The 72,089-nt window shown below is 39.6% G+C and overlaps 1 protein-coding gene and 1 long non-coding RNA gene across 2 annotated transcripts; one reads left to right on the top strand and one right to left on the bottom strand.

Moving 5' to 3' along the window:
- Positions 1-44,918: 44,918 nt before the first annotated feature.
- On the bottom strand, positions 44,919-46,888 carry LOC122044440. Its single transcript, XR_006129555.1, has 2 exons — positions 46,325-46,888; positions 44,919-45,113 (listed from the first exon to the last, which is right to left on the bottom strand). It is a non-coding gene; the product is annotated as an uncharacterized LOC122044440 (long non-coding RNA).
- A 1,652-nt stretch (positions 46,889-48,540) lies between these two features.
- LOC122043570 (F-box/LRR-repeat protein At3g48880-like) lies at positions 48,541-67,626 on the top strand. Its single transcript, XM_042604188.1, has 4 exons — positions 48,541-48,605; positions 49,273-49,346; positions 66,786-67,059; positions 67,143-67,626. Exons 1-4 carry the CDS (start codon positions 48,541-48,543, stop codon positions 67,624-67,626), a joined length of 897 nt encoding a protein of 298 aa, XP_042460122.1.
- The last annotated feature ends 4,463 nt before the right edge of the window (positions 67,627-72,089 follow it).

The following is a 72,089-nucleotide window of genomic DNA, read 5'->3' as shown; positions in this document are numbered from 1 at the left end:
TATTTTTTCTTGTTAAATAACATTATAAGAAAATTGTGTTCAAAATATCAATTTTCTAGAATTTTTTATGCATTTCTGAAGTTGGCTTCAAAACATTGAAATTCTGATTAGTTTGTGCCAGTCGATTGCAACAGTTATCAGTCGACCGGTAGCTGTTTTCCAACACTTTCAGAAGTTGCTTTTGGGTATTTTTAAGTCCACTTTGATACCTTGGTATATGTACTTGTTTGGTACAATTTTTGATGATCTCAAAGGGGGGGGAATGGGAAGGTTTAAGTTAGAAACCTAATTGTGTATAAAACTTGAAAATCAAGATTGAGAGCATATGTTAAGGGGGAGCTTGGGTTTTATGCTTCATGTTTACATATTGCTTGTAATTTTCATCTTGCTATTTATGCCTAGCTTAAATGTATTGTCACACATCAAAAAGGAGGAGATTGTTGGTGCAATCGACCTAGGTCTGATCGGTAAGATCATGGTTTTGATGTGTGTCAAAGAGTTTATGTTAGGCTTTCATATTGTTTTGATATGTGTTTGAGTGATACAGGACTTGGTGAAATACACATAATGAGCTTGGTGCGGCTAAGCTTGATTAGCTCATCCTATGGCTCGGGTCCATGAGATCAATGAAGGATGGTTCATCTGAGGGACCGCAGACGAGGAGCAATGGAGTGAAGCCAAAGGAAGCAGACTTCAACGCAACATGAAGGATGGCACAGAGTGGAGCCGCAGGCTCGGTTGCATCTGAGGGATGAATGCCAAGGAAGAGGGCTTCAAGGGCGACTCTGGAGAGGATGAGTGTGAGTGTGTAACCGGGACCAGTCGACTGTTGGAAATTACAGTCGACTGGTCCAGTCGACTATGCAGTCGACTAGTCCAGTCGACTTTGCAATCGACTGGTCCAATTGACTTTGCAGTTGACTGGGAGCGAACAGAAGCATTCTGTTTGCTCAGCCAGCAGTGACCAGTCGACTGGTACTTTTACAAGTTGGCTGGTAAGTAGCCATTGACAAACCGTTGGCACTACATAGTAGTCGTTGGCTACCTCCAATGGTAGCACCAGTTGACTGATGGAAGTGTCAGTCGACTGATGCCAAGATGAGTTGATTTGTTGATCAACTCTTTCCTCTTATTTATAGGAAGCTTTGGAGCATGACGGAGGTTACTTATTCTTGTTGAGTAACTCCTAAGCTTTTGTCCAAAGCTTCCATGTCCACTCTTCCTCTCCAAACCTAAGTTCCATCTTGTAAGAGAAAGAGAATTTTGTGAGAGGTTGTACTCCACCAAGAAGGAGTAAGATCTAGCCAGAGATTGTCGGGGATCGATTCACCTAAGGATCAAGGGTTTATCCACCTCAAGGACACGTCATGGAGTAGGAGCAAGCAATCTCCGAACCACGTAAAGGATTTGTGTTAGCTCACGTTTGTGTTCCTTCTTGTTTGTTTTCATTGTTTTAGTATATTCCGCTTGCGCACTAACGTCTTATGTAGAAGTGATTGAAATTGGGGGTGATCTAGTTACCCAACCCCCATTCTAGCCGGCCACCGATCCCCTACAGGGAAAGCCCGAAGGAATATGTATATAATATATATTCAATTTCGCTCGGACGCACAAATTCGATCAGTCTTCTATGTAGTCGGGAAAGCCCGAAGGAACATTTATATAGTATATATTCAATTTCGCTCGGGCGTACAAATCTGACCGGTCCATTGGATGAGTCAGGAATGCCTCATATATGAGCAGGGCACTTAACTTATCATAAAAACTCGGAGAGCATCGGAAAGGAAGCTTATTCATTATTACATATCACTCAGAGGATAACTATGAGATCTACTTTATTTTATTATAATGTTTCTATGGGATTTCTTTATATATAGTGAACATATTGAACAAGGTCATTCATATAAATGCTTGGGTGGTTTTGAAGAAAAGGAAATCACACAAGAGAAAGCAGGTAAGTATGAACTTTCATTAATATTTTATAAACAGCAAATGGTATACATCAATTATAAAATTGTGATAAAATGCAAAGTACAAAATTCCAAGTCTACTCAAATTTGCTCAAAAGGTCTTTTGGGAGTTCTCGGTTGAGTCATCGATGATCTATAAACAAGGAAGGAGGGACTTCATATAGACAACCCCCCTCTCTCAGTTGTTGGATTACTCCTTCAACCGTGTAAGTGAGAGTTCCTACAATTCGTCTAGTATACTCCTCACCAAATTCAAGAGAATTTAAATAGGCTTTGCGCCTTCTTTGCCAACGCTCTTCCTCGCCTGCTTTGTATGCTTGAAATTTAGATTGTAGGCTATCTTTTTCCCCTTGTAAAGTAGTCTTCTCTGCCTTGGCCTCCACTAGTTCTTGTAGAAGCGAGCTTATTTGCAAATCTTGGGCTCGCAATCTTTCTTGTTGTTGGAACAAGGCAAAGTCTTTGGAGATCAATTCTGGAGCTAACTCGGAAGACTCCGAATCATGTGATTATTGTAACTGGTTCAGCAGAGTGGTTTTGTAAGCAACATCCGAGAGGGCTTTATCTTTTAAAGCCCTTTCAACACTAAGTGTAGAATTAAGCCCCTCTAACTGTAATTCTATGTTTCTTTTTTCCTTCTCCCAGGATTGTAGCATTTGACAGGTGTCTTGTAAAGCATTTTCTAAATTAGCAGTGAACTCAGCTTGTGACTTCACTCTATCCCATAGCTGAATGAGTTCGTTGTTGGGGAGAATGGAGGCAGCTTGTAATTCCTCCACTTTGTCTTTTAGAATTTGGTTAGTCCTCTCCAAATCTACAACTAGCTTGCCCAAATGTAGGCTCGAAGCATATAGCTAGATAAAATGATAGTAAGGTTATATTTTGTAGGTACAAAATAAGGAAGTTAGGTTCAAAAACTTACTGCAGTGGCTAACGAATGTGGTCGTCTGCACGCTCAGAGAAGGTGCTTCTTCTCAAATGCGCCTGAGGTTGTAGCCAAGACTTAGCAGTGCCCCCCTTTAGTTGTAATAATCCATACAAAGCAAGGGTAGAAGTTTGACCGAGTAGAGATGGTAATCCATGTCCTTGTTGAAATAAAATGGAAGGGCAAGGGGAACTTGTGAATGGTGAAGAAGAGGAAGGAGGAGGTTCAGAGGCTAGTGAAGAGGGGTTAGGAGATGGGAGGCTCACTAATGGAGGATCCTGCTCAATGGGTGTTGTAGTAGACCCAGAAGTAACTGATCTCCTACAAGGAGTTCTTTTAGCATAAGACCTGGTGGAAGAGGAAGGTAAAGATGAAAGAAGGGGCAATGTATCCTCAGGAGCAATGGGTACCTCCTTTGATAAAGAAACAGCCGGGGGAATAATAGGAGACGTAGGAATGAGGAGTCCTGGTCTCATCATAAGTAATACAAAATTGGAACGAACATGTGCAGGGGAAGCAAGTTCTTTACCTTTAGAGTGGGAAATTTTGGCAGGAATAATGGAAACTTGCTCAAAAACAACTATGGTATGGGAGAGGGGATAAGGAGCTGAAGTACGAGGTTTTCAGCATTTCGCGATAAAGGGACCCTCTGGCTCTGAGGAGATGGAAGATTCCTGAGGTTGTTCGGAGAGAGGTAGTAGGCCAAGGGAAGAAGGGGGTTCATTAAGAGGGCGATCTCTCAATAGTTCTTCCCCCATTCTAGTTAAGGTCGCCCTTGTTAAGCGAGTATTCTTGTACATGAAGGCGGGAAGAATGGCATCAGCTGGAGAAAAAAGAGAAATTTATGTTAGACACAACACAAAAATGGTTCAAAACATGAGCAAGAAAAATAATCTTACCAAAGGAAACATCCACGGTTGTGTCTGCTGTGTTAAGACCAAAAGCAAATAATAAGCCTTCGGTAATTAGGGCAGGTAAGTTAAACTTTGCACCCTCTAATTTCCCCATTGAAGAATGGAGAATAGGATCTTCCAAAATATTACCCAATTGAGGAATAGGGGAAAGCTCTCGATGTCAAATTATGGGGTATGAAGGTGGAGAAGGAAGAGGCATAAAGAAAAACCTATCCCGCCATTCTCCTTGTGGAAGAATTCTCTAGAACAGGGTAGTTTACAGCACGATTGAAACTTAAAAATATCGTCTTCCACTTGATGAGGAACGAAAAAATGGTGGAAAAGTCGAGCGGATAGGGGAAAGTCCAGTAAACGAGAAATGATGACAAAACCAACCATGATAGAAAATGATTGAGAGATAAGTTGATTTAGGGGAAGGTCAAAATATCTACTAATGTCAACAAAGAAAGGATGAATGGGAAACCTAAAACCACATAGAACCTGTCCCAGAAAATGACTACATTTTCTGGAGGAGGAAGATGAGGACGATCCCTAGGGGTAGGAAAGACCACGTATGAGGGGAAGTTGTAATTCCATCGAAGCTCACAGACTTCTGTTGTGGAAAACAGAAGTGCACTGGGTATACCATTCATTGGGGGTCGACATTGTTAACAAAATGAGATAAGAAGAACAAGAACAATTAGCAAAGAGCGAAGAAAAAAAATACACGAACTAGAAGAAGAAGACGAAGTGTTAGGGATTTTTTTTCTTTCTTTTCCCTTTAAAAGCCTTGGTAGGGCATCAAAAAAGGTGTTTTAAGTAAGGACCTTGGATTGAGATGATAAGAAAAGCGGGATTGAAGATGAGCCATTGGATGGAATAGTGAGGCGGCGGACACAGTAAAACAAGTACACACCAAACGTCATAGGTAGGCGTGTCACCAACAAAAAAATGGCATGGGTAGCCAATATGAAAAGTTGTATTCCCAAGATATTAGAATCATTACCGAGGTTAAGTGTTAAAAAATTCAGGGTGCCTGAAAGAAATTTCTTGTATTACAAATTCGGTCGGCTAGCATTAGTCGATCAAAATTCCATGTTATATATATATATAAACTCGACCGGTCATCAAGGGTCGGCCGAGTATCGAGTATAGAGAAAACCAAGACATAAACATAAACTCGACCAATCGCTAAAGACCAGTCAGATATTAAATTTTGATTCAAACATAGAAGTAAAATAGACCGACCGAGTGTTAAGGTTAATTATATATATATATATATATATATATATATATATATATATATATATATATATATATATATATATATAAACTCGATCGGTCACTAAAGGTTGGTTGAGTATTAAGGATTAAATTGAGCATAAACTCGACCGACCGCTAAAGATCAGTCAAATATTAAATTTTAATTCAAACATAGAAGCAAATTCGATCGGCCACTAAAGGTTGATCGAGCATTAAGAATGAAGTTGATCATAAATGCAAGTTCTACCAGTATGAAATCAAACATAAAACTAAGCCTGCCTGATTGAAAGAAGTCTAATAAAAGTGATTATCAAAGAAACAGAAACAAAGGGTGACAATAATTAAAATATCCTAAGAGATAAGAAATTATTCTTCAGTACAGAAACATCCTGATTTACAATTAAAATAATTTAGGAAATAAGTCGGGAGATATCTCAGCAAGTAATTCCTGACGATCTAAGAAGTTGGGTGGAAGGTCAAAAACCAAGTGGCCTTGCTTCTTCAATTATTTCGCACCCCCTCCGCTCCCTTGGTGAAGGCTTTAGCAATGGAGGCAGCGATAGGAGCATTAAATTCAGGAGATTCTAGCATTACCTATTTCCTCCTTTCAAATCTATCATCTTCACCCACCATATACTCTGCCAAATTATCTTGAGAAGTTTTTAGTTAAGCTTATTTGGAGGAAAGCTCTGCTTTGATTGTGGTTAAGGATGATCTTAGGGAAATTAACTCAAAGTTCTTAGATTCCAGAGCAGCATCCTTAGTAGCTAATTCAAGAGTGTGAGCATCCTTCAATTTTTGCAGTTGAGATAACAACTGAGCATTCTCAGTAGCATATGTATCCACTTTGGAGGTCAATTCATGTGAAGAAGGGTCTTCATTGCATTATTTTGATTCATATATGCATGGTTTGATGTTGATTTCATAGTTTAAATCATAGTTACACCACATTTTGTACATTGTGTGTATTTTTGGGCATAATTACAAATTATCTTATTTTTGGTGTTATTTGGTGCTAATATTTAATTCTTATTTTGTAGGCATCAAAGGATCTTGGATTTGGATCTATTTGGACTGAAATTGGGCTCGAATCGGAGTTCAAACAAGAAGATCAAGCTTTGGGTCATTTTGGGTCGTTCATCAAGAATAGGACAGATCTGGACCATCCGTTGAAGATATGGCCGATCCAACTTAATGGGGAGTAGATCTGAGCCATTTATGAAGATCCAGAAGTTTTGATCCAGATCTGAGTTCATCCAGCCATTGACCCAGCCGGATTAATCTGGACCGTTCATTGAAGACTGGGCGGATCTGGACCATCCAGTGATGATCTGATCGATCCGACCTACAGGAGAGTAGATCCAGACCCTAGATCAACATTAGTACCTTCGGATCGGATTTTGGATGACTCTTCACCGTTGATTTAGCTCCAAATTAATCTCAGCCGTCGGTTCAAATCTGAGATCTGTTTAAATGAGAAGCTATAGTGTTCCAGCTTCTTCGTCGATTCCTCCGTGCTCAACTCCGCGTCCCGGCGTCTTTCTTCAGGATTTCGGCCCCATCCTCCTTCAGATCTACTTCTCAACGAGTCTAATTGGCGTTGGAGCTTCCATTCTTTTGCTTCTAGGCTCGGATCTTTTGCACGCACCGGCGAACATCTCTCCGGAGCTCAGATCTGTTCTTATGTCCTCTGTTTCAGCCATCATCGGGGGAATTCTTCGGTGATAGTGGCTTGCTCTCTATCAGAGAGTATCGATCCAGAGAAATCGGATTCAAGATCTGCGAAATTTCGAGCTATGCAGTTCCAATCTTCACCGGCTTTTCCAAGAAAGTTTTCCTTGGTGCTGGAAGAGATTGAATTGAGTTGAAGTTTTCATTCAATTAGCTTGTGTTGTAGCAAGGGAAGACTTGTTAGAGGAGTAGTTTTGATTGGAGATGGCTTAGAGTTTAGTTTTGTAGTTTATAGTTTCTGCGTTTTTGTTTCCTTTAGATTTTGTCATTGAATTTGTTGTTTCTTTAATTCTGAATTATATAGTTCTAGTTTTGTTACCTTAGTTATCTTTTGTGCAAGTCAATTCTGTTTCCTTTCTTGTTTATTTACAGCTTGAGTTCTGCATTTCTATGCTACAGTTGTTCTTCCTGCAAATCCAGTTTCGTATTAAAATTTCTGCGCAAGTTATTTCTGCAATTTAAATTCTGTTGAATTCTTTTAGTTTCTAATTCACAGAGTACATTAGTTTTCTTTATCTAGAATTTAATCATTGCTTAAGATCAGATTAATTAGCTGCAATTTTAATTCTTAACTTAGGATTTGAATTGAAAGTCATCACTCCAATTAATCTGCAGAAAACTTTAAAAGAAGAATAATTCTAATCTAAAATCAATCATCCTACAATTAGTTTCCTTGTGAGATTCGACTTGGGACTTCATGCTACATGTTTTATCTTTAGTTTTGGAATGTTCCGATCTTTATTAATTTGATGTACAATGTGACACTTAGATTTTGTGCTTGTCAAATTTTGGCGCCGTTGCCGGGGAAACTAACTAGTAGTGTGTGTTGATTTTAGATTGATCATTGATTGATTTTATTTGTTAGCATGTTGATTGATTTGATTGCTTATTTCTCTTTTGTATTTTCATGTTGGGTTGTTCTTGAATTATTAATTGCTTTTACTGTTCATGTTTTCATGAGATTGAAACTTTATGCTCTAGAGTCTTCTAACATTGAGTTCTAGTGTTGTAGTGAAATACAGGAGATTTCTTTAGCATGGATCCATATTTTCAGAATTTTGGAGGTGGAATGGAGAGTTATCAGTGTTTTCAGCCTGAGTATCAGTTTTACCCAAACATGGATCAACAAAAAGGTATGAATCATTTTCTAATGGTTTTAATGCTAATTGGGTGGATAATTCATGTTTCAGGTATGAAAGTGCACAAGGATAATTTGTTGAGCCATATCCAATTTACCAGAGTTCATATGGGTTCCAAGAAGTTTCAACAAATTTTTTGCCACAACCTTTTCAACAAAACTAACTTCAAATGGATGAATCAACATGGAAACTCAAGGAGATCATGCAACAAATGAGTGAGCATCAAGAGCAACAATTTTCAAGGATACAGAACATACAGATTCAGATAGATCAGATTGCATCATCCATCAATCAGCTGAAAGCACAAAACTCCAGTGATGAGATGGAAAGTAGCAATTCTGTCAGGCCTGACCCTCCTTCCATTAATTCACATGATTTTTCTAATATTTTTTGTGATGATTATGTAATTATGCAAATTTTTGATCCTAATGATTTTGTTGTTGAAGATGTTGTTAGTGATTCAGGTTCTGAACATGTTTTTGAAGATGATTTAAGTGTAGGGGAATGCTTACTGGAAGTATTACCTCAAGAATCACCAAGAGTTGAAGATGTAAGTGTAGGGAATTGTGTTATGGAGCCAAGCACCCAAGAATCACTACATGCGGATGAACATTCACAAGAACAAGAGCTTGAGCCATGTCATGATGAAAAGGAGGTAACAATCACCACTCCAGGTACCTTTCAACATGAAAAGGTGAGTTTTTCTTGTGATTTTTCAGGAAATTTAATTAAGGTACCAATTGTTGATTTTATTAGTTGTGATTCATTTCGTGATATATTTTATACCCACACTAATACTCTCCTATTTTCTTGTTATCCCACACGCATGTGGGAGGTGTTTTCTTTGATTAATGCTGTAGGAGAACATAAGCTTCCGGAGTGGATGCTTACACTGAACCGCCTTAGACCTCCAGAAAAAGTTTGCAATGGAAAAATGATGAATAAAAAGGATATCATTGGAATCACAATTCCGCCACTACCGGCATAGCTTCTACTTCTAAATCTTCTTCAACCACCGGGGAAAAGGGGAGTTTGTTCCAACTTAATTTTCTTTTGCATTTTAATTCATGCTTTATGTTTAGTCTTTTCTTTAATAAATTCTTTGAGTATAAATGTTGATTTTCTTATAGCATTTAGCTATGTTTACAATTGGTAATTTTCTTATTGCATTTTATTTTGAGTGTGAATAAGAAAATGGCACCCCCTAGCAAGTTTTCTATAACATGTTAGAAGTAGGGAATGTGAGCTAGATTTGAGAATCTATTTTTGGAGCTTAATGTCAATAATGGACTTTAAATTTTCTCAAGGTTTCTACTTAATGATGGACACTTGATTGACAAATTGGAATGATACTTTTTCATGCCTAGTAAGGATGAGCCTTAATTGAGTGATGCACTTGTGTTATTGCACTCTAAAACTTGCTTTGATTCTTTCAAAACCACAATCTAAGGGATTAAATCATGTTGATGAAGGTAAATCTAGTTGTTTCTTTCTTCCACACAAATTCTTGCTATTTTTCTTGATAATCATCGTCTCAATTTATGTCTTCTCATTTGTAAATCTTTTGGATATTGATACATGGTTTGTTATATGATGATATTTTGGCCAAGGTGGATTAAGTTGAAGTGTGGGGGAAAGAGTTACATGAAGAAGATTGGAGTGGTTCAAGATTGGGAAGATCAATTTCTCAATGGTTGTTGGAGGGATTGCTTGTGAGCTGTGCCATATCAAAAACAGAAAAGCAGAAATTCTGTTGGAGCTGGAGTTTTGCTGAATCAAACAATTTAGAGGGAGTTGTGGAGCTGTTCTTGATTGCATTCTCTATTTGGGTGTTGCTGTGAACAAATTCAGGAATGCAGAAATGCTACTGTCGAACAATGGCAATGCTGAATTTGAAACTGGTTGCAGTTGTTTGAAATAAAATCTGCAGGAATTAAATTTTGAATCTTCAGAATCAAAGCAGGGTTGAATTTGGAAGTGTTTGTTGGGGCAATTATTTTGAAATGCTACTGATCTAAAAAAGGAAAATGCTTGAGTTCTGTTGGTATTTATGAGATTGATTTCATTGTGAGTGTAAGTGATTGAGGAGCTATGCAATTCAGAAATGGAATGAAGTATGTGATGGATTTAAGTGCTAAGTGGAACGACACTTCTGAGTTCTTTGGAATTGGAATATTAACTGTGCTGTAGCAAGAAATGGAAGAAGTTGCTGATAGTTAATGAGGAATAGATTGAATTAGTATAGAACCTGGAAATTTAGTAATAAAGGATTTTAGTATCAATGGTGTGCCAAGATTCAGTTCTGGAACTGAATTCAGTGAGAAAGTAGAATTAAGCCCTTGCATTTACATACACAAATTGTATACAATGTATATCTGAATTTCAGAGCTGGGAATTACTGAACAATGCAAGAAATCTGTCAATGTAGTATTGATTCTGGGCAGCTGGAGTAAGCTTTAATCGTAAGTGGAAAAACAAAATGTAATAGAGGCTGGGAAACAGAAATGCAGCGCGCAAAACAGAGGGGCAAAAATGCTAAAACATTGAGCTTTTGTAGTTATTGGAATCTGGTCATTAAAGTCAGAATTCGAAATTCAAGTAAGAATCAGAGCTAATTGATACTCAAATGGTGTTTCATTGTTTTCCATTTCTTCACAAAATGCTGTGAACAGAATTTTGAAAGCTTCACAAGGGCATGTTCTATGCTGAATCTGAACATTACTGCTGTGCGGTAATTTTAGAAGTTTCAAATTCAGGAATCACTTCAGAAAGGTGGAATGCTAGGTGGTTATAAATGCTGTGGACAGTGCAATTATTTCAGGATCTGTATATTACTCAATTCTGCAGAAGTATGGTTAAAACAGTGAGGTAACAAATAGATTTCAGTTTTTGAACTGTATCAAATGTGTACCAACTTTGCATAGCTGGTTTTTAAATTAAGTAAGAGAGCATTGGAAAATCAAGTACTGTTAGATATAATTGTGATAACACTTTTCCTTACCTGCTGAAGTACTGAAAGGTACAAGACATCGGTTGCTGAAGTTGAGTTTACAAGCTGAAATCCTGAAACTGAAAACAGGAAATTAAATCTGCCATTCTGCAGTTAGTTTAGATTTCTGAATTTGAAATTATTGATGGTTTAATTGAAGATGAATATGGTTACAGAAATGGAGAATATTATAATGCTGGAAGTGGAGCTGAAACTCATCAATTCAGGAATTGGATTCTGACTTCAACATGACAGATTAGGGGCAGACTTTTCTTGCTCTTTCTTATTTGAAATTAATGGAATTCAAAGTCTTTTCAATTAACAAATGAACTATCTTCTAGAGTTTAACTTGCTGGAAAATTTTACAGAAATCACTTTGTATCAGAATCTGGATACTAAGTTCAGATTTAGTTTGAAGTTGCAGACTTATATTAACTTCTGTTGGGAAGAGTTTTGATAGAATTTGTTGTTAATTCATTCTATTGGCTGCTACAGATGCATGATCTTGATCCATTGATAATTAAACGAGTAATGAATTGCATAAATTTTGAATTCTAGCACTGTGCTAAATTCTGTGAAGTGCTGAATTACTGAAATTGTTGAGTTGATTGAGCATTTGTTGAGCTTTCATTGCTCGAGACGAGCTATGGTTTAAGTGTGGGGGAGGTAAGATCAGGTAAGATATGAGCTGAGTATCTCATTGTTGGATTGAATGAAAAATCAGAAATCAAGTGGCAAACTTATGTGACAAAATCTTGAAGAATGAAAGTGCCGAAATTGAATTGCAGAGCTGAATTCAGAATTATTTTGTAAAAGGATCAGTGATGTAAGGTGAACAAATGGTAAAAATTCTTCAAGGATTAGTAAGTTCATTGGTAAAACTTGAAAAAACCAATTTAAAGGGGAGTGTACAGTGAGTTTTTGCAATTAAACAGGAAGGAGATTAATATAACAAAGGTCAAGTTTTTATTGTGCAGTTTTTGTGCCGGAATTTTGAAAGGCTAAGAATTGAAGCTGCAGTGTAAGAAAATTCTGAATTGAAGCTGTTTTGTGTGCCAAGAATTCAAAAGGGCTGAGAACGGAAAGGAAGTTAAGAAGATATACTTCAACTGAGAGTGAATGGATGTCTTTCTATGATTAAATCTAGGGGAGTAAGCTCAGATAGTTAGATTAAAAACAGCACATCTAACATTGAGTTTTCTGAATTTAAGTTGCTGAATTGTTTGGGAATGAGATTGTCTAACAGTTGAGATGAAATTGGAAGTGGTGGCCGGAATTCATTTATATAGCATTCTTTGTATCCATGTCTTCCACTTAAGCTAAATCTTTCTTGCTTATCTTTTCTTTGAGCAATTTTTTTCCTTTTCTTATCTTTTCTTGCAACTAATGTTTTGATGTGCACTTAATTCATATTCTTACATTTTCTTGTCCATGATTAACCTTTATATTGTGATTTGTATCCATGATCATGGTAGAGAGTAGAAGATAAGCAAGCATATGGTAGTTCAAGAAGCACAAGTAGCATGAGTGCCCTCCATTTTTTGTGATTACATGTGAGATAGGATGAGGGCCACAAAAACTCTTATCTTGTGAGGTTTTTAGTGTGAATCAATTTCAATTTACTCATGATAGATGGAAATTATTATGTTGTTAACCAAGAGTAAAATTTGAAGTCCATGAATGCTTGAGATTTTTGAAATGTGATAATCTTAGATGGGTTACCTTCTTTATTTTCTAATCATGTTTAGGAATTTGTTTAGGGGGTGCCATTTAAGTAGGATTTTAGTTCTCTTTACTTGCACGGGACGTTCAAGACTAAGTGTGGGGGATTTGATAACCATGATTTTCATTGCATTATTTTGATTCATATATGCATGGTTTGATGTTGATTTCATAGTTTAAATCATAGTTACACCACATTTTGTACATTGTGTGTATTTTTGGGCATAATTACAAATTATCTTATTTTTGGTGTTATTTGGTGCTAATATTTAATTCTTATTTTGTAGGCATCAAAGGATCTTGGATTTGGATCTATTTGGACTGAAATTGGGCTCGAATCGGAGTTCAAACAAGAAGATCAAGCTTTGGGTCATTTTGGGCCGTTCATCAAGAATATGACAGATCTGGACCATCCGTTGAAGATCTGGCCGATCCAACTTAATGGGGAGTAGATCTGAGCCATTTATGAAGATCCAGAAGTTTTGATCCAGATCTGAGTTCATCCAGCCATTGACCCAACCGGATTAATCTGGACCGTTCATTGAAGACTGGGCGGATCTGGACCATCCAGTGATGATCTGATCGATCCGACCTACAGGAGAGTAGATCCAGACCCTAGATCAACATCAGTACCTTCGGATCGGATTTTGGATGACTCTTCACCGTTGATTTAGCTCCAAATTAATCTCAGCCGTCGGTTCAAATCTGAGATCTGTTTAAATGAGAAGCTATAGTGTTCCAGCTTCTTCGTCGATTCCTCCGTGCTCAACTCCGCGTCCCGGCGTCTTTCTTCAGGATTTCGGCCCCATCCTCCTTCAGATCTACTTCTCAACGAGTCTAATTGGCGTTGGAGCTTCCATTCTTTTGCTTCTAGGCTCGGATCTTTTGCACGCGCCGGCGAACATCTCTCTGGAGCTCAGATCTGTTCTTATGTCCTCTGTTTCAGCCATCATCGGGGGAATTCTTCGGTGATAGTGGCTTGCTCTCTATCAGAGAGTATCGATCCAGAGAAATCGGATTCAAGATCTGCGAAATTTCGAGCTATGCAGTTCCAATCTTCACCGGCTTTTCCAGGAAAGTTTTCCTTGGTGCTGGAAGAGATTGAATTGAGTTGAAGTTTTCATTCAATTAGCTTGTGTTGTAGCAAGGGAAGACTTGTTAGAGGAGTAGTTTTGATTGGAGATGGCTTAGAGTTTAGTTTTGCAGTTTATAGTTTCTGCGTTTTTGTTTCCTTTAGATTTTGTCATTGAATTCGTTGTTTCTTTAATTCTGAATTATATAGTTCTAGTTTTGTTACCTTAGTTATCTTTTGTGCAAGTCAACCTGTTTCCTTTCTTGTTTATTTACAGCTAGAGTTCTGCATTTCTATGCTACAGTTGTTCTTCCTGCAAATCTAGTTTCGTATTAAAATTTCTGCACAAGTTATTTCTGCAATTTAAATTCTGTAGAATTCTTTTAGTTTCTAATTCACAGAGTACATTAGTTTTCTTTATCTAGAATTTAATCATTGCTTAAGATCAGATTAATTAGCTACAATTTTAATTCTTAACTTAGGATTTGAATTGAAAGTCATCACTCCAATTAATCTGTAGAAAACTTTAAAAGAAGAATAATTCTAATCTAAAATCAATCATCCTACAATTAGTTTCCTTGTGAGATTCGACTTGGGACTTCATACTACATGTTTTATCTTTAGTTTTGGAATGTTCCGATCTTTATTAATTTGCTGTACAATGTGACACTTAGATTTTGTGCTTGTCAATCCACTTTAGAGGTCAATTCATGTGAAGAAGGGTCTCTGACTTAGTTTAGATTCAAAATCTTCTACAGAGACTTTCCATTTTCTTGAATTTTCAAGCTCTGCCTCAAGAAGCTTGCAGGTTTCTTGTAATTGGCAAGATAATTCTTCAGAGGTATGAGAGGAGGATGCTCCATAAGCTTTTTGTTTTAGTTTGGCAACTTCTTGAGTTAGAACATATAGGTGTTGGGTCATATTCATACTAATAATCTATCGCTATCAAAAAGTTATAGTTAGAATACATTAACAAGTAAACAGAAGTACGAAGAGCATATTACCTTAGTCTCTTCAAAATAAAACTTGTTAGACCAATCGACAGAAGTAAGATTCTCAAGCTCTTTACAAGCTTTTTCCCAAGCTGACGTTAGAGGCCCCCCTAATAATATTGGGAGAGTAAGAGCAGAGGTGGAGGAGGATGATAAAGAGCTATGGAGAGAAGGAGGGGAAAAAAGAAGAATAGAAGAACCTTGAGTTACTGAAGTTGTTAGGGAAATTGGCTCTAAAAAATTCATCATAAACTCAGGATTAGAACTAGTACTAGGAAGAGGGGGAGCTTCCGGTAATTGAGAAGGCGAAGAAGGAAGTATAGGATACAAAGAGGAGAGAGTAGGCTCCAGAGAAGAGGAAGGAATATCCCTTGCTGGTATCTCCTCAAAGGTAGAGACATCTCATTTTTTAGGTCAGGGTGCTAATGTTAGTCGACGCCTATGGCATTTTCTTGTAGGAATAGCCCCGAGTACCTGATCTTGTATTTCCACAAGGGTATCTTCTAGAGGTATGATAGTATATGTTTCCCCAGTAGTAGTTGGAGGACTAGGAATGAGCGCCGGTTGGGTTGAAGGCTCGGGTAGAGGAGCACTAGATGCTTAAGTTGCAGCATTAAGTTCTGCTCTAAGCTCTCGTTCCTTAGCTAACACTTCTTCCTCCTCTAAGCGGATTGCATCGTCGACCAAAGCTCTGAATAGAGTATCCACTGCAACAAATAAAAAAGTATTTTAGTCAGTAAAGGAGAGATAGCTAAGAATTTTGAAACTTACCAAAAGAGTATTGTAGGTTCTTTTGAACATGTCTTAATCCAAAAAGATATAAGATATCATCGCGTATCCATTGATGAATATGAAAGTGATGACCTAGTAATTTACTACAGTATTCAGAAAAGATTGGTTGTTAATGAAGCACTCTTACATCAGGGAGAGGAGGAAAGGAAGATTGCCATTTAGTGGACCATACGATGGGGCCGTGAAATTTAACAAAGAAAAAATGATATTTCCAACCCTTGATGGATGAAGACATTTCTTCAAAGAACACCATCTTTGGGCGAGATTGAAAAATAAATACTCCTGGTTCTGATTTTTTAGGGTTGGAAAACTTGAAAACTTTTGAGGGGTAGGAGGTATATTGAAAAGATGAAATACCATATACAACCCACACAGATATCTAAAGGCGTTTGGGGAAAATTGTTGCAAAGGAATACTAAAATATCAATTTATATCTATCAAGAACATAGTGATGGGATAGCATAAGCCTGTGGCTAGTTGATCTTTAAAAAAGGTAACACAATCGTTAGGAGGAAGACAAGGATGAGCGTCGGGTTGCGGAACCCAAATATGGTATTCTGTAGGGATTTCATACAGAGAACAGATAGAAGCTTGGTCAGTAGCAGAAAAGAAAGAATGAATTTGAGAATACCAAGGGAGCAAAGATTCTTCAGCCATGAGAGAAAACGTTCAAGGAGTAAATGACTTACTAAATTCTAAAGGAGAAAAGGTCACAGAAGGAAAACAGGGAAGACAAAGAAGCGCGAGTTGTTGAAAGAGGTCGGAAAAGAAAATCGCTAAGGAGTAACTGGAAGAAGACGAAGGGTAAAAGGTTAAAAAAGGTTTAGGGTTTTTTGACAATATAAGGATCACCGTCAAAATAAAACAATTCGATAAAGGAGAGTCATTGATGTACCAAGAAGAATGTGTGATAAGACATGAACGAAAAAAGTATCGAGGGTTACTTAGAAAAAGGAGAAAAAAGGATATGTGGCATTCTCCCAGGAAGAGGCATTTATGATGGATAGAATAAATCGAATCATACACTGAACCGCCTTATCTTCAAACATTCTCTTTCTATTAAGGACCAATTACCAATAAAATCACTTTGAAAAATCGCGTGAATCTTAAAATGTAGACGAATAAACAAAATTTGTAAACAGTAAAAAGGCCCTGACCAAGTGTAGTCTCGATCAACCGTGTGTATAGAAGGAAACCTTGCAGATCGGTCGAACTCATATTTGCTCGAGTGTACACATGGGACCCCTCATTCAATTAGTCTTCACGCGACCAACCATAAGAGACGCTTAGCAAGGTAAATAGCATAATCAAACATGGATATAGAATTTTATATTATCATTAGAAATACAGTCATATCTCTTAGACTTTTGAAAATCACTTGTAGACGGATATAGTAGATAAATAACTCACTACTTGTCTCACTCCCTGGAACTACCAGATTGTTCTTCCCACCCCAAGTATAGGCGTGTAGTAGAATGACAACCTGGACAAAGAGGAGAGGTTCGTCCTATCCTCTTGCGCTTGTGTGATTCACCCTCTGAGGCATATGTTTGAGAAGCTATTTCTGATCTAATCTGATCTAACTCAGATGGCAGAAAATTCACCTTAGCTTTCTGCTGGTCCAAGTCTTGTTGTTATTGTGATATTAGCAAACTGTCTACATGAACCTTTCTGGTTAAAATGATTATCTCTGAAGCATTCTAGGATTTTAGATCATCCAACTCCTCAGTCTTTTTCTTTAAATCCAAATAAGCTTTATCCCTCAAAGCCACTTCCGACTGAACTTGAGATTGAGCGGCTAACAAACGTACCTCTAGCTCTCTTTGATGCGAATGATGTAGATCTAAGGCTTGCATAGCCTCAGTCAAAGACTTTTCCTTCTCGGATAATAGTCGATCCCAGATGGGGAGATTCGAAGCCATGACTCTTAATAAAATCTTTAGAGGAGTAAAGCAAGAAAGAGTAAAGGTTGATGTGGTAGAAGTTAAGATCATACCTCTAACTTAGTTACAAGATATGTGTTGGGGATGTCACGGGATCATTATAGAGGGTGTCACAAGGTCACTAAAGTAAATGTTAAAAGGACAAAAATAGACTTAGGTCTAGTCAGTCGGCTATACCTCCTTCGACTAGACTTGAAGGAGAGGCTAGTGATACGGGTTATGATAGATCGACCGAGCAAGTAAAGGAGGGGTTTAGGTCCAGAAAGATAAGAAAGGTATAAAGCCGGTCGAAAAAAGACCGAACGAGCGCCCCCTCGCTCATATATGCTCGGTCGAGCAAAGCCCGCCCAAGCATAAAGGCATTTAGTCTTATATAATATTCTCAGCATATTGTCGGCCGATTGCAGGCCGAGCGAGCGCCCCCGCGCTCATATATGCTCGGCCAGGCAAAGCCCGCCCGAGCATAAAGGCATTTAGCTTTATATATAACTCTCAGCATATTACCGGTCGACCGCAGGCCGAGCGAGCGCCCCCGCGCTCATATTTGCTAGGTCAGACAAAGTCTGCCCGAGCATAAAGGCATTTAGCCTTATATATAACTCTCAGCATATTACCGGCCGATCGCAGGCCAAGCGAGCATGCACATGCTCATATATTCTCGGCCGAGCGAAGCCCCCTCGAGTATAAAGGCATTTAGCCTTATATATATAACTCTCAGCATATTACCGGCCGACCGCAGGCCGAGCGAGCACCCACGTGCTCGTATATGCTCATCTAGGCGAAGCCTGCTTGAGCATAAAGGCATTCAGCCTTATATATAACTCTCAGCATATTACCAGCCGACCGCAGGTCGAGCGAACACCCACGTGCTAATATATGCTCGGCCAGGCAAAGCCCGCCTGAGCATAAAGGTATTTAGCCTTATATATAACTCTCAGCATATTATTGGTCGATCGTAGGCTGAGCGAGCACCCACGTGCTCATATATGCTCGGTCGGGCAAAGCCCGCCCGAGCATAAAGACATTTAACCTTATATATATAACTCTCAGATATTACCGGCCGACCACAAGCCGAGCGAGTACCCACATGCTCATATATGCTCGGTCGAGCAAAGCCCACCCGAGCATAAAGAAAGGATCAACAGAAGATAATCCTAACATACGGCCATCTTGAATAACCTGCCGAGACATATTTAACAAGAGGTATTCCGAACAGTATATACGGTCGACTTGAACGACCGGCCAAGGTATATTTAACGGGAGGTATTCTGAACAGTATATATGTCCGGCTTGAATGACCGGCCGAGACATATTCAACAAAAGGTATTCTTAACAGTATATACAGCCGGCTTGAACGACCAACCGAGATATATTCAACAGAAGGTATTCTTAATAGTATATATGGTCGGCTTGAATGACTGGCCAAGACATATCCACAGGGGGTATTTCTAATATACAGCTGGCTTGAACGATCAATCGAGACATGCTCAATAGAATATTTGATGGGAAATATCTTCTAGAAGATTCTTAAGTGATAATGACGTGTCCCCATGATGAATACGAGTCATAAATGATAAAATGGGTACATCTGGGATATAGAAAAGATTTCTTAAAGAATTATTGCACGAAGTATAGAAGATGACTTTATCTCCTAACAAGCCCTAACGAACCAGGGATCACCTTACGACTACGGAGGTCACGTGAGGAAGTATAAAAATAGGGATCTTCTTTGTTGGCAAGGTACGGAAGTTCTAGCATCTAAACTCTATTTTCACTTAAATTCTTCTTCTTCTTCCATCTGTGAGAGGAACTGACTTGAGCGTCAGAGGGACTGGCTAGGGATCCCCACCCCGGTCTTAGGTCGCTAACGCTTTGTTGGCTCGTCTCACTGTGCGTAGGAGCATTGAGGAATTTCTTCAGATGTTCAAAGTTCATCTTTATCGGAAGTCATCATCATTCATTAGAACTAGTGCTAATCTTTGCAGATCTCAGACAGGATCAGGTCCATTTTGGATCCCTAAACTGAAACCTTGACTAGTTCCTGATCCCGGAAGGACAGGAATTAATTACTACTGGTTATTATTATTATGCTAACACTTGTCTTGTAGGTCATTATTTGGTTTATTGGACTAACATTGTTTTGCAGGAAAAAGGAGCGAATTTATCTTCGGATGAACAGTGTCCGAAGGCACCTTCAAGTAGATGAAGGTGTCATCGTACTATTCATGGAAGGAGCCTTCCAAGGCTATGGAATGTGCCTTCCAAAGAATGAAGTTTGGCGATTGAAGCATATAAGGCACAACATTTACGGAATAAACTTTATCCGATTGAAGGCGCCTTCAATGCCTATGGAAGGCGCCTTCCATGCTCTTTATAAGTCTGCTCACCCAAAGCTTCAACAACAACTCACATACAAGCTTCTACGCATCCAATTGAGGTTTCGATCGCTATGACCTATTGTTGTGACTCTACTATGACATTGTTGCACCCAACTACTGCCAAGGATTTGACCAACACTGAGCCTAAGTTGACAATCTTCGAAGGTGTTGGGAAACGAGCTGTAATTTGTGTATTTAACTATTAGCAATAGGACAGGTGTAGGGTGTTGCACTTGTTCCATCTTTTTGTGTACTCGATTCCCTTTTTCGAAGATATCGGAAAAGATATTTTAGTGGATTACCCATCGATAAGTCCGCAAGACCTAGGTCTTAGAGTAGGAGTCGCCAAAGGCTCCGAACTAAGTAAAACCACCTGTGTTTTCTTATGTTGTTCATTTTAGTTTTTTCGCTGTGTATACTTTGATTTCAAAATAAGAAAACCAGTTTTCAAAACCACGTGATTCACCCCCTCTCTCACATGTGTATCGATCCAACAAGTCCTTCATTTAATTCAGAGGTAGACACCTCTTCTTGTTCTAGTGTCAATGATCTCTCCCCCTCAATCCTTGAGGTGGATGCTCCTTCAATTTTATCCTCGGATGTTGAGCATCTCTCAACCTCCGAAACCTCTTGCTCTTGACCCAATAAGTTTCCTTCTTTAGATTTTACTTTACTTTGCACCAAGGTTGGATCTTTATGAAGCTTTGCCAACTTACTCCATATCTTCTTAGCATCTTGATATTTTCTAATTTTGGACAAGATGGTGATTGGCAATAAATTAATTAACAATTTGGTTATTTTGTCACTAGCCTCATATCTCTTGATTTGTTCCTTGCTCCATTTGCTCTTTGAACCTTTTGGAGCTTCAAACCCCTCTATTAGTGCAAACTATTACTTTATCTCCATCATCAAAAAACTTTCAGCTCTTGATTTCCAAAGGTCGAAACTTTCAATTCCAAATGATGGAGGTGCTCGGATATCATATCCGAATCCATCTCTAAACTACATTTTGAACTTCAGCTCATTGAATGATAAGTCCCTCTTGTTGAAGTTAGGGCTTCAAGCTTCAACTTCTTCTTCTTCTTCTAACTCGTTACTCTTTCAGCGATTAGTACATAGAAAAGTGGTCTCACTCTGATATCATTTGTTTGGACACATAGGGAGCTAGAGGGGGAGGGGATGATTAGCTCCAATCACTTCATTAATGATTTATTGTAGTGGAAACTCGAAGCAATGTTAACTCATTGATTTTACTTGTTATCCACCTCCTTGATGTGACTAATCCAAGAGTCTACTCCTCACACACACAGCTCCACTATGAATACCTCCTTCTCAAAGGCGGAGAAGTCTTGTACAAATTCAAACACGAGAATACACAAGAAAATACAACAATGATATAACAAGAATAAGGAAATAAATATAACAATGAAGAACCTTGCTCTTGATTTCATGTTACTATAGATTGCTTCTTGTTGACTTGGAAATGTAGCAGCACTTCACTCTGAATCGTCCAAGGACTGGTGGCCAAAAACATTGTGAGAGAGTTGCTTCAAAATGTCCATGAAAATCCTTTTCTAGGATTCTTCAATGTCTCCCAATTGATTAGGCTCACTCCTAATCGATTGCCACATCATCATTTGACCGTTCACCTATAAGACAACTCTTTTTCGAAACCCAAATCGATTGATGAGTCATACTAATCCATTAGACAAGATCTTAACCGATTACCCAATCAATTCCCAACCTTTTTGTTCTCTCGTGAAATGCCTTAATCGATTAGCCCAATCAATTCAGAAAGGCCAAATCGATAGCCTTTATCGATTCCCAACCTTTTGTGTTTCGCAAACTAGCCCTTTATCAATTGCCTCAATCGATTAGGGATGCTAGGATCGATTGACCTAATCGATTTCGGCTCTTCGAGACAAATTGCTGCTAATCGATTGACTCAATTGATTAGCATTAGCTGAATCGATTGGGCCATCAATTCAGCACTGTTCTCTTGATTTTCCTTAACGAAGCTCCAAATCGATTAGGAATCCATCCTAATCAATTTGAGTCAACCCTAATCGATTAGCTTAGGGTCAATTGGTTTCCCTAATTGATTGTCCAACTCTAACTTAGTTGATCTAAGTCTAGCGTTCCTTTGCCCAATATCCGATCAACCGTGACCTGATGAGACTTCACATTGCCTAGCATCTGATCAACCTTGACCTGCCAAGGCTTCTTCATCAAGTGTTCAGTCCTCCGTGACCCACTTGGACTTTCTTTTGCATAACCCTCGAGTTAAGACTAGTCACTCGGTAGACTTCCACCTTGCTTAACCTCAATTAAGCTTTTCCTTCCCTAACCGTAGTTAGGACTTATCTTTACCTAACTTTCCGTTAGGACTTTCCAGTCAAGTATCTAGTCCTTCATGACCTACTTGATGCTCTTTCACATATTGTTAAGTATCCGACCAATATTGACCTACTTGATTTCTTCTCACATATTGTCCAAACACTAAAACTCAAGCGCAAATCCACTCGAGTTTAGTCAAATTGTTCAACCTTGACCCGAGAATGATTACACCAATAATCTTCTAACACAACTTAGTTATGATCCATAAATAAACGTGGGTGATAGAAGTTTCATAATAGACCAATGATGACAAGGGTCGCATATGTCTAGGGGTCCTTATTTTAGAGTGCAGATCCTCTGGTTCACAATCCTTGGTCCTTTCCTAGTCCCTTCCGTAATTTGTACTTCGGATCACGACCAGAATCCAGCCAAAATTGACTGTGATATTCCCTAGATTCACCTTCCAAAATTCGACTAAATTTCAGTAACTTTCATTTATTTTCAAATGAAATTTAATTTTTATAAACTATTTTCTATGATTTTTTTATAAAAAACTTTATCGGTCTTTCACATGATGATTGATTTTTCAAAGAACATCCGACTGACTTTTATTGATACTCATTAAATGGCCACAATTCATATCGATATCATCTAATTTTAACAACTAAACTTAGTAAATATTCATTATATTGTTTGAAACTTATTTACTACATGTAATATAAAATTTAATCATCTAGGTAATGAACTTTTATGATTTTATTTTTAAGCATAATATTCTGTTCAAGAAAGCAACATAGTTGGCTTGCGCATGTCAATTACACAATAGATATAATATAACTCTATAAATGAACATCTTTCTATAGTCTCTTTTATTTTTCTAATCTTCAAGAGATTAAAATGATTTGAGATTTATTATTCCATCAAATCCAATGTCATTTAATTGACCGAACATTAAAAGTTCAGTTCATTAATACGAACATTTAGTTTTTTTACAATATTAATTATTTCGGTTAAATCAGTTCAGTTTTAATTTTAAAAATTTAAATTCGATTAAATTGATGATTAAACCGATTAAACTGAATTCAATTATGTTTGAATCGAAATCTAGGGTTTAAAATCCCTAATTTCATAATTCATGATTAGCCTCCCAAGTCCTAATGTTACTGAAAGTTCAATTATTTCAATTTTTGACCCATTTAATTGATGTTTTAAGTATGATTTATTTAATTTTTATATGAAAGTTTATGTTCAAAGAAAATTTATTTATTCATTTTCAATTTAAATGAATATCAGTTTTGTTATTAATTGATTACTCATTGGTGATTTCTATTTTATGTCTTATTGTACCCTGTAATCACTTATTGCATCATGTAGTTTAGATATTACTGGAAGAATGCATATTATGCAGAGGTATGTCATTAATATTTTTTGTTTTGTTTTGTCTCAGCATATTTGTTCCTTTTGCAGAATAATATTTGTTTCCTTAATAATATCCTTCAGAATTAGGAGAAAGTAATTGTTTCTATTTAATATTTGTTTCCTTAATAATATCTTCAGAATTAAGAGTGAGTAATTGTTTCAAAATAGAAACAACCAATTAATTTTAACAAACTAAACCGAATAAATTTTGCTATGAAAATTAAATAAATCAAATCAATATAAAATTAATTTATTTGATTGATTATCGAATTAATCAATCAGTTGAGTAAGTCAATCGACTGATATTAAATAGTTGAATTATTAGTCAAGCTGTATATTATTATCCCATTCAAGTATATCAATTTAATTAGTTTAATCAATTTATAAATTTTAAAATTAATATTTAAAAATAATAATTTTTCCAAATTAACTAGATTGAATTTCTGAATTCAATCCATTTGATCGATTAATATTTAATCGTACATCCATTTAGTTGTATTATGTAATCATTTGTTTAATTGTGTTGGAGATCCTTCTTTATTGTTGTTATGAAGCTTACACTTTTGCATTCTGTATAAGGCTTAAGAATAATTTTACTCAACCCTGAACTTCGGTGTAAAGATAAAGCACTTCGATAGTTAATTAGTCGATTTCTCAAAAGACAACTCTGCAGAGTTGGTTTTGCAATTTTAAAATCCACTTTATATTTTGTATTTCCTTCACTAGTAAATGTTGAGAATAATTTTTAACCAAAGATTATAGGAAACGAAATGACTTGCGTAAAATGAAATATACCTTAAACATTGCTAATGGAATTTTGTTACTAGGAAAATATGAAAAATATATATATTTCATATTTTGTTATTGGAATTTTGTGATTGTGAAGAGTAGCATTAGGTGAATGCCGGCCATCAAAGACGCTACAAAACCTGTGACGATATTAAATCATTGCAAAATATAAAATTTAAAAAGTCAAGTATGAGGGGTGATAAAAAAAAAAAAGATTAGTTGAGCCGATTTTTTTTAAAAAAAATAATTTATTTTATTTGATTCTGATTTTAAAATATTTAAATTTATTAAACTAATTAAATCGAAACATATGGCTTATAATAACATTCGACTGATAAATTTGAATTGGATAATAACTACATAATTTGACTGATAATTCAGTTATTTAATATTGATAGATTGATGATTTATCAATTAATTAATGGATAATTTGGCATCTCACTTAATTAATTGTTTTAATATTGATTTAATCGGCTTAATTTTATCAATTTTAGTGACAAAATTTAATCGGTTTGATTTATTAAAAAAATTAATTTAATCGATTTTGATTTCTTTGATTAAATCGATACTAAAAGATGTAACGGATGTACATTCTTTTTGTCGGCTCACATTCTTAACATATTTCCTCCTTTTATAACTATATTCATTTCCTTCATGAAGTCATCTTTTCATAATCAAATCCCCTAATTAAATAAATCAAAACTGATTAAATTGATTTTTTTTAACAAACTGAACTAATCAAACTTTGTTATTAAAATTGAATAAACCGAATCGATCGATTTATTTGGTCGGTTATCAAATTGATGTAGTTGAGTTATGTATTATTATCTGATTCAAGTATAAATTTAGTTTAGTCTGACATCTGTGTACATTCCTCCATATCCATTAGGGCGATATTAGAGGGGTGTTAATATAGCGGATGTACGTTCTTTTTGTTGGCTCATGTTCTTAACATATTTGTTCCTTTTGTATAATAATATTCATTTAGCCATCTTTTCATAATCAAATCCACTAATCGAATAAATCTAGATTGATTAAATTGCTTTTTTTTTAACAAACTGAACTTATCAAACTTTGTTATTAAAATTCAATAAACTAAACCGATATATTTGGTCGGTTATCAAATTGATGAAGTTGAGTTATGTATTATTGTTTATATTAGTTGATTCCTATTATAGCTAGTACGGGCTTTGATATTTCAATTTAATTAGTTTAATTGATTAAATATTTTAAAATTAATATTTTTTTTAAAAAATGATTTTTTAAATTAACTGAATTGAATATTTAAATTTGACCGATTCAATCAATTATTAACCAGTCTCTTGCTCACTTCTATTCGGAATCATAAATTAGTTTGGTTGGATTATGTAATCATTTATTTGACTGTATTGGAGATCCTTCTTGTTTGCATTTAGTAAACTTATAATTTTACATCCTGGATAAGGTTAAAAGAACAATTTGAAAGATAAAGTGCTTTCGTAATTAACCATAATTAATCAGACGTCTAATTCTTAAACATATTACGAATTAATTTTCTCAACCTGAAAGTATAACTGCAGAGTAAATTTTGAAATTTTAAAATCCACTTTATATTTTATGTATGTTTGGTGAGTCGAGCATAACTGTAAATCGAATAAATTGAAACATAATCAGTGGAGCTTATTTGATTGATATATTTAAATTGGATAATAACTACATAGCTCAATTGATAATTTAGCTATTCAATATCAGACGATTAATAATCTTATCAGTTGACTGATCGATTGATTTTATATTGGTTGGATTTATCTGATTTTAATGACAAAATTTGATAGGTTTGATTTATTGAAAAAAAAAACAATTTTGATTTCTTCGATTAGTTCATTTGAACATCTTTGTTTAAAATTTTAGAATAGAATGGATAATTCATAATGACCCTAATATTTACAGTTACAATATGTTAAGAAATTTTATCATCTCTATCAATGTGCTTATAATTTAAATTCCTGTTGAACTATTGGAACAGTCAGACAATTAACATGGCCGTACCCACATTTAAAATTTTAGAATTAAAATGCAATTGATCCTGAATATTATTTAGAATATTGATATACAAATAATTTGGTGGGAAAAGAATATTTCCTGCATCCATCTATATAAAAACCTACAATACTATTTAATCCTCTCCGAAGACGTGAAACTAGAAAGCTAGGAAGGTGGCGGTTTTATTGACGGGATAAGACCTTGCTTCTTTCTGCAAAACAAAACTAAAATTAGGGAAGGGGTCCCTAACGTTGATCCTCCGACGCTCAAGTTAGGAATACGAGAAGAATAGAAAGTGAAGACTACAACAAAAATTGCAAACGACAATAGATATTATCCGTTGTTGTATGGTCAAAAAATCGTTGTAACTGGTAGCGTTGTAAAATGTATTGTCCTATGACAATGGTTTTACATCCATTGTCTTTGTAGATATTCAACAACGGTTTCTATCCGTTGTTATTTATATGATCAAAAAAATTTTTACCTGATATGACAACGCTTTAAAGCCGTTGTAGTAGATAATTTCGACAATAGATATAAACCATTGTGGTAAACTCTTTTTACAACAGATATAAACCGTTGTGGTAGATAATTTAAAACGTTGTGGTTTTAAATTTTACAACAGTTATAAACCGTTGTTGTATATAATTTTAATATATTTTACAATAGATAAAAATGTTGTCTTTTATCACTTTTCACAAAAAAAAAAATCGTTGTGCTTACGTACCTTTTACAATGTTTCTAACCGTTGTCTTTAATGTTCATATTGTAACATGATAATAACAAATAACCAATCTTATTTTAATATAAGCAAACTACCAATACAAAACTAAATATTTATTGCATTCAATCCAAAATATGTCAGCTAAAATATACAAAATGAGTTGTACTCATCAAACTTAGTAGTATCAAACCAGAAATCACATGTTTTCTATTACTATTCTCCATATGGTTTTTACACATTAGCAAGGCAATTTAGAACCTAACAAAGCTCACTCCTTGCATTAAAAATCTCAAGTCTCACAAATTGCCCGAGTTACGTACCTGCAAGAGAAAAATTAAACAAAACTTATCAAAGAAAAATATAAAATATAAGAAAAAAGAGAGTTGTAGTAAGTACTGCATGAACTGTAACCATAGAATAAATATTTCACATAGCTCTAATATCTGGACATGAGAGAAGGATTTTCAAAATTCCAGGACAACACTCACTGTCTACAAAATGGAAGAGAAAAAACTTATTCAATATAAACTTATAGTCTAAGAAATAAAACTTATGCAATACAAGCAATTTAACCAACTTAGAGTTGTCTTGGTAACTTCCATTGGAGAACCTATGCACGTAGCTTTAAATTCGCAGAATAAGTTTATATTCAATCAATAAATTTCATTGACCTTGCCATTGAGTTTATAAATAATCAATCAAGAACATTCTTAAAAGATACTCATGATGGCAATAAGAAATCATCGAAACCTGCGAAAAATGCATCTAAACCTAGAGCCTACAGGAGGTCATAACAAATCAGTATTTAAATATCGATTTAGGATGCGGACTTGCTGAGTTATAGGCAGGATTGACAAAATGATAAGAACTTGTCTAGACAAATGTTGAAAACAAACAAGGAATTTGATATATACTTTGTTCATGGAAAAATGTCTTTATATACAAAACATGCTCATAATTCCAGTCAACATGATACAAACTCCATCTACTAACTCAGCCGAATCACTATACAACGAGCTTATTTCCCAGAGGAAGTTTAATAAACAAAACAAAAACAAAATTATAAGGACACCACAACTTTACCTATAACTAAATTTATAAAATGTTCAATCAGCAAGATAACACATGGATGTATATTAGGTATTGGCATATCAAAGCAAAAGATGAGAACAAAGTGAGGCAATAAATAAGGGAAATGTCAGCCAATTCTGTTCATGATAGAAATGCAAGAATGAGGTATTGGGCAAAGGAGTTAGCTAGCAGTGAACAAAAAAATTATTAGCACTAAGGAATCAAAATCAACAAGTCATGGAGTCACAAACAAACTATTTCAAATTGATACACACTTTGCCACACAATGATACTTGGACTATTTCTTCGTGCCTTTTTTTTTTAAAAAAAACACTTGTATCCCAACTAAAACCTGACATCCCTATCAGTCACCTTTAAACCTTTTATAGAAAGTGACATAAGAAATTACCATATGCACCTGCATTTATACTTCAACAGTGAGGGAGTTAGGCTTAATAGTCTAAAAATAGGAACTAATGTAATAAAAACTAGAAGTAGATACAGGAACTAAAGAAAAGCAGAATTCAGAACTGATTTTAAAATGAGAGAGGGATAAATAGAAAACCATCAACCATAGAATTTACAAAATGATTCAGAATGATCCCAAATGAAGTTCAGCCATCTTTTGAAGTGATATTTAAAGGTAGAGGAAATTTATTTACATTTTACTAGAATGGGAACACTCAACATAAACTTATGCAATAAAACTTATAGTTTAATAAGTTCACAAGAAGGTAAATAATATATGCAGGAACATAGATATCAAACCTTTAGTTAATTCAATTTGTCAAATTGTATAATACTTTTCCTTACCAATGGTATAATTTCCGACACCAAACTTAATTGCTTGAACTGTCAAACATTATCTATAATATTGTTTGCATTTGACTAAGGAACACACATCAGTTAAAATGTTAATATTAAATACTATATTCAAGGATATTTAGTATTGCTAACATTAACTTTCATATGTATGTTTTTAGTGAAAATAAATTGAAATCCTTAAATTCATATCCTTGTATCAGAAATTAAAATTAAAACTAGTTGATTATTCAAACTAACCCTCACTAAAAAAAGTACACAAAATCAAATTACACAACTATTATAAACTCATCAGGAGATCAACAATATATTGATATCAAAAGAAATACACTATTATATGTATGAAAAAACTTGTTCTGAAAGAATAATAAACATATATGTTTTTACAACAGTTACCATATGTATACCTTTGCTATTCTTTCAGAGTCATAAATGGTTTCACAATTTAAAATGTATACATAAATATGAGATTTTATTTTTGAATATGCAAAAATCTGATAATTTAGGTTTTACCTTTATGTTCTGCATCAATTGTTGACCTTGTGTATGGAAACACCGAAACAACTTCCAAGTAAATTGCAAGTGCTAACAATGCACAAGGCACAATCTACAATTATAGAAATAAAAAAAAGTTGTTAGCTCTTGTAAAAATAATCATATAAATAAAAGAAATATTTATATTGACAAAATACTGCATCATTATTCTATTGATTGACAACAATTCAAGGAGAAATCTAACATATAAGTATAGTTATATAAAGAAGCTATTGTAAAACTTACTTAAGCTAGTCAAATTGCTAACTTGGATATTGAACCTTTGAATGACTGCAATAATGTCCCTCTTTGGCACTGTAGTTTCTTCTATAAGGCTACTTGTTATATATGTATTTAAATACACACTTTAAAATTTAAACAATGTTAAATAAGGTCCAATGCATTATAAACCAAAAATTATAACAAGTATGAGGTCAAAAAAAAAATTGAACAACAAACCATAAATCTTAAATGAGTTTCATATGATAAATAAACTCCATCAAGAAGCTACTACTTGATTAAAGGATAAAATTTCTAGTCTTATTGAAAGTGCAGGCTCAACTTGCAACCTTAATCAATTGATTCAAGTAATAATGGATACAACTTGATCAAGGGCTTCATGTAATTCCTACTAGTGGGTGATTCTTAATCAACAATTATTATCTTAAAGGAGGGATCAAAGGTTTCTCGGATAAATCTGTTGTAGCATTGTGGAAATCAAGCTCTGATAGGTCTTGTTTCGCCATCAAGTTTCTGGAAACAAAATAAAGTCATTAGTGTGTTTAAGAAAACAAAGATTTCTAATCTACTTATCTGTCAAGCACCCAAGAGGTATGAGCTTCATCAAGACTAATAATCTGTGAATAAAGTCAATAGGCGATGAAGGACTAAGATTAAGGGTACTTTCAAAGAGGAACAATTATAACATCAAGCAGAGGGAAAAAATATAGAATTAACTATTCAAATTATACAATAGCCCAACACAAGTGACACAATAGACTTCTTCCAAGATAACTAAGATATTAACAGACTTATTTTGCACTCATTTCTATCTCAAGAATGTTCCATTAAGAGGTAAAAAGCAAAACTAGATGCAAACTAATCTTTCCATTCGACATTGCAAGTATTTTTTTCAATAGGTGCCTGCATTTTTCTGATTGGTAACCAAAAGATTTGAGACAGGCGATGTACTCTTTTTTCGCTTATGAAAAAAAATATTGGATTCTTGTATAATAAATATACTTGAGAATCTACATGAGTAATTAAATAAATATGAACATATTTGCATAATGAACATACTTGCAATCTTCACATGGAAAAGAAGTTAGAGTAGTAATTGTTTGGTGCAGCGGGCCGACAAGAGGGGAGGGTGAATTGCCTGAAAAAAATACCCTCCTCGTTCTTTCAACTCTTAAGGTGCAACAACAATAAATAAAAATAAAAGAACAGAATTAAAGAAGAGACTCAGGGATTGACTTGGTTACAACCTAGGTGGTTGTTAATCGATCCAAGTCGATTGAAAAGCTCAGTCAAAATCTCCTTCTCTGAAGGCGGAGAAGTCTTTTACACAATAAAAGCTTAAGTAGTTTCTAAGAAGTTAGTACAAGAGTTGATGATTAATTTCCTAGCTCCATGGCCCTTTTTATAGGGCCTGGAAACTCTATCTTCAGCTTGAGAGCGCCTCCCATAAGCATGGAGGGCGCCTCCAGCATGGTATTTGGATAAAGTTTTATCCAAATGCGAAACAGTTACTTTGACTGGTTTGAGGGTGCCCTCAATTCTATGGAGGGTGTCCTCAATGTGGAGGGCACTCTCAATGCTGCAACGTATAAATAGCTCCAGTTTCTTTTCACTCCTTTTTTTCTTCCAAAGCTCTGATCGCTTGGATGATTGCGACCAACTGAAATAGGGCTCACCTAAGCCTAATTTTTAGCCTTCTCCTCGAGAAGGCTTCCGCTCTGGCTTCTCATCCTGTAACGCCCAAAAATTCTCAAAATTATTTTAGAAGTATTCTATGATTTTTCAGGAATTTTAGAATATTTTTATGGAATTTTTAGAGTAGCGGAAGTAGCAAAAACAAATAGAAATGTAAAATGGTCTAGGCGGGAATTGAACCCAAGACCTATGGGACTGATGCCTTATAGAGGACCCTAGTAACCAGTTGAACCCAGCAGGGCCGTGCTGAAAGGAAAGGGAACCAATAATATTTATATGTAAGTTGGGCCGAAATTACCACTTAATATAAATAGGGAATTATTAAGTGGGGTTGGGTTTTTAACGCAACTTCTCCTCTCCCTCACCCTAGTCACGCCGCCCCTTCTCCTTTCTCTTCTCCTTCACGGCGCACCAAGCCTAAAAGGGGCTAGGGTTCCGTTCCAAGGGCAATAGGAACACCTTCCGGCGATATCTCGGCTACGAGAACGTTCCTCCCCGCAAGAAGAGCACGTGGACGTGAGGAAATCGACGGAGGGATCTTCTCCACCGGAAATCTAGCGATCAGATCGTAAGAAAATCTAGCGCAGGATGTAAGAAACCCCTCACCTGTAGTATAAGTAGCTAGTCGTATGTTTTGATGCATTGTTTTAACCGTATGTAGATTTTCAGTGATAGGGTGCGAATTAGCGCACACCAAACGTTTGATTAAACGCTTAGCTCAGTTAAATGCCACCATAGGCATTCTAGTAGCTTAGATAAATGCAATAGAAGCATTTTTACAGCTTAATTAGTCTTGCTATAGTTTTTATGGACAAACCGTCCAATGGGTGGGCTCCCACAGTTGCCCCTAGGTTCAGATAACCTAGTTCTGGGTTTAGACAACCTAGTAAAAGCAAGACAAGAATTATTAGCTTATGTTCAGTATTTTATTTTTCAGTGGCACTGTACTGGATTAGATATCCATTGGGTTGGGCTCCCATAGTCGTCCCTAGGTTTAGATAACCTAGTAACCCTGCTAAATTCGGGACTTGCAAACCTGGGTCTAGTTAGGGATGCGCGCATAGCAAGTACAGTTGCCGGGCCCAAACAGCAACATGATTATTATTTTAATCTACTTATGAATATAGTTTCCAAAACTTCACAACATAGTTAGGTGAATTCAGTACTGCTTTCGCACCAGTTTAGTATTAGCTTAGCTCTGTTTTTATATCAGTTTAGTTTTCTATTGATACAACATGATAGTTTATGACTAGCATTTATTGCCATGATCAGCTTCTTAGTTCTATGTTTTGTTTGTCATGCCACGCTTTAGCATATTCAGTGCATATTTCAAATAGCATGTTTTCAAAGCATAAGTCGTATCGTTTGCATGTTTTGTGAGGTAGATGGTTTCTTACTAAGCGAAAGCTTACAGATATTTTTTCCTTATACTGCAGATAAAGGTAAAGGAAAGATGGACTAGTGGAGGCTGGAGGTCAATGCAATGATGAAGATGTGTGTGGATGGAACCTGGAATAAAGACCTTGGAAGAATTAGAATGCTTAAGAACTTAGTGCTTCTTATTATGTTACTCTTTGCCTATTTAGTTATCTAAATGCATGAAATTATAGAAAATCTGCTTAGCTTGTTAGTAACCATGTTTAGAATATTAGTCGTTTGCTAATAGAATGTTTTCTAGTTATTTTAGAACTTGTGTATGTGAGTTGGCACGAAACAGTGCTGAAATCAGAGTTTATTGCGAAATCAGAAACCCCAATCGATCAGTGGATCGATTGGGGGCCCTCAATCGATCAGTGGATCGATTGGGAGCCTGGTTCCGCGAACAGTAAGCCTCTGGATTGATCAGCCGATCAATCCAGTCGCATTCTGTCGCGAACAGTAAGCTTCTGGATCGATCAGCCGATCGATCCAGTCGCGTTCTGTCGTGAACAGAGAGTTTGGGGATCGGTCGCTTAATCGATCGGGAAATCGCTCCTGCGAACAGAGAGATCTGGAATCGATCAGTGGATCGATTGGCCAGTCTAGATCGATCAGCCGATCAATCCAGAATATTAACCCAAGCACAGTAGCTATCGGAATCGATCCGTGAATCGATCCGAACGTCCCAATCGATCAGCCAATCAATTGGAACGCCTGTTTCGGTTGGAAGTACCTAAGTTCAGTCCTTAATCATATGTGAAGGTTAGATCCTCTCTTTTGAGTGCAGGTACAACCTTTAAAAAGGTACTTTTCAGCATAAGATCAAATTTAGTAGCAATTGGCATGAGTTTAGCAAAATTTTAAATCAGATCACGTTTCCGCACCTTAAAAACATAGCCTAGCACAGCATATTGTGACGGTCCGTCCTTACAGCCTAGTTAGTAGAAGGCGGGTCGTTACAGAGTGGTATCAGAGCAGAAAGTTCCATACTTCCTACACACACATCAGCATTGAACCTGCAGCTTCCAAGTAAGAATACCTCTCATTTTTTTTTTTTTTTGTGTTCCTGCTTTCTTGTTATAACTTATGTTAACTGAAGCATGTTAGTATATGATAATGTTTAACAAGATAGCAGTATTTATGTAACCATGATTAGATTAGTTATGTATGTCCTCTATGTCTTTAGAAATGGCACGAGAACGCCCAGCTAGAAGGGCACCAGCTATTGAGCCCCAGCATGAGGCAGGTAGTTCAGTGCCTCCCCCAGACCTTACAGCATTAGTGGCTCAGTTACAGCAGCAGCTAGCCGAACAGCAACAAGAGATAGCCACCCTAAAGGCTAACCAGCAGAATACTCCCACTGTCACCCCAGAACCCAACATAGCAACCCCAGTAGTTATAAAGGTTCCACCAGTCCAGCCTACAACACCAGTAGCCCCGGCAGCAGAGGCAAAGAGAGAAGCCTACCTGATCCAGTGGCAGAGAGTCAAGCCCGAGAACTTCTTAGGCACCAGTGAACCATGGGATGCTCAAGCCTAGTTCAAAACACTGGAGAGTACGATGGAGCTTCTGGACTGGCCAGAACAGGAAAAAGTGAAGTGTGCCTCCTTCTGCTTGACAGGAGATGCACGTATGTGGTGGAAGAGAATTAGAGCGAAGTGCCCAGTGAATCAGATGACATGGGCTGACTTCGAGAAAGAATTCTTCGAGGAGTTATTTCACATACGGGTCACAAACCGCCACTACGACGAGTTCATTGAGTTTCGCTAAGGCAACCTTTCAGTGGAGGAAGTCGTGAAGAAATTCAACAGATTGGCTCGTCTATGCCCTGAGCTAGTCAGCACAGAAAAAGAACGAGTCCGGTTGATGCTCAAGATGCTGAGGCCGGAAATAGCAATGAACGTGGCTGGCGGCGTCCATAGGCCGCAAACCACCGAAGAACTAGTCAGCAGTGCTCTGACCACTGAGCACTATCAGAACAATATTAAGCAACAGAAGCAAGTCCTCTCAGAGTCCAAAGGGCAAGGAGGCTCAGGTACTCAGAAACAACAAGGTCACAGCTCTAACTAGAAAGAGAACTCCAGCAACAAGCGCAAACCAGGGAGTTACCCGAAAGGAGGACCAGCTAGTAAACAGCCTAGCTATCCCAAATGTGTTACTTGCGGGAAATTTCACCCTGGAGTTTGTCGTAAGGGCACTCGAGGATGCTTTGAGTGTGGGCAGGAAGGGCATATGGCTAAGCAGTGCCCAAACAAGACTAGTCTTCCTCAACCACAGCCGATTCAGTACGGAGGCCAGCCAGCACAGCTACATCAGATGCAGGCCGCTTTAGATGGTCCACACATCAGCTAGGGCAGATTAGAAGCCCCTCCAGCTATGACCAATGCAAGGATCTACTCACTCACCAGAGAGGACGTAGCAAATGCCTCGACAGTTGTTTCAGGTCAGATCAGTATTTTACAGCAAAGTACAACTGTCTTATTCGATACTGGGGCAACCCATTCTTATATATCCAAGGCATTTGCCGAGAAGTTAGTGATACCCCCAGAGGTACTCAATAGTCAGTTTCTTATGACCTTACCTTCAGGAGAAATTATGGCATCCACGCACTGGCTCAGAGCAGTGCCAGTCATTATAGCAGACAGAGAACTCTTTTGTGATCTGATAGTGCTAAATATGACTGATTACGATGTAATTTTTGGAATGGACTTCCTAATCAGATACGGTGCCTCTATAGAGTGCCGTAAACAGAAAGTCATATTCCAACCGGAGGCAGAAGTACAGTTCGAGTACATCGGGGAACCAAAGAGAAAGGCCAAGAAGTTTCTCTCAGCTCTAAAAGCACAGAGGTTAATGGATTCAGGATGTACGGGATTTTTAGCGCATATAGTCAATGTCAGTCAGGACAAGGACCAACAGCTAGCAAAGGTCCGAGTCGTATGTGACTACCCAGCAGTCTTCCCTAAGGAGTTACCCGGACTAGCACCAGACAGGGAGATTGAATTTGAGATAGAACTCATTCCCGGTACAAATCCTATCTCCAAAGCGCCCTACCGCATGGCTCCAGCACAACTGAAGGAACTTCATGGGCAATTACAGGAGCTGCTTGACAAGGGCTTCATACGTCCTAGTCACTCACCATGGGGAGCGCCTGTATTGTTCGTGAAGAAGAAGGAAGGGAGCATGTGCTTGTGCATAGACTACAGGGCACTGAACCAAGTCACCATCAAGAACAGGTATCCTCTTCCCAGAATAGATGACCTGTTCGATCAGCTAAAGGGAGCAGCAGTGTTCTCTAAGATAGATCTCAGATCAGGTTATCATCAGGTGAAGGTTAAAGAAGGGGATATACCCAAGACAGCGTTCAGGACTAGATACGGGCACTACGAGTTCGTAGTCATGCCCTTTGGCGTGACAAATGCTCCAGCTACTTTCATGGACCTCATGAACAGAGTATTCAGGGATTACCTAGATAAATTTGTTATTGTATTTATCGATGACATTCTTATCTATTCAGGAACTCAAGAAGAACACGCAGAGCACCTGCGAATAGTATTGCAGACCCTTCAGCAGAACCAGCTGTACGCCAAGTTCACGAAATGTGAATTTTGGTTAGATCAGGTGTCCTTCTTGGGTCACATCATCTCAAAGGATGGTATCATGGTAGACCCCAGTAAAATAAAAGCTGTGAGTAGTTGGAAAAGACCCAAGAACGCCAGCGAAATCAGAAGCTTCCTGGGATTAGAAGGTTATTACAGAAAGTTCATAGAGGATTTCTCCAAGATAGCCTCCCCACTGACTGCTCTTACCAGAAAGAACAGGAAATTTCAGTGGACAGAGGACTGTGAGAACAGCTTCAGCGAGTTAAAAAGAAGATTGACCAGTGCACCTATTCTGACCCTACCAGAAACCACAGATAGCTTTGATATTTACAGTGACGCCTCTATATTGGGATTAGGAGCAGTACTGATGCAAGAAGGTAAGGTGATCGCCTATGCCTCCAGACAACTCAAGGAATATGAGAAGAATTACCCTATTCATGACCTTGAGCTTGCAGCAGTAGTGTTCGCTCTCAAAATTTGGAGACATTACTTGTATGGAGCTCAGTGCAGAGTGTATACAGATCATCAGAGTCTGAAGTACTTCTTCACTCAGAAGGATCTGAATATGCGACGGCGCAGATGGCTAGAGCTGGTCAAAGACTACGACATAGACATCCTCTACCACCCAGGAAAAGCCAATAAGGTGGCGGATGCACTTAGTAGAAAGTCCGATGCTACCTTACTAACCCTAACAGCCATGTCACCACCCCTACAGAAAGAGATCACAGATTTTGGTCTCGAACTTATAGTGGGACAGCTCTCTACAATGACATTAGAGTCTACCTTGCTTGGTGACATTCAGATAGCTCAGGAGCAGGATCCTAAAATTCAGAAAATTAAGCAAGGGTAAGCAGAATCAGGAAGTAGAGAATTCAGAGTGTCCGATAGTGGGGTGTTGTATTTCAGCGACAGACTTTGTGTTCCAGATCAGGAGGAGCTACAGAGGAAGATTCTAGACGAGGCTCACAGGACTCCCTATGCGATGCATCCTGGTTCCACCAAGATGTACCAGGACTTGAAGAAACATTTTTGGTGGCCTGGGATGAAGAGAGACATCGCTAGATATGTCAGCACCTGTCTAACTTGCCAGAGAGTCAAGGCAGAACATCAGAGACCAGGAGGAGTTCTACAGCCTATCCAGATTCCAGAATGGAAGTGGGAAGACATCTCTATGGATTTTATAGTGGGACTACCCAGAACCACGAATGGTTTCGATACCATCTGGGTGATAGTCGACAGGTTGACTAAATCAGCCCACTTTTTAGCTATCAGGATATCCTACTCCATGAAACAGCTAGCTCAGCTATATCTCAAGGAGATCGTCAGACTACATGGAGTCCCACAGACCATTATTTCGGACAGAGACAGTAGGTTCACCTCTCACTTCTGGGAGTGTGTACAGTCAGCATTGGGCACGAAGTTAAAATTCAGCACAGCTTTCCATCCTCAGATAGATGGTCAGACGGAGCGAGTAAATCAAGTACTCGAAGATATGCTCCGAGCATGTGCCCTAGATTTAAAGGGCAGCTGGTGCAAATATCTGAGTTTAGCAGAATTTGCATACAACAACAGCTATCAGGCCACCATCGGCATAGCACCTTACGAGTCTCTCTATGGGCGGAGGTGTAGATCTCCAATCTGCTGGTATGAGAGTGGTGAACAGAAAGAACTAGAACTGATCAGTACCACAGCAGCTATACAGCAGATCCGCTAGAGGATAGAGACAGCTCAGAGTCGCCAGAAAAGCTATACTGATACACGGCGCAGACCCTTAGAATTTTCAGTTGGGGATTCAGTGTTCCTCAGAGTAGCTCCCATGAAGGGAGTAATGCGTTTTGGGAAGAAGGGCAAATTAAGTCCCAGATATGTGGGACCATACCTTATCACTAGAAGAGTTGGCAAGGTAGCATATGAGCTAGAGCTACCACAGGAGATGTCAGCCATCCATAATGTATTTCATGTCTCTATGCTGAAGAAGCATATCCCAGATGCCACCCAGGTGATTGAGCCCCAGACGATACAAGTCCGCAAAGACCTCAGCTATGATAGTCGGCCTATTCAGATAATAGACCGAGCAGTTAAGAAATTACGAAACAAGGAGGTACCATTAGTAAAAGTCATTTGGCAAAGTCACACAGCAGAAGAGGCAACTTGGGAGACATAAGCTAGTATGAGACAGAAGTACCCAGAGTTATTCTAAGTTCGAGGACGAACTTTTTATAAGGTATGGGGAATTGTAATGCCCGAAAATTCTCAAAATTATTTTAGAAATATTCTATGATTTTTCTGGAATTTTAGAATATTTTTATGGAATTTTTAGAGTAGCGGAAGTAGCAAAAACAAATAGAAATGTAAAATGGTCTAGGCGGGAATTGAACCCGAGACCTATGGGACTGATGCCTTATAGAGGACCCTAGTAACCAGTTGAACCCAGCAGGGTCGTGCTGAAAGGAAAGGGAACCAATGATATTTATATGTAAGTTGGGTCGAAATTACTACTTAATATAAATAGGTAATTATTAAGTGGGGTTGGGTTTTTAACGCAACTTCTCCTCTCCCTCACCCTAGTCACGCCGCCCCTTCTCCTTTCTCTTCTCCTTCACGGCGCACCAAGCCTAAAAGGAGCTAGGGTTCCATTCCAAGGGCAATAGGAACACCTTCCGGCGATATCTCGGCTACGAGAACGTTCCTCCCCATGAGAAGAGCACGTGGACGCGAGGAAATCGACGGAGGGATCTTCTCCACCGGAAATCTAGCGATCAGATCATAAGAAAATCTAGCGCAGGATGTAAGAAACCCCTCACCTGTAGTATAGGTAGCTAGTCGTATGTTTGGATGCATTGTTTTAACCGTATGCAGATTTTCAGTGATAGGGTGCGAATTAGCGCACACCGAGCGTTTGATTAAACGCTTAGCTCAGTTAAATGCCACCATAGGCATTCTAGTAGCTTAGATAAATGCAATAGAAGCATTTTTATAGCTTAATTAGTCTTGCTACAGTTTTTATGGACAAACCGTCCAATGGGTGGGCTCCCACAGTTGCCCCTAGGTTCAGATAACCTAGTTCTGGGTTTAGATAACCTAGTAAGAGCAAGACAAGAATTATTAGCTTATGTTCAGTATTTTATTTTTCAGTGGCACTGTACTGGATTAGATATCCATTGGGTTGGGCTCCCATAGTCGTCCCTAGGTTTAGATAACCTAGTAACCCTGCTAAATTTGGGACTTGCAAACCCGGGTCTAGTTAGGGATGCGCGCATAGCAAGTACAGTTGCCGGGCCCAAACAGCAACATGATTATTATTTTAATCTACTTATGAATATAGTTTCCAAAACTTCACAACATAGTTAGGTGAATTCAGTACTGCTTTAACACCAGTTTAGTATTAGCTTAGCTCTGTTTTTATATTAGTTTAGTTTTCTATTGATACAACATGATAGTTTATGACTAGCATTTATTGCCATGATCAGCTTCTTAGTTCTATGTTTTGTTTGTCATGCCACGCTTTAGCATATTCAGTGCATATTTCAAATAGCATGTTTTCAAAGCATAAGTCGTATCGTATGCATGTTTTGTGAGGTAGATGGTTTCTTACTAAGCGAAAGCTTACAGATACTTTTTCCTTATACTGCAGATAAAGGTAAAGGAAAGATGGACTAGCGGAGGCTGGAGGTCAATGAAATGATGAAGATGTGAGTGGATGGAACCTGGAATAAAGACCTTGGAAGAATTAGAATGCTTAAGAACTTAGTGCTTCTTATTATGTTACTCTTTGCCTATTTAGTTATCTAAATGCATGAAATTATAGAAAATCTGCTTAGCTTGTTAGTAACCATGTTTAGAATATTAGTCGTTTGCTAATAGAATGTTTTCTAGTTATTTTAGAACTTGTGTATGTGAGTTGGCACGAAACAGTGCTGAAATCAGAGTTTATTGCGAAATCAGAAACCCCAATCGATCAGTGGATCGATTGGGGTCCCTCAATCGATCAGTGTATCGATTGGGAGTCTGGTTCCACGAACAGTAAGCCTCTGGATCGATCAGCCGATCGATCCAGTCGCATTCTGTCGTGAACAGTAAGCTTCTGGATTGATCAGCCGATCGATCCAGTCGCGTTCTATCGCGAACAAAGAGTTTGGGGATCGATCGCTCAATCGATCGAGAAATCGCTCCTGCGAACGGAGAGCTCTGGAATCGATTAGTGGATCGATTGGCCAGTCTGGATCGATCAGCCTATCGATCCAGAATATTAACCCGAGCACAGTAGCTATCGGAATCGATCCGTGAATCGATCCGAACGTCCCAATCGATCAGCCAATCGATTGGAACGCCTGCTTCGGTTGGAAGTACCTAAGTTTAGTCCTTAATCATATGTGAAGGTTAGATCCTCTCTTTTGAGTATAGGTACAACCTTTAAAAAGGTACTTTTCAGCATAAGATCAGATTTAGTAGCAATTGGCATGAGTTTAGCAAAATTTTAAATCAGATCACGTTTCCGCACCTTAAAAACATAGCCTAGCACAGCATATTGTGACGGTCCGTCTTTACAGCCTAGTTAGTAGAAGGCGAGTCGTTATGTTTGTCCCTTTGGAGGCCGGCAAGAGGGGAGGGGTGAATTGCCCTACAAAATAAAACTCGAACCTTTCTCGGATTTCAACTATATAATGAACACTTGTAATAAATAAATAAAGGAGATTAAGTAAAGAAAAAGCAGACACCAGAGTTTTACTTGGTTTGCAATCAGGGGATTGCTAATCCAAGGAATGTAAGCGCACTATCTGATTCTCCTCTGGGCGGAGTAGCCTCTTTACAACGTTGACAGCACAAATGAAAAGAACAGAATTGAAAGCACAGAAGGAATTGATTACAAGTGAGTTCTTTTAATCTGTGCATACCAGTGCTATATTTACAGCACTGGTCGGGGCGCCCCGAAGGGGTTCCGGGCGCCCTGGGGGGATAAAACTTTATCCCCCAACGTTCAGATCGCGTTTGACTCGATCTGGTCAAAAACCTCGTTCCGGGCGCCCCGGAGGGTTCCGGGCGCCCCGGAGGGGTCCGGGTCTTCTGTTCCGGCTCCACTAGCTTGGGTGATCTCGGCCATCCGGAATAGGGCTCACCCGAACACATGTTCCGGCCTTCTCCTCGAGCAGCCTTCCTTTCCGGTTTCTCGTCCCTCGAACGTCGCGCACGTTCTTCTCGTCCACCGGTGTACTCTTCCGCGGTCACCTCATCCCTCGGACGCACCGAGCCCGTCGGCTCTCTCCCGTGCCATCCTTCTCGCTAGCCGCGTCTTCCGCTCGACTTTCTGTGTTCCTAAGCTCCTGCACACTTAGACACAAGGGTTAAACAAACGCAGGACCTAACTTAGCTTGTTTGACCACATCAAAACACCTTGGGGTTCCAACAATCTCCCCCTTTTTGATGTGAGCAACCCAAGTTAAGTTAGGGTAACCATATGCAATAAAAACAATTTATATTCAATTAAGTCCAAATATTTTTCAATTGAAAAAATTATAGTATTATAGTACCTCCCCCTAAACTTAACATACTTCTCCCCCTTTGATCACATAAAATTTGGGGTTATAAACAAGTCTAAGGTCAATTCAAACATGAACTTTCAAGTGTAAAATAATGTTTAAGTAAATACTCTCTTCAGAATTTTTGTTGAAAAAAAATATTTTTCAGATAAGAACAGTCATAAGTGTTAAAAAATTGAAGTTTTAAAACTTATCTCAGCATTCCCCAAAAAAAATTCTAAGTGAATATTCATAAGAAACAATTCTAAGTCAATTTTAAAAAAAATGATAAGGCAATATTTTAAAAAACACTCTAAGTTTTCTTTTATAAAAAAAATATAAGTCAATTTTCATAAAAATTTCTAAGATAATAAAAAAATAATTCTAAGTTAAGTTGAAAATTTTTTTTAAAATATTTTCTAACACAAATTGAATAACTCTTTTAAAGCATTAAGTAATTTAAATTAATACTTTTTCAGTTAATCAATTAAACTTTTCATTTCGATACTTGGCTTCTAGGTCGTGGCGAGACACTAGGCCTTCTTGGTTATTGGAGCATCAACCACTTCCTTAGACAAAGCCTCATAAAGAAATTAGTTGTTTAATTTTCTTGTTGAAAATGCTAAGTCTAATTTTAATTTTAAATTAAATAGGTTTTTGGAACCCAATAGAGGTTCCTACCTACAGGATTAACCAAGTATTTCCTAGGTATATAGATTTTTGATATATTTCTAATTTGACTTTGATGAAATCTATAATACCAATTCAAACATTTATAATTTCTAAAAGTAGAAATATTTGAACAATTAGATTTTTTCAATCTTTCTATTTCTTCTTTTAGTTTTTCATTTTCAATTTTCAATTTTTCAAAATCCTCTATAAGACATGATTTTGCCAAAATTCTCTTTGTTTCTAAAATTTCATTTTCTAATTTGGCATTTTTATTTTCTAATTTATACATGGATTTAGTCATAGTTTTGATACCAAAGTAAAGTTCATCAGGGGGTAAGAGGCATACCTCACTTACCATATCAGACTTGAAGCCTGAATCTCCCCCTGCTTCGCTACTTCCATCTGAGGTCACTCCCTCTTCATCGATGCTGGGTTCTGATGTACTTTGTCCTTCGTGGCTTGCCATCAGTGCAATCCCCGCATATTCTTGAGCTTCTGATTCAGATGAAGAAGTGTCATCCCAAGTTGCTTTTAGGTTGTGTTTCTTGGGTGTCTTCATTTTGACCTTCTTGAGTTCTGGGCAGTCTTCCCTTAGGTGTCTCTCCTTCTGACACTGGTAGCACCGTACCTTTCTTCTACCTTTTTGATTCTTTTTATTCTGCATTTTAAATTTATTAGATCTAAAAAACTTTTGAAAGTTTCTTACCATGTACGCTTCTTGATCGTCTTTGGAGTATGACTCGGGTTCATCCTTATTCGTTGCGTTCAGCGCCATAGTCTTGGTTGTGTCCTTTGATATCTCTGCACATCTAGTTTCGTGTAATTCAAGGGTAGAGAACAACTCTTCTAAAGTACTTACCTCCAGGTCTTTTGAGATGTAGTAAGCATCGACGATTGATGTCCATTCCGAAGTTCTTGGAAACGCATTGAGCGCGTAGCGTATAGTGTCCCAGTTTATTATCGTTTCACCAAGGTTTTCGAGACCAGTAACTAGTTCTTTTACCTTTGCGTGTAGACCAGCTACTTTCTCACCTTTCTCCAGACGGATGTTCATCAGTTTGTTGCGGAGAATGTCCCTTCTAGCGAGCTTTGCTTCGGACGTGCCTTCGTGGAGTTCCAAGAACTTCTCCCAAAGTTCTTTAGCAGATAAATAGTTTCCGATGCGGTTGACCTCTTGAGGCGGTAACACGCTCAGCAGGTGATGTTCCGCACGGCTGTTTGCTACCGACTCATTCTGCTCCTTCTTTGTCCAATCGCTCTCTTCTTTTTCTTTTCCATCTTTATCTATTGGAGCTACAAAACCATATTTCATAATAAATCTAATTTCAAAATCTGTTTTTAGGAATACCTTCATACGACGCTTCCAGTCTGCGAAGTTCCCCTCGAATTTTGGTGGAACAATGCTTGGTCCGGCCATCTTTGTTGCTTCGATCGACGGTTAGTCCTCCTGAAGCGCTTTGCTCTGATACCACTTGTTTGTCCCTTTGGAGGCCGGCAAGAGGGGAGGGGTGAATTACCCTACAAAATAAAACTCGAACCTTTCTCGGATTTCAACTATATAATGAACACTTGTAATAAATAAATAAAGGAGACTAAGTAAAGAAAAAGCAGACACCAGAGTTTTACTTGGTTTGCAATCAGGGGATTGCTAATCCAAGGAATGTAAGCGCACTATCTGATTCTCCTCTGGGCAGAGTAGCCTCTTTACAACGTTGACAGCACAAATGAAAAGAACAGAATTGAAAGCACAGAAGGAATTGATTACAAGTGAGTTCTTTTAATCTGTGCAAACCAGTGCTATATTTATAGCACTGGTCGGGGCGCCCCGAAGGGGTTCTGGGTGCCCTGGGGGGATAAAACTTTATCCCCCAACGTTCAGATCGAGTTTGACTCGATCTGGTCAAAAACCTCGTTCCGGGCGCCCCGGAGGGGTCCGGGTCTTCTGTTCCAGCTCCACTAGCTTAGGTGATCTCAGCCATCCGGAATAGGGCTCACCCGAACCCATGTTCCGGCCTTCTCCTCGAGCAGCCTTCCTTCCCGGTTTCTCATCCCTCGAACGCCGCGCACGTTCTTCTCATCCACCGGTGTACTCTTTCGCGGTCACCTCGTCCCTCGGACGCATCGAGCCCGTCGGCTCTCTCCCGTGCCGTCCTTCTGGCTAGCCGCGTCTTCCGCTCGACTTCCTGTGTTCCTAAGCTCCTGCACACTTAGACACAAGGGTTAAACAAACGCAGGACCTAACTTAGCTTGTTTGACCACATCAAAACACCTTGGGGTTCCAACACGTTACACATCCCTCAAACATCACGTATGTTCTTCTCACCCACTAGTGTACTCTTCTACAGCTTTTTCATCCCTCGGACGCACTAAGCCCGTCGGCTCCCTTCCCGTGTCGTCCTTCTCGCCAGCTGCGTCTTCCGCTCGACTTCCTGCATTCTTAAGCTCCTGCACAGTTAGACACAGAGATTAAAACAAAATAGGACCCAACCTAACTTGGTTGATCACATCAAAATAATAACGGAGTCCAACAGTAATATTCAAGAGAATAAACAAGCATTTTGGGCATGAAACTATGCTTTAGGAAATCACAATAAAAAAATAAAAGAAAGTAAATATTTCATAATAGCATGTAACATTTTGTGTCATTTAAATCTTGTTGAGGTAATACCTTTAGCTAAAATAATATAGTTATCTAAAGGTACTGATTTTCACCGGCAATTTATGCCATATAGGATATTGCTAAGGAACTAGGATCTCAGTTTCATTAACATTTACTTACATAAATTTCATTAATGTCATATCTAGCTCTCAAGTTTTGTAGCACATCTGGTTCGTGCAAATAAACAAGTTTGGTCATGTCATCCACTCCACTAGGTGAAGCTTCAGGATCCTTAGGGTGGACATCATAGATCTTAGCAGTCACCTGCATTACAACGAGTGGTCATTTTAAAGAAAGACACATAAATTAATACTATGGGTTCACTATCCCTTGATAGATACTAGGAAGATCTCTAAATCACTGAACACACAAAAGATGGCATCCAACCATTTAAGCTTCAGAAGCATCTTCCATATGAGACTATCAGAGACAAATCAAACACCAGAATAGCTTATAAAGACTTGCACGTGCTAACTTCCATGGCATACATGCCAAAAACAAAATGTAATTTAACAGTGAATGATGTGCTCACATTCTCCCAGTGCTACAGCTGATCTTAATCTCACTAGCCTTGACCTCCAAGACTTCTCCATCTATCCAAGTGACATCAGGATCCTCAACCGAGACTTGTGAACCTACTGCTACACTAAATTTTCTTGCTTGTGAAGGAAATTTATCAACATTGGGACTAAAACAAATGGCCTTAGTTCAATGCATGCACAAAAATGAACCAACAAAGCTAGAATGACAAGAACTGATCGGTAGAATTAAAAATATTTTTTATGTTACAATAAAAATCAGAATATTTGCGTATCCACTATTCTTGGCTAATTATAGATTAAGAGCAACTTAAAGTTTCGGCAAAAAAAATCATTTCGTTAAAATCTGTTGGATCAAATCTAGTTTGATAGATGCTTCTTCTAGTACGAAAAACATTCCTCATAGGAAAACCAAAATAAATCGAACTAGTGCTAGCCATCATGATTAGATTCCTCACCATTGTCGCTACGACGACACCAAAGCCAAGAGGTACTCCCTGATGCTTCCTCCTACAAGCTTCGAGGTACACTAGCAAGTATCAAATATGTAGGAAGTTTACAATTTCAGGATGAAATGCAAAGTTCCCTCAAGCTCCACTGCCTGACCCTGCTCGTGCTCCCCTCGACGACACACTTAGAAGTGAGACAGATCTTGCTCGTCCCTATCTAATGTCTCCAGATCGCTTCAAAGGGAATAGCGAAGAGGAGACGACGACCAGAATGGAATCCCTGATCGATGACCTAAGCCCTTCGCATCCTCTTCCTCGTTCACTTATAAAAAAATTATGACAACAAAAGAGGCACAGATTCATTCCGCCTTTCTCTTACAGGATGAAGAAGAGCTCGTCGGGGAAGTCAGGGGGATTCTGGTGGTAGCGAGGTTGTGGCAGAGGGGGGGAATGCTTAGAAATCGAGAAGAGATCAAAAAAGAAAAATGCGAAATAGGTGAAGAGATCGTAGGTTGGACAGAAATGCTTAGGGATTGAGAAGGTAAAGGGCGGAATGCGACGGTAAAAAATTTCAGGGAGAGGGAAAGAAAAAACGCCGCGACAAGAAATGGCGAAGGGGAAAAAGCGGCAAAAGAAAAAAAACAACAGTATTCAACAACACTTAATAGACAACAGTTTTCAAAAACCGTTGTCGTAATCCCAAAAAAAGCGCACATAGAAAACAGTTTTCAAAAATTATTGTTGTAGCCTTTAAAAATCGTTGTCATAGCCCCAAAAAGTATAAATAGACAACAGTTTTTAAAAACTGTTGTCGTAGGCAAAAAAAAATTGCTAAAAGACAACGATTTTTGTTAAAATCATTGTTAAAAGGCAAAAAATTAACGATTTGCTATAAAACCTTTGTCGTTTGAGTGTTGTTGAATGAGGATTTTCTTGTAGTGGAAAGTACTAGGGACAGACATTCAGCTTTCCTTTCTTCATACCTGACATACTCTTTTATATTTTCCTTAGTGACTCCCCATCTTCCACTGTTTAATTATATTAATTACCAATGGAAGGCATCTTTGTCTTGGCTTCTTCTCATTTAATGATAGATAGAGTGTTCTCCTTTGTTTTCTCTTTCCCTTATTAATTATCTGTCTTTTCCTCTTTTATTATTTTATCGGTTCATTATGTGTACAATGTCAATGCCATACCTCGAGCCGGATCGGTGGCCCGCTCGGCTCAAGGTCCTGGCCCGCTCAACTTGCTCTCTTGTCGACCGGGTTAACCAGACACTAGTTTACTCAGGTGGTCGATCAGATAATGATCCCTCCGATCGGCTGGTGAATCGCTTCCTGCTCGGGTTCGTCCGAGCATTACTTAAGCCCTGGCATTGACCGCCTTGACTTTGACCTGCACCGTCGCAATTGACTTGTGCCAGGTAGGCTCCTCCTTATCGCTGCATCACAAGCCTCCCCTTCAAGTCTAGTCGAAGGAGGTTGTAAGTATGATTGACTGGACAAGAAGATGTGTCTTCGGTAATTTCAAGATCCGTTCGGCCCACATGCCGATCGGCCTGTGCTTGGTCTTTAATCGCTGATCATCCTACAAGCCCACGCCAGTTTTAGCTTCATTCTGCCATTGCCAGGTTCAGCCCTATGACCCGTTCTTTGCGCCGATCGGGACGATGCGCAACAACACTTGGCACATGTTTTTCTTTTTCCCTGCATGTCCTCAGGCGAGCTCGATTGTGACTGACGTCATCTAAATTTCTTAAAGACTGTGCAAATTCCTGATAATTATGGCCAAGCACGCGTCCATACCTTTTTAATTAAGCACATTAAATGCTATCCGGTGATCAAAGGACACATGTCCCTCACTGTCGCCGCACACTCGATGTGATAGGCAGATATTCTCTTGTAATGAGGTGTGCGCCTTTTCAAAATCAACGATGGGATCTACTTCTAGGTTTCTGTAGCTTTGGATTGGACGACTGAGGTCGGTTGGCCGAGAGGTTTATAAACCTCGCGTGCATCGTTGTCTTCCTCACTTTGCGTTTTTCATCTCCCTCACTCTGCGTCTCTGTCTTCCAACTTTCCGGTGACCCTGTGTTTTTCTTCTATTCCAGTGGTTGTAGTGATCTCTCTAGTAAGCTTTCTATACCCTTCAACCGGCTCTGTTCATTTTTCTTAGTGTCCTTTCAATCAAACTTCTTCGTTGTTTCTTATCATCATTTATTTTCGATGGCAAACTCCTCTCAACCTCCTATCTCCGTCCTTGGGCTTTGGTACATGTCCATCGAATCCAGGTTCGACGGAGGTGATGCTGAGAGTTTGAGAGTTAGCTACCTTTGAAATTCCCTCTGACTTTTGATCGCCTGAATGAGCCACCTCTGAGTTTTGTATGCTTCTTTAGGAACCAATTTACCGCCAGTCTGTGGTTCCTGATCCACTCTTCTCTACCATTTGTAAATATTTTCGTATTTCTCTCCATCAACTAGTGTTGAACTCCTTTTGGCTGCTATACGGGGTCATCGTTGTGTTCCACCTGCACGACATTCCCTTTACTCCTCGACTCTTCCACTATTTCTATTATCCTAAATTGTCAGAGCCAGGGACTTTTCACTTCCAAGCCTGAGTGGGCCTAGTCTTCTTTGACTAAATGTCGTCCTCCAACAAGTATTGGAAGGACTACTATTTCTTTGTTCGCTTTCCCGAGTGGTCGGACTTCCCAACCAAGTGACAATTAGAGGTGTTGAACCCTCCCGAGCTCAAGAAATATAAGAGCCGCTCAGATTACCTTCATGCAGCTTCCAGCTTGGCCGATCAGAAATACCATATACACAAGTTACTGCCGGAATGTGTCCTCTACATGTTCATCCTGAGTCTGATCCACACAAGGCTTCTGTCTAGCCTAGGTATGCTCTTTCTTAGTCTAACTTTTGAATCTAACTGATTTCTCTCTTTCTTTTGCAGCTCGAGTCATGTTGCACGCACATATGGCCAGCAGTCCAAACTCGTGGACGTAGAGATCAATGAACCGGTCGTGGGTGAGTTGGAGAGCCACGACTTGCAGCCGGTCGGCTCTCATGAGGATCCGCTCAGAGAGAGCACAAGAGCCCTAGAGCGACAGAGTAGCCAGTCGTATGGTTAGTGGTGAAGTGATTGTCATAGTGAATCCCTCGCCTGAGTGTCTTCTGGTAATTCCAGTCGCAGAGGCCTCGGAATCAGCTTCTTCCGGGGAGTCGTTGATAAGCCGAAAGAGGCACCATGCGGAGATTGCCACCATATCTACTACCTCCACTACACAGACTCCCACTAGGACCAGCCCACGTCTTTCATCCGAGCGGTGAAACCTCCACACCTGCGCCCGAGCAAGTGACGGTCATCCCACATACTTCTCTTTCATCCGATCGGACGCTGTCTTTGTCCGGCTGCCACAAGGAACAATCTGTGCACCATCGGTCGCTTTCATACCGCCTCCATCACTGAAGACTCAAAAATCTCGCATCCGATCAGCATCAACGTCTCAGTCGACTGGCAGAGCAACCTCAGGCCCGTTCGCTCCGAGTGGCCAGCGCCACATAACGGCAGTCATCCATCTGCCTACAGACGAGTGGTGCGACTCTGACAGCGCTGACTCCTGAGCCCTTGAGCATCAAATAATTATCCAAGGGTCGCTAGCACAGATATGGGTCGACACCGGAGCCCGTGCGGCGATCATGCCTCTAGGGGCGCTCATCGACAATTATACCCAGATGTCCACTGGGGTGAGCTCTTTATTTGCATGTTCCTATTGATTACCGCTCGAGCCTAAAATTTATTTTGCTTGTAGTATTAGGTAGAAAGCCTGGCAATGTGTCAACGTCTCACTTTTCGGAACAAGAAGTCAAACAGCTAAGTGCCCTGAGTGGCCAAGCAGTGGCTTCTCAGGCGTAGATGGAGCAAATGAGTACTAAGATAACTCAATTAAGAGTCAATCTGAGTAAGAGATCCGAGCAGCTAGAGGCAAAGAAGAGCAAAGGCGCCGAGCAGGCTGTACAATTGACTTGACTTGATAAACAGGTCAGCTGCTTCGAGTCCAAGCTTAATTTGGCCAACACCAGGAAGCTCAGGGCCATCAAGGACTTGAAGATCAAAAATAAGGAGTCCCGAGTGTTGGCCCAAAACCTAAAGGTGGTTGAGGCCACTTTGAAGGCCAAGCGGGATGGATGATCAGCCGAGCAGACCACAACGAAGATCTAGATCGACGCCAAAGATGAAGAGTTGGCCAAGTTGAAGGAAGAGATGAAGGCCTCTCGAGCGGCCTTAGAGTCTTATCAGGGAGTTGAGTCAAGTAGGTTTGATCTCATGAAGCAGGCCTACATCCGCTCGAACATTTTTAACAACAAAGTCACTGATCGAACACTCCGTCTGTTCGACCATGCTATTGATGGGACGCTCGCTCAACTGAAGGAAGGCGGCTACCTCTCCTCCACTCTGACAAGCAAGGTCATCATTAAGGACAAGCTGATAGAGTCACTGCCCGACGATTATTTGGATTTTTTGGAGTGAGCCTGTTTGTGCGAGTTTTTTGCTTCTGTAATTTTTTGAAGTATCAATGAATGCTCGTTCGTCCGGCGAACCCTTATATCCCTTCTCTCCATTTGGCATTTTCGATTTTCGACTTGCATTTAGTTCACGCGTTTTGTTGTGAAAATTCGATCAAAACTAAGTTGCTTATTCCCCAAAGTGTGGCCTCGTGCCCTTCTGATCGGTAACGGGCTATCTGTTTTCTTAGCCGGTCGATCAGTTCCGGGTTTAAGATTGCTGCTCGACCGTTTAATGATGTAGACATGGGGTTAAGGTCGCCGCTTAACCGTTGATAGAAACAAGGGTTTAAGATCGCCACTCGACTGTTGATGGAGACTGGAGTTTAAGGTCTCCACTCGACCGTTGATGGTGACAAGGATTTAAGGTCATCGTTCGACCGTTGATGGAGATTAGGGTTTAAGGTCGTCGCTCGACCATTGATGGAGACTGGGGTTTAAGATCGCCGCTCGACTATTGATGGCGATAAGGGTTTAAGGTCGCCACTCAACTTTTAACTTGGCCAATCAGCTCAAGAGTCAGGAAAACTTGTTTTTTATTCATGTTTGTCCTGCATTCAGAAGGCATATACACAAATACATCTATATTTACTTACGCACTTCTCATCCGGCCCTATAGGGTTGGAGATGATTCGCGCTCCATAGCTGCTCGAGTCACCTTCCATCTTCATCCTCCAAGCAGTAGACCCCCGAGTGTAGTTTTTGTACGACCTTGTAATCCCCATGGCGCCTCATGTTTGCTGACGTCGCCAACCGACTTGATTTTCTTCCACACTAGATCTTCGACCTGGAAAGACCTCGGGATCACCCTTCAGTTGTAGTTCTACCTCATCCACTGTCAGTGTGTCATTAGCCAAACAACGACTTTATCCCGTGATTCATCCACCAAGTCAAGCTCCATTAACCTCCACTCGGTATTTTTCTCGTCGTAGAGTTGCACCCGGTCGGATTCTATTCCAACCTCTATGGAGACCACTACTTCCTCTCCATACACCAGCTAGAATGGTGTTATGTCGGTCACTTCTTTTGGAGTCGTGCGAAGTGGCCATAAGACACTTGGGAGCTCGTCGATCCAGCTGCCTCTTGCATGGTCAAGCCAAGCTTGTAATTAAGTCTCTAAGGATCTCTCGATTTGTGACTTCCGTCTGGCCGTTGCTCTGGGGATAGGCTATTAAGGTGAAGGCCTACTAGATGTCATAGCCTTCGCACCACTCCCTGAGCCTCTGATCCGTGAGTTGCCTCCCATTATTCGAGATGAGCTGGTGGGGGATGTCGAACTTACACAAGATGTTTTGCCAGATCAATTTGATGACCATATTTGCTCACTTATCCTTGCTAGTTGCTTGGCCTTTACCCACTTTGAGAAGTATTCCACCGTGACGAGCAGAAACCTCCACTGATCAGTCGCCATGGGAAACGACCCCACGATGTCCATGCCCCATTGGTCGAACAGGTAAGACACTGTGGATGTCTTCATCTCCTCGGTTGGTCAATGCATAATGTTGTGATACCTTTGGAAGTATAGATAGGTGGCTACTGTCCGACCGACATCCTCTTGGAGAGTTGGACAAAAATATTCGGCCAGGAGGATCTTTTGAGCCAACGAACAGTCGCTTGGATGGCTTCCGCAGGAGCCATGGTGCACTTCCTATAGAATGAACTCTATGTCCTCTGGTCCAACGCACTTGAATAGGGGTCTAGAGAAGGCTCTCTTATACAACTAATCTCCGACCAAGGTGAACCTTCTGGCCCTCTTCTTTAATAGTCACGCTGCCTCGGTCGTCCGGTGTGTCACCCAATCGGAGGAATTCAATCAATGGTGATCTCCAGTCACTCAAGAAGACCACTCCCTCCATCTGGTCGATGTACGCCACCAATGAGACCTATTCAATCGGCTTGCTAATCATGACTGGTGATAATGAACTAGCTAACTTAACCAACTCATCTGCTAGTTGATTGTCCGATCGGGGGATCTTCTGTATAGTGACCTCTTGAAAATTTGCCTTTAGCTTCTCGAAGGCTTCTACATATAACTTGAGTCGAGAGCTGCTAATCTCGAACGTCCCTAATAGTTGTTAGGCGGTCAACTGAGAATCCGAGTGAATGAGGACTTTTGTGGCTCTGACATGCTGCGCTGCTTGTAAGCCGGCTATCAAGGCTTCATACTCAGCTCGTTGTTGGTGGCCCAATAATCCAGTCGAATGGAAAGTTGCATCCGGTCTTCTTGTGGTGAAATGAGCAAAATGCTGACCCTGTTGCCTTGTCGAGTGGACGAACCATCGATATATATTCTCTAAGTTATTGTTGGCTCAACATTCTAGACCTCTATAACAAAATCAGCCAAGGCTTGAGCTTTGATTGTCGTTTGGGGTTGATATTGGATATCAAACTCACTTAATTCGGTTGTCCATTTGATTAACTGCCCAGACTCCTCTAGGTTGAGGAGGACTCTTCTCAGTGTACTGTTGGTCATGATGATGATCATATGAGCGAGGAAGTATGGGTGGAGTCTCCAAGTGGCAAGCACCAAAGCGTAAGCTAATTTTTTTAGACCAGTGTAGCGAGATTCGGCGTCTTTCAATATATAGCTTAAAAAGTACACGGGTTGCTTCTCATGGCCATTCTGCTTGACTAATGCTGAGTCAACCACATATTTGGTGGACGACAAATAGATCCAAAGCGGCTCCCCGGTGCTAGGCTTAGCTAACACATGTAAGGAGTTAAGATACTCCTTGAGTTCTTCCAACGCCCGGTTGTACTCCACGTCCCATTGAAATCTTGTCGCTCGTCACAACACCTTGAAGAATGGTAGACTCCAATCGGATGACCTAGATATAAATCTGGATAATGTTGTGATCCGTTCAGTCAGTCATTGGGCCTCCTTCAAGCTACGAGGCGGAGGCATGTCTTGCAATGCCTTTACCTTGCTCAGATTCACCTCGATGGCCCATTCGGTGATGATATATCCGAGGAAGTGTCCACTCTTAGTGCCAAGAATACACTTACTCGGGTTCAGCTTCATCCCAAATGTCCTCAGGGTTCGGCATGTTTCTTCAATATCTACACAGATAAGCAGCTCGGACTGACTTTATTAATATGTCGTTGACGTATACCTCCAAGTTATGGCCAATTTGTTTCCAAAACACCTTGTTCATGAGCCTCTGGTAGGTGGCACTGGCGTTCTTCAGTTCGAACGACATTATGTTGTAGCAGAACGTTCCATCGGTCGTGATAAAGCTAACCTTTTCCTTATCTTCTTTGGTGAGCGGCACTTGGTGGTAGCTTTGATACGCGTTGAGCATGCATATCAGCTCACAACCCATCGTAGAGTCCACCATCTGGTCTATCCAGGGCAGTGGATAGAAATCCTTTGGGTATGCCAAATTTAAGTCACGGAAGTCAATACATACTCGTCATTTGTTACCTGACTTTGAGACTAGTACTACATGAGCGAGCCAGCTCGGGAACTAGACTTCCCGCATGTGGCCAGCCTCTAGTAATTTCTATATCTCTGCTCAGATGATCAGGTTCTGCTCTGTGTTAAAATCCCTTTTCTGCTGCTTCACGGGTCGGACGTTTGGTCGGATATGAAGCTCAAGCAATGGACGAGCGATAGCGACATGGCTTGGAATGTTATACTCTAGCCGTGATTGCCCCAAAGGTACGAGCATCACGACGGACGAGTGAAACCATGTGGAGGGGCAACTAAGACGATTGCCATTCATGACTCTTGCCCGGGGCGACTAAGACGGGAAGACAACGACATGCCGGAATGAACTTATTAAACAGCATAAGCTCGCTACTCTTCTCTTAACTTAATTTAATTAAGGATAGGAACCTGCTACTACTTATAATGAATAACTAACTAGAAAGGATATTCACTGCAACACCTAATCAAGAGGCATGAAGACAGTTACCATAAGAAAGTGCACCTAGAACTGATTCAACTCTAAAAGTGGACGACACATCTTAAATTAGAAAAGCAACTTACGAGGCAGAAAAATACTATTCTTGGCAGACAAACACTATCTTGGTTATAAGGAACGGTATTTAGTTTTCGTCCCTGTGGATGAACTGCAGCAAGAGTCAGAGTCGTACCTAGAATTGAGATTATCATATCTTTTGGCCATGAACTTGGACCGTGGGCTCGTAAGTAATAAGGTGGTGGCTAATTGGTCTGTCTTGGTCTCTTTATTAAGGAAGTTCAGCCTAGTGTCTTCTACCATCGAGCGTTGCTTCTTTCCCTTGTTCCCAAACCAAGCCCCTTCTCTATGGAATCGAGCCTGCGCTACTGTCAGACCCCAACCTGATCGGATTTAGGTGGGGGAGGTCCCTATCGTTTCATTATCAATGAGGTCTTCCCCATCATTAGGGGTAGAGAAGTCTTTCCCAGAGGTCTTCTCCAAAAGGAGTGGAAAAGTAGATGGAATAAGACCTATAGCCAGAGGAAGGTCTCATGGGCTCGGTGAAGATGTAGTTGTTCATTCTGGCATTGTGCAATCCTATCTTTTTTTATCAAAAAGATTCGGTTTGCTATCTTGCCCGGTTTGACGTCTGCCCCTACGATTATCCCATCTCTCTTAATCTAAGGACTTCTGAAGACCAGCATGGTGAATCTCCTTTTTCATGTTATCGAAAGTGGAGTGAACTCTCTTTTCGAGCCCGATACGGGCTATGTGTGATGGTTTGTTCAAATGGCAGCGACGTGTTCAAGGGTATCGTTAGATAGCTCGACCATAGGGGTAAGGGTAGTGCCAATAAAAAAAGTAGTCTTTTCTTTCTACATGTGTTTTTTGAATTACAGATCAATTCAAAACTACGAAAGATCTTGTTGTCGTGGTAAGGAGCGATTAGAGAATGAAGACCCATTTAGCAAAGAAAGAGTGTTACCACCCAAGTGGCATAAGTGAGATGAAGTCTTGACTGGCTGAGGCACCGAATGGGGGATACTTCGGATATCCGACTACTAAAGGGTGGAGTCCGGAAAGAGAGCTTGTAGCCTAGCACTACTTTTTAGTTCTTCTAAAAAAATAGTCTACTGAGTTAGTTATCTAAGAAGCATGTGCAGACCTCAATTCATTCCCACACTAACTCTGACTTCTCACTTCGCACCTTCCAAAACATCCTTCCTTCCAAAGATCCTAAGTCCGGCTTTGTTCTTTTAATATCTAAGGATCTGTCGTGCGACATCAAAGTCTGGCTTCTTTGGTTCCTGCATGAACTAACTAAGCACGCTCGCGACATACGCAGTGTCTGACCTTGTCAGAGTGAGATAGTTTAGGCTCCCACGGTACATGGTCTAGTCCTTCAAGATATCCTCTGCCTCTTGCCTTAGTTTAAGATTGGCATCCAACAGCGTTCCAATTAGTTTGTATCCAGTCATTTCGAATTTAGCAAGAATGTTGTTGACGTACTGACATTGTGAAACATATATATATGCCTGAAGCTAACTTCAATACTTATATTCTAAGAAAATACCTGAACTCTCCAAGGTGCTTTATTTCAAACCTTTCAAAAAGGTCGCTACTGGTAATGATCAGGTTGTCTACATAGATTTTGGATCTTACTAATCCATTCCATATGTGTGAGAGAAAAGGAGACTAGGAAACCCTAGGGTCGATCGGATCCTGCGAGAGCGTATGGTCTTCTCGGATACACAGATCGAGAGGCACGATTTGGTCATCTGCCCGACCACTGGCCATCAGAGTTGCGTGGAATGGGGGTGTGGGTCATGATTTCATTCAAAAATCATTCTTTCTTGCCCAACCACCCAACATTCTATATAGCATAATCTTGGATCTTGGATTGACTCTCGATTGACCTCAAGGTATGCATCCATTGGATGGAATCTAATCAGAGACATCTAGATTAGCTTTTCTTCTTGTTTCGAACCCAGAAGTTAGTTCATTAATTAGGGTCGACTCCGGGAGACTTTTGGGATGATTAGAGTAAATGATTAGTATATATCCAACCCTTTTTTCGAGATCGATTCTAGTTTGAAACCCTACCTTTATTTATTCTATCAATCGATAAGCACGGGTGGGGTGGACCGTGTAGAATTGCTCTCGATGGCTAGTAAGAAAGATAGGTATATGGGTGACCAACCCATAATTTGAGGTATTTTCCATCGGAACTTAATATGGGGATTTTTTCTGGTCGATACAAATAGGTGTGTCTTCCCTCTCCGGAGTGCTGATAGTGTGGATCCGACATTTTGATTCTTTTTCTCTTTGCCTAATCCAGTAATCAGCTAAGTGCAGCTTTTGAATCAATCGACACTATTTGAAATGTGCACTATGAAAAACAAGTCGAATGGTTCCTGTTGCACGAGATTCGATAGTGTTAGTACCCCAGGGTTGTTTTGATGTGATCAAACAAGTTAGGTCAGGTTCTATTATATTTAATCCTGTGTCTAAGTGTGCAGAAACTTAAAAGCATAGGATATCGAGCAAAAGACGTAACTAGTAAGAAGGACTGCACGGGAGAGAGTCGATGGGCTCAGTGCATCTGAGGGACGAGGTGCTGCGGAAGAGTACGCGGGCGGATGAGAAGGAGGCATGCGGCGTTTCCGAGGGACGAGAAGCCAAGAGCAAAAGCTTGCTCGAGAAGGCCGGAAGTTGGGTTCGGGTGAGCCCTATTTCGGATGGCCGAGATCACCCAAGCAAGACAAACTGGAGTGGAAGACCCGAACTGAGGCGAGCGAAACCGGAGTGGAAGGCCTGGACTGAAAATGTCAACTCAGTTGACTTTCCTGGTCCGGGCACTCAGAATCGAAGTTTATCCAAATCGCATTTGACTGTGATCCATTGTGAAGGGGATAAAATTGTATCCCCCTCCAAGCGCTTGGAACTCTTCCAGGCACCCCGAGTAAGGCTATATAAGTAGCCTTGCTCCCAAAGCTTTACAACAACGCAGAATAGTTTAAAACAACACTTGTGCTTGAGTTTGTTAGAGTTTAGCTTTACTTTGTGACCTTTGAATACTATAAGAGGCTTCTCCGCCCAGAGGAGATTTTGTTAGTGTGCTTTTTAACCTTGGATTAACAACCTCCCTGATTGTAACCAAGTAATTTGTTGTGCATCTTTCTTTTCAGTTTATTTCTTATTTTATTTATGCAAGTGTTATATTAAGTTATAAGTTTGAGGAAGGTATTTTTTTGTTTTGTGCAGGGACTATTCACCCCCCCCCGCTCTAGCCGGTCGCCCAGGGTCCTAACAAGTGGTATCAGAGCGAAGACACTTTAGGAGGACTAACCGCCAAACGAAGCACACGAGATGGCCAGACCGAGCATCTACCCATTAAAGTTTGATGGGGAATTCGTGAGCTGGAAAAATAAAATGGAGGTATTCTTTAAAACTGTAAAATACCGAAAATAGGCGAATATTAATAAGGGAATTTTTTGGAATTTTTGGGAATTTTTCGGAAATTTTTCGAAGCTTGTATGGACTAGTTAACGGGGATAAAAACGGGGCCTGAAAAAGCCTGTTTAGGCTACCCAATTTAAACGAGGAAAAGTTTTATTTTTCCTTTTTGTTTTCTTTTTCTTTATTTTCTTTTTTCTCCTCTCCCGTCTCCGTGCCCCAAACCCCTCGCGCGCCTTCTCTTCTCCACCGTGCCCTAACCGCGACGGTTTCCTTCTCCTCACGATTAAAGCAGTGCCTGATTCTTTCTCTCCTCTGCTTACCGTCTCTGCCAGCCTCTCCACTCGATCTCCCTTTTCCCTTTTCAGCGCCACCGACCACCGCAGTGCCGCCAGCCTCCCTTGTGCCCTAGCATTGCATCGCTGCCGACGCCTTCCTCCTCCCTTCTCCCAAGCGCCAGAGCTCGATCTCTTCCTCTCTCCCATGCCCTAGCTAGCCACCGACACCCGTCGCCTCTCGCCGTGGAGATCTCAGATTTGCTGCCCCCTTTTTGTCAGCAAGTTTTGGCCAGAAGAGGGAGTATCAAGCCCTCTCTTGATCAGCCCTGGTTCTCCACTGCCGAGCCCTCTTCCCATCTGCTAATCGTCGACGCCAGCCAAGCTTCTGTTCCCCATCCTTTCCTCTCTTCCGGCAGAGTAGAGTCGTCGACACCCTGTTCTTGAGCCGTGCCTTAGCACAGTAGCCGGATCCTTGATCACCTCCGACTAGTGGAAAGGAAGAGGTAAGATGATTAGGTTGATGCATTCATGATCACCAGCTTGATCTCACCTTGAACTGAACTGTAGGGAAAGATTTACAGCAGGAATTGTGTACTGTGGGGAGTTCATGGTTTCGGCAGCAACCCATTCAGCATTCCCTTGTTCCAGCAGCAATCAACCTTAATCGGGCAGCAACTCTTTAATTCCAGCATCTTCTTGTTCTTGAATAAAGCTGTGGAACTTGAGGTAAGGTTAGGGTTTTGATCTTCGTGGTAGATGATTGTTAGTTCTGTTAGCAAAAATTGTTAACTTGGATTCATGTGTAGGTTTTAATATAATCGAGTAGTGGAATGATTAGGGTTTTACCCTAAATTAATTTAGAAGATTTTATTTAGCTATTCGTTTAAATTTGTAGCTAAATAAAAATGCACATTATATGGTTGACACAGGACTTTAACGCGAGACGAGTATCTCGATTACCGGATTGGACCATTTTATTAGAGGCGGGTACTTTTGACTTTATGTCTTTGATATGCATAGTAGTGAAGTTAACAAATAGCAACAATTATGTTTCTTAATTGTTTCGGTTAGTCACTACCCGATATCTGTTACATGTTTGGTTGATTGCTTGTTTTGCATCTCATGTTATTACTTACCTGATTATACATGCTTAGGGGTAGTGATATAACCATGCTTCACCATGTTCAGGACCTAGGTGTGATACCTTATCTGATCTGTGTACCCTTGATATGATTTATTGATTATGGTGCACATCATATATGTATATAGATTTGATTCTGTATATTACCATGCTTAGTGTCATGCACCATTCGCATGATTGCATGCTGTGTGATAGATTGCTCCATTATTATCGAGCACATCGCCAGTTTTATCACTGTTCGGTGCTCCGTTGTGACACTCATGGGTAGCGTGACACAGCATGGTAGCACGTCAGTTTGCTCGTTCGGTGCTCCGTTGGTCCGCTCATGGGTAGTGTGATTGCAGCGTGGTAGCACGTCGAGACCCCTCCCGTCATTGTGTACCGGGAGATGAGAGCATTACGCTCCCCCATTTATGATTTGGGGTAGGAGTATGTGTGTACTCCGACAGCATTCCATCCACTCGATCACTCATCAAGAGTAGTGATGCAGAGTGCACGGTTGTCACAGCCCTACCCACTCGGTCCCACCATTGGGTGTGAGATGGCTGACTGCGTCAGGGGTGACCATGACTGCATTGGCATCATACACATTGATGCATTTATTTCTTGTGATTGTGTTTGCTGCATTTATTTGCTGCATATTGGTTGGATGCCCATTCTTGACATACATACAGGATTTCTATACCTCTCAAACTGTTTATCCTTGTACCAGGTTCTAGTTAGTACAGTATTCTCCTGTTCATTTCAGATTGCATTTACCTTTATTACGTCAGGAGACTGTACGCATGATTAGTGCTAGATGTTACTTCCTTACTATGTATATCAGTTGTTACCCGCTGAGCGTTGGACTCACCCCCACCTCCGTTATTATTTTCAGGTTGATGCTGTCAGGAGAGAGTTCCAGTTGCTAGTCCCCTGCAGACCACGAGGGCATATTGATCTTTTGGTTTTTTTTCTTCTTTACTAGACTATGTTTTGAACTTGTTATGTTTTGGATACTTTGGATCTTGTATGGATTGTTTTACTTGTGGATGACTTTTATTTGGATTTGCTTTTACTACATGCCTGCCTAGATGGAAAAAGAGGTAAGTTGGTTTTATCGTCGGATTTGAGCTTTACGAGTGTAGTGGAGTAGGATATCGGTTTTTGAGCTTTATGAGTGTAGTTGAGTAGGGTTGTTTTCGAGTCATCGTACTACTGTTCAGTTTGATTATTATTAAACTACGTGGTTGTATCAGCCAGAGGCTGAAATTTATATAAACTACGTGGTTGTCTATGTTGTTGTCTATTTATTATTGTTATTATTCCAGCCACTTGTGGCTGAGGTATATGGTGATGTAGTAAAGTTTCAAATTGTCCGCCGTACAGGGGAGATTCTGCCGAAATTTCTTCGGACAGGGACTCCTCTGGGGCGTGACAAAAACCAACTTTGAATTACTTTTAATAATGAAATTCAATTTTGTAGCATCCGAATAAAAGGAAGAATACTAATGGACAAAGAAGGAGCAGGCGAACTTCATGGCAAACAGCAAAGCAGAGTTTCATCTACTGAGCGTCCTACTGCCACAAGAAGTCAATCGAATCGGTGCCTATGACTCAATAAAGGAGCTTTGGGAGAAGTTCCTTGAGCTACACGAAGGGACGCCCGAAGCTAAGCTCGCAAGACGGGATCTGCTAAGGAATCAGTTAAGCAACATAAAACTAGAAGCAGAAGAAATCGTTGCACATCTTCACTCAAGAATGAAGGAACTAATCACCGGACTCACGAATCTCGGAGAAAAGGTAAGCAACCAAGATTCGCTAAGGTACGTGCTTAATGCATTTCCTAGATCTACTGAGTGGGCATCATTAGTAGATGCTTACTATATTTCTAAAGATTTAGATTCTGTTACCTTAGAAGAAATGTTTTCAACATTTGAAGTCCATGAAACGAGATGTGTAAATCCGAAGAAGGAGCCGAAGCACAACGTTGCCTTTAAGGCAACGATGGACAAACGAGATTCAGAATCCTCTTTGGACGATGAAGAAATGGTAATAATGGTAAAAAAATTAAAAAAAAAATTTAAATCTAGAAAAACTAACCATATGTAGGGTAGAAAGAGAAAAACAATTAGATGTTACCACTGCAATGAAGAAAGGCACGTTAAAGACAACTTTCCTAAGTTAAAGATCAAGGACAAGGACAAAGGGAAGAACAAGAAGCCTGTCCAATCCAACAAGTACAAGACGCTAAAAGCGACGTGGGATGAAACGTCGTCTAAATCAGAAGTTAAAGCTGTTGCCGGACTTGCATTAATGGTAAGTCATTAAGACGACGAAAACTAAGCAAGCTCATTCAAAATGAGTATCGAGAGCATCGATGAAGGGGGAGTGACATTGGAAGAAAGCGGCAGTTCAGCAGGAGCTATGGATAACAAGATCGATAAGGTAAGTCAGGTACGATCACTTCCTCCCGATAAATTATTTAAATTTGTTAAGTTATTATCTAAAGATGGTCGCAAATTCGAAAAAGAAAATAAAGAATTAAAATTTATTCTATCCAAATTTTGCCTATTAGAAGATTTTGAAAAGTTAAAATTGGAAAATGATGAATTGAAAATACAAGTAGAAAATTTGAAAAACCATACATGCTTAAATGTTAAAACCTAAAATTATAATAGACTAAGCTAGTATCTTAGATTTCACAAGGGTCAAATTAGAAAAATTTTCAAAAGTTATGTACCCCCAAAATGTCTGATTAATCATGTTAGAAGGAACCGATATTGGGTTCCAAAAACTTGTATAAATTAAAAAGTTTAATTAGACTTAAGGCTTTTAGCGAGAAAATTAAATGTTTGAATTTCCTTAAGAGGCTTTGTCTAGAAAGTGGTTGTTGCTCCAATAACCAAGAAGATATAGTGTCTCGCCACAGCCTGGAAGCCAATTAATGAAATAAAATATTTAATTGACTAACTAATAAAGCATTTAATTATAATTAAATAATGCTTTAAATAGTTACTCAAATATTTTGCAGTGTTTTTAACTTAGAAATTTTTTTTTTGAAAATTTTACTTAGAAATTTTTTTTGCAAAACTTAAAGTTTCTAAACTTATTGCAAATTTTTTCTAAGTGATATCAAAATAATTTTCAAAAGTTTCAAAGTTTTTCAAAAACTTGATAAGTTTTTCAAAAACTTGATAAGTTTTTCAAAATGTTGAAAATCATTTTTTTTTAACTAAAAAGTTTCCTATTTTTTAAAAAAATTACCTTTAGATTTCTTTTGGTATCCCATTTTTAATGTGATCAAAGGAGGAGAAGGGAAGGTTAAGTCTAGGGGGAGGTGGTTTTAACTTTCTTAATTTTTTGCACTTTAATTGTAAATTTATTTCTTTTACTTTATGTTAGTTTATCCTAACTTAACTTGGGTTGCTCACATTAAAAAGGGGGAGATTGTTGGTACCCCAAAGTGTGCAGGAACTTAGGAGCATAGGATATCGAGCAAAAGATGTAACTACCGAGAAAGACGGCACGGGAGAGAGCCAACGGGGTCGGTGCATCTAAGGGACGAGGTGTTGCGGAAGAGTACACGGGAGAACGAGAAGGAGGCACGCGACATTTTCGAGGGACGAGAAGCCAGGAGCGAAAGCTTGCTCGAGAAGACTGGAAGTTAGGTTCAGGTGAGCCCTATTCTAGATGGTCGAGATCACCCAAGTAAGAGGAACCAGAGCGGAAGACCCGGACCGAGGTGAGCGAAACCGGAGCGTAAGGCCTGGACTGAAAAAGTCAACTCGATTGACTTTCCTAGTCCGAGCGCTTGGACTCCGAGCTCCCAGAATTGAAGTTTATCCGGATCGCATTTGATCATGATCCGTTATGAAGGGGATAAAATTTTATCCCCCTCCAGATGTTTGGAACCCTTCCAGGCACCCCCGAGCAAGGCTATATAAACAGCATTGCTCCCAAATCTTTACAACAACGCAGAATAGTTTGAAACAACATTTATGCTTAAGTTTGTTAGAGTTTAGCTTTACTTTATGACCTTTGAATGTTGTAAGTGGCTTCTCCACCTAGAGGAGATTTTGTTAGTGCTCTTTTTCACCTTGGATTAACAACCTCCCTAGTTGAAACCAAGTAATTCGTTGTGCCTCTTTCTTTTCAGTTTATTTCTTATTTTGTTTATGCAAGTGTTATATTAAGTTATAAGTTTGAGGAAGGTATTTTTGTTTGTTTTTTGCAGGGGCTATTCACCCCCCTAGCCGACCGCTAAGGGTCCTAATAGGTGGAAGTCGGGATTTAAGCACAGTTGTGATTCCGCTTTCACTAAAAAATAGGAGCAAAGAGTTCCACAAAAGAAAAGAAGTCGTCTTAAGCTAATCTAAGAGCTATCATGTGTCATCTTTATTAGGGTCCCGTCCTTCTATACCTGACTAAACTCATTACTAGCAAGTTGACTAGCGAATGTCAGGCGATGCTAAAGAAGGGAAGACAAAACTAAGTGGGCAACACTAAGAAAATTTTTTTATAAATCTACCAACTTATGAATGAATTAGCTCTGAATATTATCTAATTTGAGATAGATGGCTTGGGAGGCCTACTCAGCCAAAATAAACCACTGCTGTGTTTTTCCACCATAAACATAAATTTCTTTCCTCGTTGTAATTTATCTATTTAGCTGGGTTTAAATTTATTTATTTATCAAAAAAATTTATTGAGATTAAATGACTTAGCCCAACCTAATTTATCTTGGGTGATCCAAGCAAGAGCCAGACCACATGGCCAGCAAAGCTACAAGGGCTCGACTTTCATTTATAGCCAATCACGGTTGGTCTTGCCTGCTCACAGTTTGGATCTCTTATAACTTAAACCCTAGTCCTCTCTAAAATATAGGTATTCTTTGACAAAATATAGGCATATATTTTATCAAAGACGTTGTTAGGGTCGAAATATGCTAGAGGGGGGGAGGGGGTGAATAGCTCGTCGCGTGTCTCGTTGCTTGCTTCATGGTGATGATATGCAGCGGAATGAACAAGAAACAACCTTACAATCCTAACACAAGGATTTACTTGGTATCCACCTCAAGAAGAGATGGCTAATCCAAGGATCGACACGTGACACACACTCCACTAACAAAAACACTCCTTCTCGGTAACTATCGGAGGTGGAGAAATCTGGTACAGGACTCACCCAAGCATACAACACAACACAAGAAGAAAATATAAAGAATACAACTGAAAAACCTTTCTTCTTTCTCACTTGATGCTTGTAGACACCTCTTGAACCTTGGAAGTGCAATAGCACTTGTCTCCAAGAACTGGCAGCGAGTAGTTGGATAAATTGTGTGAAGATCGGGAGAAGTAATGTGGAGAAGAAGCTCGCCAACGGCTATATACCTCATGCTCCTAGGGCTCCGAATCGATTGGGCATGCTCCCAATCGATTGCCACGTCAGATATGCGCCATCCCAACCGTTCATCGCTCGCTTCCTATGAAAAGATCGAATCCCAATCGATCGGCTGATTGATTGGGGAGGCTTGAATCGATTGGTCGATCGATTCAGAGCACCTCTGTGCTCTCTAGAACTGGCCTAAATCGATCGACCAATCGATTACGGCTTTCTCGCTATCACGCGATAATTCCAGCCCCAATCGATCGATTGATCAATTGGCAGTGCCCAATCAATTGACTGATCGATTGGCGATGCTAAATCAATCGGCTGATCAATTGAGAAAGGTTCTATGCTCGAGACAATTGCTCGCAATCGATTAGTCGATCGATTGGACCAACCTTCACTCGTGCCACACTCCCAATTGATCGACTAATCAATTGGGCACTAGTTCAATCAATCAGTCAATCAATTGAACATCCTTGGACTTGGCTAAACTCAAGTCCAAAGCCCCCAAACCCAACATTCGGTCAATCATAACCTGTTGGGACCTTATACCAGGCATCCGGTCAACCTTGATTTGCTAGGACTTCTTCATCAAGTGTCTGGTCAATCCCTTTGACCCACTTGGACTTTTCTCCTCGTGTCAAATGTCTGATCAACCTTGAACCACTTGGACTTACCGTCTCGTGCCAAGTGTCCGGTCAACCTTAACCCACTTGGACTTCCATTCACCAGATGTCCGGTCATCCTTGACCCATTTGGATTTCCTTGTGCCAAGTATTCGGTCAACCCTTTGACCTACTTGGGCTTTCCACTAGGTGTCCGGTCAACCTTGACCCACCTAGATTTCCACGTGTTTGGCTTCACTCACCAGGTCTTTCCATCTGCCTAGCTTCACTCACTAGGACTTTCCATCTGCCTAGATTCACTCACCAGGATTATCAACTGCCTAGCTTCACTCACTAGGTCTTTCACCTGACTTTACGCACCAGGTATTTCCATCTGCCTGACTTCACTCACCAGGACTTTCAACTGCTTAGCTTCACTCGTTAGGACTTTCTAATCAAGTATCCGGTCAACCTTGACCTACTTGACTCTTCTTCACATCAACCTGGTCAAACCTTGACCAAAGGGGAATTACTCCAACAATCTCCCCAATCATACGATCAAACCTTGTCAGTCTCCATGTATTGTCGAACATCGAAACTCAAACATCAAGACTCAGGCTTAGCCTAGTCAACCTAATCAACCTTGACCTAAGGGATGTTGCACCAACAATCTCCCCTTTTTTGATGTTTGACAATACCTTTAAGTTAGGCTAATCCATAGCCTTAACTTCTTCCTCATGCCAAAGTATGAATGAGGGTTTCCTTCATTCTCTCCACTACAAGAAAAACTCTCATAGACATCAACAACGGTTTTAAGCAAAAATCGATGTCTTTGAGTATTTTACACCGATTTTTCTAAAAACTGGTGTCTATGAGCGTAGATTTTCGCTCATAGACATCGGTTTTTTAGCTGATGTCTATGAGCGCCTTTTTTTTTGTTAATAGACACCGGCTTTAACAGCGGTTTTTAAAATCCGGTGTTAATGAACCAAAAAAATAATTTAATTTTTTCACCAGCCAAAATTTACAACACTTCACAAAGTTCCCTCCAAACCTAAACCAATATCGTGCCCCTTCTCTCAGCCTAAACCTAAACCTAAACCTCAGCCTCATCTCCCTCTTCCCCTTCCGCCGCCTCGCCCTCGGAGATCTCGCCGTCGCCGTCCCCTTCGTCTGCAATTCTTGGTACCGCGCCTCCCTCGACCCTAGCTGCTGGCACCGCCTCAACTTCCGCTCCCTCGATTTCACGCCCTGGAGCCCTTTCTCCCGCGCCTTTGCGCTCCGCTACCGCCTCCACTCCCCCCTCTCCTTCTCCGCCTTCCTCCGTTTCGCCCTCCACCGCTCTCGCGGCGTCGTCGACCAACTCGCCTTCCCCCTTTCCTCTGTCGTCTCCATCCACGACCTCTCCTATGCCTCTGTCAAGTGAGTCTACGCCTCCTTCTGGTTTCGTCGCCCTCATCGCTCACTACCTGTTCGATGAATTTGCTCATCGGTTATTAGCGCAGATGCCCGAGATTGAAGGTGCTGGCTTTGCCGGACAACCTGATGCTGGAGGACGACCTTCGAATCCTGGAGCTGGTGCGGCGGTGGAAGGATCTGGAGCATCTGGAGATGCAGACCAAGCCCTCCTCGTTCTTGGAGGCGGTCGCCGAGATCGGCCGTAACTGCCCGCGATTCGTCGGGTTGAAGGTGTACAGGCTATTCGGGCGTGAGGACGCCAAGGCCCTAGCGCGGTGCCTGCCGGAGCTGAAGCACCTGGAGTTGAGCAAGTCCTACTTGACCAAGGATGAGCTGTTGGTGGTCATCGGCGACTGCCGGAAGCTGGAAACGTTGACCGTAAAGGATTGCCTCGGATTCCAGGCGGACGACGAGATTCTGAAGCTGGTGTCGCGCATCGAGTGGTTCGAGCACGAGGGGTCGACGCTTCTCGATGATTACGGGTACGAGACCGATGAGTCAGAGCAACAAACCGGATTCTTCCACCGGTGACGCCCACGGCCACCATGGCACGGTTGGTCGGCAACGTGAGGGAATCCGAAGGAAGAGAGAACAACACCGAGATCCAGGAGCTCATCTTCATCGAACAACACTTGATTGCGAGGGCGGACAGTGTCATCGTGGTGGACAATAGATTCATGGGGAGGAAGGAGAACGTGCTACACCATTTGGGGAATCCCAACTTCAAGATCATTCGCCTTGATTTGGTGCATCCTCTGCTCTTGGAGGTGGATCAGATCTATCATCTTGCCTGCCCCGGATTGCCGGTCCACTACAAGTTCAAATCTCCGAAGACGATCATATCCTTTTCTCATCCTCCATTCCTTTACCATCGCTGTTCATATACCAGCGATAAAGATGGCATTTATCCTTTTATATTGATCTTTTCATTTTATTATCTTTTTCTAAAGAAATTTATGTCTAGTAAAAAAACATTGATTTTAATACCATTTTGTATTTTCTCTTCATTTCTAAAGACTACTGTGTTTGAGTAATGGTGGTTCAGGCTTGTTTAGGTGAGATGCCAACATCCTCTTTTAATTTATATGCAAGAGGAATCAATCGAGCAAAAGGAGGAACAGATGATGCTTCCTGTTACTTGTGTAATGCCTTAATTCACTATATTTTTTCTGGCTTGGCCAAGTGAGACAGCACCAGGTTTCTTGTCACAAGCACCGGTGAAGTGTATGGTGATCCCCTCCAACATCCACAAGTTGAGATCGACTGGGGCAATGTCAATCCAACACTCATTTTCCTCAACCACTTTGGTGAATTTTCTCTTCACTTGTTTGCCTATTGAAAATTGATGTCTTGGACGGAATGCTTTCTTGCATTTCTGTGTTCGGAGTTGCTATGAAGAAGGTAAGCTGCGATGCAACTAATATTTTTTTTTGAAGGTTCTTATCTAGGATGTTGACTTGCAACCCAATAGCCATCCTATGTTGGGAGTTAATGGATCCTGTCCAGATTTGGTTAGTCAATAGTCAAAAGACAATTATTTCATGGATACATATGGATGTTCATCTTAATAAAAAGGTTACATATTTCAGATATTGACAGAACATTAACTGAATGTGGAATTTGCACTAGCTGTGTCCTATTGAGCCTTTTGTGCTTTCTAGAGGTCCTTACTTGTCTCTTTAAGAATTTGCATAGGTTGATACAAACAAATCTTAATGAAGTATTTATGTCTATACATCATAATATATGGACACTTTTTTAGTTTCATCTTATTCTATTTTACTTTTTTTTTTTCTAATAACATACTCTTTGATGCAAGGTCGAGAAAGCTCATACTACCGACCTTCATTGTGTGGACTGGAACCCCCATAATCAAAATCTTATTTTGACTACGTATATTCTTGATGTTTATTTGTTCCCATTCTATAACCTCTGTTGGTTCTTAGGCAGTATTTTGTTACTTTCTCCTATAAACATGATGTCTTGAGTTTGTGAGTCAGTGATTATATGCAGCCTTAGCATTTCTCTATCTATGATCATATTTTTTCTCAGGTTTGTTGATAAGTCTGTGCATATGTTTGATCAACGTAACCTAACTTCTGGTGGTGTTGGTGCACCAGTACACAAACTTGATGGTCACAAGGCTACTGTTCTCTATGTTCAGGCATGCTATATTACTATATTATTAGCATTGGAATACTTCTGTTAACTGCTACTATAACTTACTGTCCTTTTGACTTTATTCTAGTGGTTTCTTGACAAAGCATCAATTTTTAGAAGAGCTGCTGAGGATGCCTTCCTCAATATATGGGATTATGAAGGTATTTGTTTATCTATAATGAAGGTTTTGGAAAGTCATTTTCCCATATATTTTTTTGAGGCGAGTCTTTAAAGACAATAGAGGACCACACTCGTCTTCTGTCCATGTGATGATGCCATTCATGCTCAACACTAAAGGCATTTTTTTGGTGAAATAAGCATCACTGCAATCTTCCATCGCCTCCATTGTCGGGGTTGTTAATTTTAATATAATTAACCTTTATCATGTTAATCGTGATGTGTTTGTCTTAATTATTTGGGCTTAACTATATGGATCTTATCTTTCCATTGAGCTATATGCAATATTTTATCACTAGGAATATTGAAATTAATTGATATTAGCTCTGAGTGTACAGCCTACATTAACTTTTTTGGATTTTTCAGGTTAAATTATTTATATCCTATCAAAAAATTTATGAGGAGATAAATAAACAAATTTTACATTCCAACTTTTGCCAAAATCTATACTAACAATTTTGTTTCCACAAATGGAATTAGGGCAGTATATTTCACTATATGCCCACATCAGGCTACATCAAAAGTTCATAAGTATTTGTTTGTGTTCTTGATTCAATGGGGGTTTTAATGCATTAGTGAATACAGTTTTTTTCCATTAGATATTGTCCTTTCTGATACTTTGGCTTTCATATGCCTTCTCTACACCTGTCAACATCCACACTTCCAATCAAAACTTGACACTCTTAATTTGATAGCATGTAAACGTTTGCAAAAAAACACCCTGTTGGACACAGATCGACACCCATACTGGATGGATACTCTTACTATGATCCAAGTAAATTCTCATAATACAAAAAGCATTAGATGTTTTGTTTCACAAGAGTGAAAACTAGTTGCTTCTACTTAATATGTACATGGTTTATACATATGGCTTACGTGAAAAGGAGAAAAGAACCCACACAAATTGGGACGAATTTAGCTCTGACATAGCATGTACAGTAGCTTAGGGTGACCTTAAGCAATTCACACAACATAAAACACATGAATTAAACAACCCATATTAATTGACCTACATCCCATTAAAGAAAATTTATATGTTGACTTAAGCAATCCTTATGCAACCATTAATGAGTGTAGCATTCTCTCATTTCATAAGCTTATATGGTTGCTTTATTTGCCTAAAATAAGTTACAAACCGGATGCTATGCTTTTGTTACAAACCAGATACTAGTGGAGACTAAATGATTGCCTAAGAAGAAAGGAATTAGAGATTAGGAGCTGCAGTGAGTAGAGTGGCTGGATAAGCTATCTTAAATGGTAACCTTAGGATTAAAGTATTGATTACATTTTTTTAACCTGCTCAACTTCCTCTAAATATCTAACACATTGATACTCGAATTTAACCTAACTTATTAAGATAAATGGGTAATCAAACCTAAAGGGTACCCATTACCATATTTAGCTATACCAATGAATTTCAAGTTCAACTAGAAGTAAGAGTGAGTGTTAATATGCCTGTGGGTACCTCAAGAATAGGGAACTCTTTGTTTTTATGATTTAACCCCTCTTCATTATTTTACTCACCTCTTTTGTTTTTACCTATATTCATGTTTTTCATTAATCAGATAGAGACCCCTAACTACATTATTTAGGCTACAAGCTCGACCTCTACCACATGGCTATAGGGAGGAAATGATCATGTTGATCCCTAATCTTATCCCTAGCCGATCATTAAACATTAAATGTGTGGGAATTTACTAGAATCTACTCCTACATGAAGCAAATGAATAAAAACTACAAGTAAAGTTTACCTACCCTGTTATGACTTCAGAAGAACATGCTGAATTTTCCATGTATGCTGGCCTTTAATATAGAGGGCTACAGGAGGATTATATCTTAGGTCAAGACACTCCAAATCCATCATAAATCAAAGGGAAAATAGTTTCTACTTACTAGAGGATTGAATGGACCCAAAAGGAAGCTCTAACTTGTTGTTTTGGGTGCTGAACTAAGGAGGCAGCTGCCTTCTTGCCGCATTCCTTGCTGCTGTGGTTGGTAGCAGAAATCACAGAAAATAGGGGGCTTAGTGCAGGATATTCAGGATACCAAGATGGCATCAGAGGTAGTACAATAAATAGTATATCTCTTCATCAGAGGTAGCTTTGTTCTTCTATGCTTCACTAGATTTGTTGTGTAGTCATATTTCTTTGTTCAACCATTATCATGCCTAGTAAGTTGTTGTATGATGATGTCGGTTCTTATCAATCTGTACACTTGAATTAGAAGGAGCAAATTGTCTATGTTATATTCTAAGCAGCATATACTAAGTGTCATATATGAAAGTTTTAGATTCTATGTTATATTCGTTATCTTCCACAACAGCCTTTAAAAACTCAATATTCTATTTTATTTGATACATGTACACATTTGTTTTAGTTATTTGACATATGGTGGATTTATGTGTTTTTACAGTTTACAAATCTCAAGTACTCCAGAGTTGAAATTGATGAAGTGCGGTTCGAGTGGGCTGAATGCATGCTAGATTACATTTGAAGTGCGGTTCTACCTTGATGTGTTAAAAGAATGTTCTACCTTGATTTTGATATCTATTAGCTAGCTTTTGATGTAAAAAGAATGTTTGGGTATTTTATGGATATTGTTGTAAGAAGATTATTTATATAATTTGTAAATATTTGTGTATTTTATGGATATTATTG

The sequence above is a fragment of the Zingiber officinale genome, chromosome 2A (assembly GCF_018446385.1).
Source record: "Zingiber officinale cultivar Zhangliang chromosome 2A, Zo_v1.1, whole genome shotgun sequence".
NCBI lineage: Eukaryota > Viridiplantae > Streptophyta > Magnoliopsida > Zingiberales > Zingiberaceae > Zingiber > Zingiber officinale.
The sequence above is the reverse complement of the archived record's forward strand: the minus strand, read 5'-3'. Positions and strand labels throughout refer to the sequence as shown.

Bases quoted from the DNA above. Each gene is read 5' to 3' on its own strand.
- LOC122043570 (XM_042604188.1), top strand. From the start codon at position 48,541: ATGGCAAACTCCTCTCAACCTCCTATCTCCGTCCTTGGGCTTTGGTAC. The intron at 49,347-66,785 runs GTGAGTTGGAGA...TCGCCCTCGGAG, and splicing joins GATCAATGAACCGGTCGTGG to ATCTCGCCGTCGCCGTCCCC. The intron at 67,060-67,142 runs GTGAGTCTACGC...TTATTAGCGCAG, and splicing joins CTCTCCTATGCCTCTGTCAA to ATGCCCGAGATTGAAGGTGC.